Raw genomic sequence first — 72,089 nt, 5'->3', positions numbered from 1 at the left:
AGAGATTTGTGGTTGTAAGCTTGTAATTCTTTTTAAGGGAAAAGAAAAAGAGTGGAGAAAGGAAGTACTTCTTCTTCAAGTGTGTTTGGATATAAAGAGAAAGGAAAGATGCAATGTATTTTACACTTTTATCCTTTTAAATTACAACTTAATAAGGATATAAATGTCGTTTTACAAAAATAGTCAAGAACTTTTAAGGGTATAAGTAGGAGAGAAAAAAAAAAAAGATTCCACAAAAACCTTTTTCCTCCCATTCTTCATTTTTCATGTTTTCCTTTCTAACCATACAAAGGAAAGTCATTCTTTTCTTTTCCTTCATCTTCCATCGAACCAAACAAAGCCGAACCAAACAAAGCCACAAAGAATAAAATGGGACATGAGTTTGAAGTTGAACTTGGAAGGTCTCAAAATTCAATAAAAAGGCAATAGACATGACATGTCTACTGACCAACTTTGCATTGGTAAAATGACTATTTTGGGAAAATTCATTTATTCATACACAGAATGCAAGCCTTGCATTTAGTGTGCGTTTGGATACCACTTATTTTGCTGAAAATTGAAAACTGAAAACTAAAAATAATAAAAAAATAATCTCTACAACACTGGTCACTCTTTTTAACACTGTAGATTTGCCTACTTGCACTGTTCATGTCCCATGAATAGTGCAAGAGGCGCCGGTCAAGGAGAAAAAAAAAAAAAAAAAACATGAGGACCAAAATGCTATCCAAACGGGGCTTTATTCAAACTAGTGGTGAAGTTTCATTGCAAGAATCAAAAAGTGACACACACACACACACACACACACACACACACATATATATCATTTCTTTTCTTCTTCTTCTTCTTCTTTTTTATTTTATTTTTTTTTATGCTGAATATGTACTTTATTGCTCAAAAAACACAACTCGAAATAGGGGAGAAACAAACAGGTCGAGCCTAGACCCATTTCTAACAAAGGCCTGAGATACATGAAAAGGCATATTGAAGATGGGAACCAGCCCAAACCAATTTACAAGAGCTGCCCATTGTGTTCATTTCTGTACATTGCTAATCATTTCTATCCATTATTGTTGAGCAACTTTTTCAATTTTAATATATTTTAGTTAAATTTGAACATTTTTTTGAATTTTAGGATGGCCAACAGGGGAGGAGCTAGTGTCCCTTTGAGGAGAAACAAAAAGGGCAATCGTTCCACTCCGAGAATCAACTATTATTATACTAACTGCAAGAAAACTATCAAGGCAAGTGGCCTCACAGACTTCAATGCACACTTTGGATCTTGCAAGTTACTGGTATGAATCAGAAAATTAAGAGTTTAGCTTTGGCAAAAGAGATTAAAAGTTAATTGCTAGAAAAAAAAAGAAAAAAAAAATCAAGTCCAAAGCAATTGACTTTTAATCTCTTTTTTGCTAGATCTAGATCTTGTGGTCTAGGCCTACACCCATACACCTAGGTCTATATAAAAGGGTTTGGATCGTTTCCTTTATGCATGTGTGTGCTTGCTTGCTTCTATGCTTTATATCCATGTTTACCTATCTAGATCTAGGCTTTGCCATGATTTGTGCCCTTCATGGGTTTGTGCTTATCGGTCTTTGGGGCCACTTGCTCGTAGGTTGCATCCATCCCTCTTGTGGCTTGTTTGGATGTAACCACTTGTGAAACACGTCTTTGTGATGTTGGTGTGCTTGATTCTTTGTTCTTACTACACTGCACCAATAGACACTCAAATGGCTGATAGAGGTACGCTTTTGTCAATGGCTGATGAAGGTATGCTTTTCCTTTGGTGCTGTTATTTCAGTTTTAATTTACATAGGATCATACGCTGCCTTTGTAGCTTTCGTATTGCACTGGATACTCAAATGCCTTCATTTTAATTTTATACCACACATTTCTCTCTTCTTAATGTCTTTTAGCATACCCACCATTTTAGTATTAAAAACAGAAGAAAAAAAAATTAAAGATTAATAGTAACAACTAACCAAATAAGGCACTGGAGAGAGATATAGAAACACAAAAATGTTGTGGACTATTAAATGAAACGCACTATTTCACTATTATCAAAAAAAAAAAAAAAAAAAAAAAAAGGTTGACAAAGAATTTATAAGAGAGAGAGAAAGGAGTTTGAGGGGCCATCACCTCTTTCATATTGGCTTCCCACCACCATCAAGCCGCTGAAATCTCTATGGATAAATTTTTTTTTTTTCTATGGTTTTAAATAACTTATATGACACATGCATATGTACTTGCTCATGCCATATCTTAATGTTGCACTATTGATGAGTGGAGGGCAGTGAAAGAGTTGGGCATACTTTCATTTTATGGTATGCAATCTGTGAATACAATACATATTAGTTGATTTTCATGGTCTTGTAATTCTTTTGCATTTATTTTGGTTTCATGATTTTTTTTTTTTTTTTTTTTTTTTTTTTAAATTAAGCTTACCTTGAGAAGGCTACAAATGTGTAGTGAAACTACTAAACTAATTTTAAATATCTCAAAACGTATATATTTTGTTACTCAAATTTAGATTATTTACAAAATTATCCGTACATCACACGGGAAACTTACTAGTATATTATAAAAGTTGGATCCTCAAACTGGAGGATGTATGTAATGATGACATGTGTTCCTTTCTCAAAGCAAACAATAATGACACGTCATTTCTTCTATTTTTTTTTTTTAAATTAACTTGGTAATGACTTTTAAGACACTTTATTTTAGATTTATTTCGGTCATTTATTTTTCACATTTGTTGTGGTCATTTATGTCAATTTTCTTTTTTGTAATTTTGTATCTTTCTATTTCTTTATCCTTTTCATTGTCTTCATTACTTTTCCTAATTCCATTAATTCCTCAAAAAAAAAAAAAAAAGTTGTCATATTTTTTCCCCTTCCAATAAATCTAAAGATCTATTCTCTCTCACCCTCTTTATTCTTTATTATAATTTTTTTTTCGAGATAAAAGATAGATTCATTCATTTTCATATTATCCTAATAATGACTTTATTTTTTTTACTACCCTAATAATGATCAATACATTAGAGGAGGTGGGTTACGTAGCATTGATGGAATGAACCACAGGTGGGTAATATGTTAAAAATGAAACCATAGGTAGGCAAGTTGAATTTTGGGCAAACCACAGGTAGGTAAGTTGTAATTTCCCATTGTTTAGATTTTATTTTTACATTTTTACTTATGTAGCATTGTAATGTGTTTAGGCTTTTTTTTTTTTTTCATATTATACACTAATTTAGATTTTTAGTTTTCCATATGATGCATATACTTGGTAAGGCTTTGTAGTATTTTCATTTTTTTGGCTGCTTTTAGTTCAATTAAAATTTGGAGGTTAAATTGTGATATTATTGCATTACTATGGCATTATTTTTTTTCTTTTGTTATATCATGAAATTCTAGCAGTTTTTATAGCTAATTGATATATAAAACATAAATCATACAAGAAAGACACCTAGGATAGAAACCAACTAGTTCGTAAGTGACAAAGTGAATTGTGATCTAGTGACATATCTTGGTTGTATGAATTAGAGGAATTTGTTCCCCAATGTATTTAGTTTGAATTTAGTTTTAGTAGAAAACTTCATAGATTAACTATAACTAACAATAATAGTATTCATGAAATCAGTGGGTCATAAATAATTTCTTAAAAAAATTATCAAAATGCACCATGCATCTCGCAGAATATCTGCTAGTATATTCTTAAAGTGAGATTTCTTGTTTGGATAAAAATGTGTTTTGTAATGACTTTGTACAAATTATTAGACTTTACAAAAAATTCATCATCGAAAATAAAAATCCCTCCTGAATTTATGAAAATTTCCTTGAAATATGGACCAACAAAAGACTACATTTGATAAATAGTTACACCATTGTAATTTACAAACTTTGTAAAAATACTAAGCCAATGATCTCCCAACTTTTTTTCTTCTTTTTATCTACTTGGAAAAGTTGAACAACTTATCCAAAACTAAAAGATTTAAATGAAATTTACCTCAAACTTATCCATATCGAAAGAAAATTATTATTAGATTTGATTTGGTTGGGAACTCGGGATAGTGATAACAAATATCACCATCTTGTTCTTTTATTATTACTAGTGTTTAACCCGCGCGATGCGCGGGATCATTTAAAATCTCATAAGTAGAAGAAAATACAAGTAATTGCTTTACATATATATTATACATTGTTAAGACTCTTAGTCATTACAACTCTACTGTGTATAGAACAAAAACAATATTTAATTATTACAACAATTGAAGAAAAAGATTTCAAGAGATTGAAAAAAAATGGAAAAATAGCAAAAATGGTATCCAAATCTAATATTTAATGAGTAATGCAGCAAAACAGAAAAGAAAAGACAATGAGAGAAGAAAAATGAAATCTTAAGGAAAAATTCTTAAATGGAAAAAAATAATAATAATAATAAAGGAGAAATTGAAACTAATGTTTTTTGATTGAAATAAAAGAAGAACCCTAGAAAATTAAACTCAATAGTGGGAAAATGATCTGTGAACAGTTATAATGAATTCGGAACAGTAATTGAATAGAAAGAAAGCATGCTCACCTTTTTAATCGTTAGTTGTTACAGAGAAGTTTTCTGAATAGTTTGCTGTTGCAGTGAAGGAATGGCGGTTGAAATAATTGAGGGAAGGATTCTTTATTTGTGTTTGTGTATTTGTATTTGGCCGAATAAGTACACTGGTTGAAGATTTTATGTTGTCGCACCACTTGAATGAGTTATTCTTCTACTTTGGGCTTGATCAATTTATCTGAACGGGCCCAATTATAATTCTTATCTGAGGCTTATTTTACTTCAGCAAGAGTAAGTGTATCATGCAATCATTAACATTATTTTCCCATGAGTGAGACTGGGCTTGGGATTGGCTTTAATTGTATATGATTGTCCCACGTAACTTTATAGATCTCATGGTTATTAGATAAAATGGGTTGGGCTTTTATCTGATTTGGGAATATATAATGGCCTTATTGAATGTAATTTTTTGGATTTCAAATTACCGCATCAATGTCCATATAAGAGCTTATGGCTGCACCAGCACTTGGTCCAGAACCCGTTACAACATTTAGTACTCCATCAGGGATACCAGTCTTAGCCAAGAAAGGTAGTACTCTTATTATTTTTAATGAGAAGAAAATTGTTATTATTTGTTAAGAAAGAAAATAAAAGACTACCGTAGTCTCATTGATTTTAGGCGCGTTTTAAACATTTTGATAATCTATTATTTATTTCAAAAGCTTATAAATAAATATAAATAGGGCTATAAATAAATAAAATATACCTAATTATATTAATTTATTAATTATCATATCTCACTGTGTTGTATCCTAATTTTTCAAGAATTGTTTTGTTACACTGTCTTTTCTGTGTTCATATTCTTTAGAACCATGAAAAGTGATTAATTTATAGGAGCATATACCAGGTTTGAAAGATGAGCATAATAGAGAGCCGAGAGTGGTGTTTGCTTAGCGGGCTTGACGACCATGGTGCAGCCAGCGGCTAAGGCTGGGCTAACCTTCGTTAAGAACACACAGGTTGGGAAATTAAACAATCAAATGTTTGATACCCCTGTGCAGCTTCAGTTTTGTGGTCATGCCACATTGGCTGCTGCACATACAATCTTTGAAAGTATTTTATAGTATGAAACTTAAAGAAAAAGAGGTGTGCTCCAACCAAACATGATCTACTAAATGAATTAGAAACAATTTTTGACAATTTAATAGTAATTACATTTATTGTTTTAGAAATGAAAATTCACCTACCAGCAACCATAAAGTTACAACAACAAAAATAGATTACACTTTCAGATTTAAAAGTTTTACAATTTTAATCGCTCTTCAAAAACAGTAGATCAGGTAGGATGAAAAACAGTTTGAATTAATGATAATGCTTTCTTTTTTTTAGCGCTCCGTCTCCCCTTCAATAGTAAGCAGTAAGTCATTGGTTCATTTTCACTAATAAGTAAAATGGGCTGAAACTCCTGTTTTTGCTAGGATGGCAGCAAGTACAGACTGGCAGTTAATGAGTCCCCTATTAAAAAAAATGAAGCTTAAGATCAATGGGATGCCAAAAAAAAAAAAAAAAAAAGAAGAAGGAAAGTGTAATAAGCAGGAAATCAAATGGTATCAAATTATTTTGCCCAATCAATCCAAAGAAATATAAAAAGCAATATAAATTCTGTTAAGTTGAAACAGTAATATAGTAATTGATAAGAAGTAAATTACAGTCCAAACTCTAGCCATGGCAACAACTGCAATTGAGCTTGCACTTGCAAATCTTTTATATTGTTTCCATTGGAAACTACCCTATGGGATGAAATTGGAAGATATCAACATGGAAGAGGTAGTTGGTCCTGGCATTGCTACTAATAAAAAAACAGTTCTTAACCTTGTGCCAATTAAAGTGTTTTAATGTATATTTGGAATATTAGTATATGTCAGCCACCCTTCCTTCCCTTACCTTTCCTCTTCTCTCATCCGTTTCTCCCCATTCCAAACATAAAAAAAGGCATATACCATACTTATCTGATTATAAGGGTCAGTGACAATCTGATTATATGAGCCTAAAAATATACATGGATATTTTTCTATGAATACTTGCTTTTGTGTAATATGTATGGTGGTAAGCATTTTGAAATAAATGGTGGCTAATTTGCATGTATGACTTCGTTTGTGGGGTTATTAATTGATCAATTATTCTTCTCATACATGGCAGGAATTGAACTCTAATTGTGTTTGACTATACTACCATGCTAGTGTTACAAAGGCTTGACATAATTATTTCATTCAATCAATTGTTTTAGATAACTAAGCAGCGATAAGGAGAGTTTTTATTAGACAAACACTTTGGAATAAATGGTGGCTATTTAGAATGTATGTTTTTGTTTGGGGTTATCAGAGTCATCTCAATACAATTTGAGACTTAAGTTGAAAACTTTAAATAGACACTTTTATATGAACAGAATTAGTTGAAGGCCAGTTACCTGGAGTCTCTAACGTCAATATTGTGAAGTTCTTTATCCTCCCAACAGAAACCATAGAAGTTAAGTGCAATACATAGAAGAGAGATAAACCAACATGTTCTGCATGAAGTAAGAATAAATGAATTAGTTCATTTTCTTCTTTTACTCTAAGATTTTTTCATTATCAGTACTCTTCTTGTTACTACTAAATCTGAGATCTCTTATTAAATCTGAAATATTTAAGATAATCCTTTCAAGCATTGTATTACAGCAGAAATAAGTTTTTCTTGCAAAGGATACCTTTTTACATTTAGACTATGATGCTGAATGGGAAGTAATGGAAACAATTAAAAATACTTATGTGAAAGTAAATGTTAGGAATGTATAAGTTAATTAAACAAAATAGTTCTGTAAGTTGAAGATGCAGATATGAAATAAAAAAAATTAGATTTCTGTATCCATTTTTTTTAAAATATTATTTTTTGTTTAAAAAAAATTTAAAAACTTACGTATCAGTCATTCAAGATCATAGCAATATTGGTCAGCTCATGGTTGTTTGCTACGTTAACTGCATCTCACATTCACTGATATCCGCTTCAAAGTTTTGTACTTCGTTGCGATATGAATCTGTAATATTAGAACATTTTAAACATTAGTAAAGTTTATATATAACAGTGGAAAAAACCTACTGTTTACAATATAAGTGACAATCTAGTTTACATCATCAAAAACTTGAAATAATATTAATAAACAGTATGTGTTACAGAAAAAGAGGTGTGCTCCAACCAAACATGATCTACTAAATGAATTACAAACAATTTCTGTCAATTTAATAGTAACTACATTCATTGTTTTATAAATGAAAATTCACCTACCAGCAACCATAAAGTTACAACAACAAAAATACATTACACTTTCAGATTTCAAAGTCTTACAATCCAATCTAACCAACAACACAAATATACATCAGAATTGAATCTCACACCAAATCCACAAAACAAAATCAATTATAACCCAAACACCTTAGGTTTTACGAATTAAGTTTGTACCCATATAAAATTATATATATGGCAAGCCACAGTATCTGAAACTTAAATTAATATATCACATACATCAATCACAGCACACAGATTTATCGAACAATAGTTCTTAAACGAAATTATGCAGGAAAATTCCTGCAGAAATTTGAACAATCAAACTTCACAACAAAGCACCAAAAGGGGAAAAATGAACACAGAGAATTAATGCATATATTTCGTCTAATTTTCACAACAAAGCACTCAAAAAAGGTAGAATGAACAAACAGAAATAATGCGTACCTTTCGTCAGAATATCGCCAATCTCTAACTCTGTATCTCAAAACCTATGAGGCGTTTGATCGTATTTAGCTTTGACGGATGCCGATTGTGATGCTCTAAGTCCGGCAGGGTATGGCAGTGGCCGGCCGTACGAATATCCACTGGTTCGCAGAGTCTGAAGAGAAGATCGATAGGGTTTTAATCGCTAAACAGATCAACAATATTCCGTAAATTGACGGAAACAGGAGAAACTTATCCCGAAATCACAGAGAAGTTTCAAAACCGAATCAAAAGAACAAAAAATCATAGAGAGAAGGAGAGGGAGAGGGAGAGAGAGAAGAACGTACCTGGAAAACTCAAAAGGGGATAGCGATGATCAATCGAATCTCCACTGTGGCGCAAGTCTTTCTTCTTTTTTCTTTTCTCGTAGCGGAGTTTGATGTGAAAAGATCGCCTCTATCGTAGTATGGCTAGGGTTTTTTTTTAGAGAGAAAAATAGTTAAGAAGACTGATGTGCAGAGAGTAGGTTTTTCCCCTTTTTCCCTTCCTCTTTCTCTGTATCGCAATATTGGCAGGGTTTTTTTTTTTTTTTTTAAAGAAACAGAAAATGTTAAGTAATCTGAAGAGATAGGCAGATATTTTAAAATTTTTGCGTTTTTTTTTTTCTTTTAACAGGTTTTTTATTTATTTTTTATTAATATAAAAAAGTACAGCCAAACGGTGTTAATATTTTGAAACAATATAATGTATCGCTTTTTAAAGTTACACATGTCTGAATTTTAAGTAGGGACTTTTCCTATTTGTTATTACCTCCTTAATTCTAGGAACTCATTTTCTCTCAGCTTTTGCAATTATATATATATAGATTCTTATTATTATTATTAAAGAATCCGCCATCTTGTTCTTAACTAGGATAATTAGGGTTTTCTTCTCTCTTTTTCTTTTTTTCTAAAAAAAAAATGTTGATTCTTTTTCTTTTTTTCTAGAAAAAAAATGTTGATGTGATAAAAGTTGTGAAAGAAAAAATTCCAGTAAATGATATGGGGTTGTAATATAACACAGTAATTATCAGATCATTTTCTAAACTTTCTGTATGGATAAACTTCAAAAGTAAGTTTCATTTAAAGCTAATAGTTTTGAAGGTACTTCATTGAAATACATCAAAGTTGCTGGATTTTTTGATCCAAACGACAACCCCAGTAACTGGATTGTTTATCATAACGATAAAATTTCCCTTATTCAAGAAAAGCTTGATTCAATTCATCGAAGTTGCTTGGTGGAAAGTGATGAAGGGAAGCTTTTACCAATATTCGTGGTTGAGGAGGGTGACACTAAGAAACCAATTCATGTTTTTGAACTACCTAAGTTACAAGTAAATAAAGACATGATGAAACCTCGCAAGATTGTCTGGTGTATTGTGAGAAGTTTGGGAAATAGAATCCTATATATCAGTCTTGGAGGGTCTTTCTTAGAACCTCTTGTGCCAAGAGGATTGGGAAACAAGATTTAATTGCCAATTTTCAAAGGCAAGAAAAACGTTTTATACTCTCTCAATACTAGCAAGTATCATTTCATATTCGATGATTATTCTACCAACATTCATAGCGTACAAGAACCGATAAATTGTTGTTGGATTCAAAGCAAGCCAAAATTGACTTTAAAAAAAGACTTTGAATGGTGATTAAAAGAATTCCTCTCTCTCTCTCTCTATTTATAATTGATTATAGAAAATTAATAGACTGAAATGTACTATTGTTGCTTTACTTTTTTTCTTTCACTATTGTTTTAACCTAAGTTCTTTTAGTTACCAAAAATGATATCTCTTATTTGGAGTTTTGGAAAAAATCTATATAGTAGTTATTGTTAGTGTGTTGACTTTTGATTTTATCAATATATTTTTAAATTGATATTTCTTAAATTGATATTTCTTGTCTAGATAAAAATGTGTTTTGTAGTGACTTTGTATAGATTATTAGACTTTATAGAAAATTCATCACTTAATATTATTTTTATAAAAAAAAATTAAATAAAAAAATTCATCATCAAAAACCGATTGATGTCTTAGTATAATGATAAAAGGTTATTATCAAGAGCGAACGACACGAGTTGAAATCTCTCAACAAATAATAATAATAATAATAATCAATTTCATTTGAACATTATTAGGGGAAAATAAAAAATAAGAAGCAAAAAGAGCATTTTATATTTACATATCTAAGTGGGATTATACTGCATTGAAGACTTGCCTATATACGTGATTATATTTTCCCACATTCCATTTCAATATACCACAAGTATCTAGTTCGTAATTCCACTCTTTATATACATTAAAAAATATATATTTACTTTTTTAATTTTTTGGGAAGCGAGGGGTATATTCGTAAAGTCTCCCATAACCCTAGCTTTTATTTTTTTTATTTTTTATTTTTTATTTTATACAAGATAGAATTCTACTCTAGCCTAATCTAAGTGTATATGTGTGTGAAGCTCCCTCTTGGAAACTTGAACCTCGGCCCTTGCCCCCCACACTCCACAAGCACTTATACTTGTGGAGTGACCATCGCACTAAGGGAGTGCAGTGGTATAACCCTAGCTTTTATTAATCCTCAATGTTCATTTATCATTCTATGCGTTCATCTTTCACCGCCGACTTTTACACCCCGATTTCTGCCGACTTCTACGCCCCGATTTCTACGCCTACTGTGAGAGGTACTATTACAACATTCTTCTTCTATTTTAATTTTGAAAAAATAAAATCATCTATTTTGACAATTTTGTGATAGTTTAAGAAAATTACATGATATGGATTGTTAATTATCTAGTTTTTCCTTTTGATTTGATGATTTTGTGATTAATTTAATGATTTTATGATTGTTTCAATTGTTTGGTTAGATGAAATGTTGTTAGCTCTGTGCAGACCGGGCAATGAAGTGTAAATTAAAGTATATTTTCTGAATATGGGCTTCTTGGTCACATCTCCATTTTTTTAAGTAAAAACAATACAATCATAAACGTGTCATAAGCGGAAAGAGTCTAAAATGGATCTTCAAAATTGTGAAAGCTTGTTTGCTACTTTTTCCTTAAGAGAGTACTTTAGATTTCGAAAATGGTCATTGTTGTCACGAAGCAACAACTATTTTTGGAGAGATACTTGGAACATTCAATGTGCCTCTATGTATAACATTCTCCGAATTATTAAAACAATTATGCTAGCTAAGATAGAACGCTTGGTGTTGGTTTGCAGAACTTAAATGCTTGTATTTATGAATTAGGTTTTGATGCTCCTACAGTGTAGGTTTTAGTTTTGTGTGAGGTGATATAATTGAGTTGAAAAAATTCCATTGAGGAATTTTGGGGAATGGGATCCCCACAGTCAACCTACCCTATTGCCATACCTAATTATATTGCTTTATCATATCCCCCATGCTCGCTAGAAATGAACATATAGTAATGACTTGTGGAGTGACCATCGCAGCAAGAGAGTGCAGTGGTATAATCCTAGCTTTTATTAGTCCTCACTGTTCATTTATCTTTCTATACGTTCATCTTTCACCGCCGACTTTTACGCCCCGATGTCTGCCAACTTCTACACCCTGATTTCTATGCCTACTGTGAGAGGTACTATTACAACATTCTTCTTCTATTTTAATTTTGAAAACAGAAAATCATCTATTTTGACAATTTTGTGATAGTTTAAGATAATTACATGATATGGATTGTTAATTATCTAGTTTTTCCTTTTGATTTGATGATTTTGTGATTAATTTAATGATTTTATGATTGTTTCATTTGTTTGGTTAGATGAAATGTTGTTAGCTCTGTGTAGATCGGGCAATGAAGTGTAAATTAGAGTATATTTTCTGAATATGAGCTTCTTGGTCACATCTCCATTTTTTTAAGTAAAAGCAATACAACAATAAACGTTTCATAAGCGGAAAGAGTCTAAAATGGATCTTCAAAATTGTGAAAGCTTGTTTGCTACTTTTTCCTTAAGAGAGTCCTTTAGATTTCGAAAATGGTCATCGTTGTCACGAAGCAACAACTATTTTTGGAGAGATACTTGGAACATTCAATGTGCCTCTATGTATAACATTCTGTGAATTATTAAAACAATTATGCTAGCTAAGATAGAACGCTTGGTGTTGGTTTGCAGAACTTAAATGCTTGTATTTATGAATTAGGTTTTGATGCTCCTACAGTGTAGGTTTTAGTTTTGTCTGAGGTGATATAATTGGGTTGAAAAAATTCCATTGATGAATTTTGGGGAATGGGATCCCCACAGTCAACCTACCCTATTGCCATACCTAATTATATTGCCTTATCATGTCCCCCATGCGTGCTAGAAATCAACATATAGTAATGACTTGTGGAGTGACCATCACACCAAGAGAGTGCAGTGGTATAATCCTAGCTTTTATTAATCCTCAATGTTCATTTATCTTTCTATGCGTTCATCTTTCACCTCCGACTTTTACGCCCCGATTTCTGCCGACTTCTACGCCCCGATTTCTATGCCTACTGTGAGAGGTACTATTACAACATTCTTCATCTATTTTAATTTTGAAAAAAGAAAATCATCTATTTTGACAATTTTGTGATAGTTTAAGATAATTACAAGATATGGATTGTTAATTATCTAGTTTTTCCTTTTGATTTGATGATTTTGTGATCAATTTAATGATTTTATGTTTGTTTCATTTGTATGGTTAGATGAAATGTTGTTAGCTCTGTGTAGATCGGGCAATGAAGTGTAAATTAGAGTATATTTTCTAAATATGAGCTTCTTGGTCACATCTCCATTTTTTTAAGTAAAAGCAATACAACAATAAACGTGTCATAAGCGGAAAGAGTCTAAAATGGATCTTCAAAATTGTGAAAGGTTGTTTGCTACTTTTTCCTTAAGAGAGTCCTTTAGATTTCGAAAATGGTCATCGTTGTCACGAAGCAACAACTATTATTGGAGAGATACTTGGAACATTCAATGTGCCCCTATGTATAACATTCTGTGAATTATTAAAACAATTATGCGAGCTAAGATAGAACGATTGGTGTTGCTTTGCAGAACTTAAATAATTGTATTTATGAATTAGGTTTTGATGCTCCTACAGTGTAGGTTTTAGTTTTGTGTGAGGTGATATAATTGGGTTGAAAAAATTCCATTGAGGAATTTTGGGGAATGGGATCCCCACAGTCAACCTACCCTATTGCCATACCTAATTATATTGCTTTATCATATCCCCCATGCTTGCTAGAAATGAACATATAGTAATGACTTGTGGAGTGACCATCGCACCAAGAGAGTGCAGTGGTATACTCCTAGCTTTTATTAGTCCTCACTATTCATTTCTCTTTCTATGCGTTCATCTTTCACCGCCGACTTTTACGCCCCGATGTCTGCCGACTTCTACACCCTGATTTCTATGCCTACTGTGAGAGGTACAATTACAACATTCTTCATCTATTTTAATTTTGAAAAAAGAAAATCATCTATTTTGACAATTTTGCGATAGTTTAAGATAATTACATGATATGGATTGTTAATTATCTAGTTTTTCCTTTTGATTTGATGATTTTGTGATTAATTTAATGATTTTATGATTGTTTCATTTGTTTGGTTAGATGAAATGTTGTTAGCTCTGTGTAGATCGGGCAATGAAGTGTAAATTAGAGTATATTTTCTGAATATGAGCTTCTTGGTCACATCTCCATTTTTTTAAGTAAAAGCAATACAACAATAAGCGTGTCATAAGCGGAAAGTGTCTAAAATGGATCTTCAAAATTGTGAAAGCTTGTTTACTACTTTTTCCTTAACAGAGTCCTTTAGATTTCGAAAATGGTCATTGTTGTCACGAAGTAACAACTATTTTTGGAGAGATACTTGGAACATTCAATGTGCCTCTATGTATAACATTCTGTGAATTATTAAAACAATTATGCTAGCTAAGATAGAACGCTTGGTGTTGGTTTGCAGAACTTAAATGCTTGTATTATTAATTAGGTTTTGACGGTCCTACAGTGTAGGTTTTAGTTTTGTGTGAGGTGATATAACTGAATTGAAAAAATTCCATTGAGGAATTTTGGGGAATGGGATCCCCACTGTCAACCTACCCTATTGCCATACCTAATTATATTGCTTTATCATATCCCCCATGCTTGCTAGAAATCAACATATAGTAATGACTTGTGGAGTGACCATCGCACCAAGAGAGTGCAGTGGTATAATCCTAGCTTTTATTAATCCTCAATGTTCATTTATCTTTCTATGCGTTCATCTTTCACCGCTGACTTTTACACCCCGATTTCTGCCGACTTCTACGCCCCGATTTCTACGCCTACTTTGAGAGGTACTATTACAACATTCTTCTTCTATTTTAATTTTGAAAAAAGAAAATCATCTATTTTGACAATTTTGTGATAGTTTAAGATAATTACATGATTTGGATTGTTAATTATCTAGTTTTTCCTTTTGATTTGATGATTTTGTGATTAATTTAATGATTTTATGATTGTTTCATTTGTTTGGTTAGATGAAATGTTGTTAGCTCTGAGCAGATCGGGCAATGAAGTGTAAATTAGAGTCTATTTTCTGAATATGAGCTTCTTGGTCACATCTCCATTTTTTTAAGTAAAAGCAATACAACAATAAGCGTGTCATAAGCGGAAAGTGTCTAAAATGGATCTTCAAAATTGTGAAAGCTTGTTTACTACTTTTTCCTTAACAGAGTCCTTTAGATTTCGAAAATGGTCATTGTTGTCACGAAGCAACAACTATTTTTGGAGAGATACTTGGAACATTCAATGTGCCTCTATGTATAACATTCTGTGAATTATTAAAACAATTATGCTAGCTAAGATAGAACGCTTGGTGTTGGTTTGCAGAACTTAAATGCTTGTATTTATGAATTAGGTTTTGATGCTCCTACAGTGTTGGTTTTAGTTTTGTGTGAAGTGATATAATTGGGTTGAAAAAATTCCATTGATGAATTTTGGGGAATGAGATCCCCACAGTCAACCTACCCTATTGCCATACCTAATTATATTGCCTTATCATGTCCCCCATGCGTGCTAGAAATCAACATATAGTAATGACTTGTGGAGTGACCATCGCACCAAGAGAGTGCAGTGGTATAATTCTAGCTTTTATTCATCCTCAATGTTCATTTATCTTTCTATGCATTCATCTTTCACCGCCGACTTTTACGCCCCGATTTCTGCCGACTTCTACGCCCCGATTTCTATGCCTACTGTGAGAGGTACTATTACAACATTCTTCATCTATTTTAATTTTGAAAAAGAAAATCATCTATTTTGAGAATTTTGTGATAGTTTAAGATAATTACATGATATGGATTGTTAATTATCTAGTTTTTCCTTTTGATTTGATGATTTTGTGATTAATTTAATGATTTTATGATTGTTTCATTTGTTTGGTTAGATGAAATGTTGTTAGCTCTGTGTAGATCGGGCAATGAAGTGTAAATTAGAGTATATTTTCTGAATATGAGCTTCTTGGTCACATCTCCATTTTTTTAAGTAAAAGCAATACAACAATAAACGTTTCATAAGCGGAAATAGTCTAAAATGGATCTTCAAAATTGTGAAAGCTTGTTTGCTACTTTTTCCTTAAGAGAGTCCTTTAGATTTCGAAAATGGTCATCGTTGTCACGAAGCAACAACTATTTTTGGAGAGATACTTGGAACATTCAATGTGCCTCTATGTATAACATTCTGTGAATTATTAAAACAATTATGCTAGCTAAGATAGAACGCTTGGTGTTGGTTTGCAGAACTTAAATGCTTGTATTTATGAATTAGGTTTTGATGCTCCTACAGTGTAGGTTTTAGTTTTGTCTGAGGTGATATAATTGGGTTGAAAAAATTCCATTGATGAATTTTGGGGAATGGGATCCCCACAGTCAACCTACCCTATTGTCATACCTAATTATATTGCCTTATCATGTCCCCCATGCGTGCTAGAAATAAACATATAGTAATGACTTGTGGAGTGACCATCGCACCAAGAGAGTGCAGTGGTATAATCCTAGCTTTTATTAATCCTCAATGCTCATTTATCTTTCTATGCGTTCATCTTTCACCTCCGACTTTTACGCCCCGATTTCTGCCGACTTCTACGCCCCGATTTCTATGCCTACTGTGAGAGGTACTATTACAACATTCTTCATCTATTTTAATTTTGAAAAAAGAAAATCATCTATTTTGACAATTTTGTGATAGTTTAAGATAATTACAAGATATGGATTGTTAATTATCTAGTTTTTCCTTTTGATTTGATGATTTTGTGATCAATTTAATGATTTTATGTTTGTTTCATTTGTATGGTTAGATGAAATGTTGTTAGCTCTGTGTAGATCGGGCAATGAAGTGTAAATTAGAGTATATTTTCTAAATATGAGCTTCTTGGTCACATCTCCATTTTTTTAAGTAAAAGCAATACAACAATAAACGTGTCATAAGCGGAAAGAGTCTAAAATGGATCTTCAAAATTGTGAAAGCTTGTTTACTACTTTTTCCTTAACAGAGTCCTTTAGATTTCGAAAATGGTCATTGTTGTCACGAAGCAACAACTATTTTTGGAGAGATACTTGGAACATTCAATGTGCCTCTATGTATAACATTCTGTGAATTATTAAAACAATTATGCTAGCTAAGATAGAACGCTTGGTGTTGGTTTGCAGAACTTAAATGCTTGTATTATTAATTAGGTTTTGACGGTCCTACAGTGTAGGTTTTTGTTTTGTGTGAGGTGATATAACTGAGTTGAAAAAATTCCATTGAGGAATTTTGGGGAATGGGATCCCCACAGTCAACCTACCCTATTGCCATACCTAATTATATTGCTTTATCATATCCCCCATGCTTGCTAGAAATCAACATATAGTAATGACTTGTGGAGTGACCATCGCACCAAGAGAGTGCAGTGGTATAATCCTAGCTTTTATTAATCCTCAATGTTCATTTATCTTTCTATGCGTTCATCTTTCACCGCTGACTTTTACACCCCGATTTCTGCCGACTTCTACGCCCCGATTTCTACGCCTACTGTGAGAGGTACAATTATAACATTCTTCATCTATTTTAATTTTGAAAAAAGAAAATCATCTATTTTGACAATTTTGTGATAGTTTAAGATAGTTACATGATATGGATTGTTAATTATCTAGTTTTTCCTTTTGATTTGATGATTTTGTGATTAATTTAATGATTTTATGATTGTTTCATTTGTTTGGTTAGATGAAATGTTGTTAGCTCTGTGTAGATCGGGCAATGAAGTGTAAATTGGAGTATATTTTCTGAATATGAGCTTCTTGTTCACATCTCCATTTTTTTAAGTAAAAGCAATACAACAATAAACGTGTCATAAGCGGAAAGAGTCTAAAATGGATCTTCAAAATTGTGAAAGCTTGTTTGCTACTTTTTCCTTAAGAGAGTCCTTTAGATTTCGAAAATTGTCATCGTTGTCACGAAGCAACAACTATTATTGGAGAGATACTTGGAACATTCAATGTGCCCCTATGTATAACATTCTGTGAATTATTAAAACAATTATGCGAGCTAAGATAGAACGATTGGTGTTGCTTTACAGAACTTAAATGCTTGTATTTATGAATTAGGTTTTGATGCTCCTACAGTGTAGGTTTTAGTTTTGTGTGAGGTGATATAATTGGGTTGAAAAAATTCCATTGAGGAATTTTGGGGAATGGGATCCCCACAGTCAACCTACCCTATTGCCATACCTAATTATATTGCTTTATCATATCCCCCATGCTCGCTAGAAATGAACATATAGTAATGACTTGTGGAGTGACCATCGCACCAAGAGAGTGCAGTGGTATAATCCTAGCTTTTATTAGTCCTCACTATTCATTTATCTTTCTATGCGTTCATCTTTCACCGCCGACTTTTACGCCCCGATGTCTGCCGACTTCTACACCCTGATTTCTACGCCTACTGTGAGAGGTACAATTATAACATTCTTCATCTATTTTAATTTTGAAAAAAGAAAATCATCTATTTTGACAATTTTGTGATAGTTTAAGATAGTTACATGATATGGATTGTTAATTATCTAGTTTTTCCTTTTGATTTGATGATTTTGTGATTAATTTAATGATTTTATGATTGTTTCATTTGTTTGGTTAGATGAAATGTTGTTAGCTCTGTGTAGATCGGGCAATGAAGTGTAAATTGGAGTATATTTTCTGAATATGAGCTTCTTGGTCACATCTCCATTTTTTTAAGTAAAAGCAATACAACAATAAGCGTGTCATAAGCGGAAAGTGTCTAAAATGGATCTTCAAAATTGTGAAAGCTTGTTTACTACTTTTTCCTTAACAGAGTCCTTTAGATTTCGAAAATGGTCATTGTTGTCACGAAGCAACAACTATTTTTGGAGAGATACTTGGAACATTCAATGTGCCTCTATGTATAACATTCTGTGAATTATTAAAACAATTATGCTAGCTAAGATAGAACGCTTGGTGTTGGTTTGCAGAACTTAAATGCTTGTATTATTAATTAGGTTTTGACGGTCCTACAGTGTAGGTTTTTGTTTTGTGTGAGGTGATATAACTGAGTTGAAAAAATTCCATTGAGGAATTTTGGGGAATGGGATCCCCACAGTCAACCTACCCTATTGCCATACCTAATTATATTGCTTTATCATATCCCCCATGCTTGCTAGAAATCAACATATAGTAATGACTTGTGGAGTGACCATCGCACCAAGAGAGTGCAGTGGTATAATCCTAGCTTTTATTAATCCTCAATGTTCATTTATCTTTCTATGCGTTCATCTTTCACCGCTGACTTTTACACCCCGATTTCTGCCGACTTCTACGCCCCGATTTCTACGCCTACTGTGAGAGGTACTATTACAACATTCTTCTTCTATTTTAATTTTGAAAAAAGAAAATCATCTATTTTGACAATTTTGTGATAGTTAAAGATAATTACATGATTTGGATTGTTAATTGTCTAGTTTTTCCTTTTGATTTGATGATTTTGTGATTAATTTAATGATTTTATGATTGTTTCATTTGTTTGGTTAGGTGAAATGTTGTTAGCTCTGAGCAGATCGGGCAATGAAGTGTAAATTAGAGTATATTTTCTGAATATGAGCTTCTTGGTCACATCTCCATTTTTTTAAGTAAAAGCAGTACAACAATAAGCGTGTCATAAGCGGAAAGTGTCTAAAATGGATCTTCAAAATTGTGAAAGCTTGTTTACTACTTTTTCCTTAACAGAGTCCTTTAGATTTCGAAAATGGTCATTGTTGTCACGAAGCAACAACTATTTTTGGAGAGATACTTGGAACATTCAATGTGCCTCTATGTATAACATTCTGTGAATTATTAAAACAATTATGCTAGCTAAGATAGAACGCTTGGTGTTGGTTTGCAGAACTTAAATGCTTGTATTTATGAATTAGGTTTTGGTGCTCCTACAGTGTTGGTTTTAGTTTTGTGTGAGGTGATATAATTGGGTTGAAAAAATTCCATTGATGAATTTTAGGGAATGGGATCCCCACAGTCAACCTACCCTATTGCCATACCTAATTATATTGCCTTATCATGTCTCCCATGCGTGCTAGAAATCAACATATAGTAATGACTTGTGGAGTGACCATCGCACCAAGAGAGTGCAGTGGTATAATCCTAGCTTTTATTAATCCTCAATGTTCATTTATCTTTCTATGCGTTCATCTTTCACCGCCGACTTTTACGCCCCGATTTCTGCCGACTTCTACGCCCCGATTTCTATGCCTACTGTGAGAGGTACTATTACAACATTCTTCATCTATTTTAATTTTGAAAAAAGAAAATCATCTATTTTGAGAATTTTGTGATAGTTTAAGATAATTACATGATATGGATTGTTAATTATCTAATTTTTCCTTTTGATTTGATGATTTTGTGATTAATTTAATGATTTTATGATTGTTTCGTTTGTTTGGTTAGGTGAAATGTTGTTAGCTCTGTGTAGATCGGGTAATGAAGTGTAAATTAGAGTATATTTTCTGAATATGAGCTTCTTGGTCACATCTCCATTTTTTTAAGTAAAAGCAATACAACAGTAAACGTGTCATAAGCGGAAAGAGTCTAAAATGGATCTTCAAAATTGTGAAAGGTTGTTTGGTACTTTTTCCGTAAGAGAGTCCTTTAGATTTCGAAAATGGTCATTGTTGTCACGAAGCAACAACTATTTTTGGAGAGATACTTGGAACATTCAATGTGCCTCTATGAATAACATTCTGTGAATTATTCAAACAATTATGCTAGCTAAGATAGAACGCTTGGTGTTGGTTTGCAGAACTTAAATGCTTGTATTTATGAATTAGGTTTTGATGCTCCTACAGTGTAGGTTTTAGTTTTGTGTGAGGTGATATAATTGGGTTGAAAAAATTCCGTTGAGGAATTTTGGGGAATGGGATCCCCACAGTCAACCCACCCTATTGTCATACCTAATTATATTGCTTTATCATATCCCCCATGCTTGCTAGAAATGAACATATAGTAATGACTTGTGGAGTGACCATCGCACCAAGAGAGTGCAGTGGTATAATCCTAGCTTTTATTAGTCCTCACTGTTCATTTATCTTTGTATGCGTTCATCTTTCACCGCCGACTTTTACGCCCCGATGTCTGTCGACTTCTACACCCTGATTTCTACGCCTACTGTGAGTGGTACTATTGCAACATTCTTCTTCTATTTTAATTTTGAAAAAAGAAAATCATCTATTTTGACAATTTTGAGATAGTTTAAGATAATTACATGATATGGATTGTTAATTATCTTGTTTTTCCTTTTGATTTGATAATTTTGTGATTAATTTAATGATTTAATGATTGTTTCATTTGTTTGGTTAGATGAAATGTTGTTAGCTCTGTGTAGATCGGGCAATGAAGTGTAAATTAGAGTATATTTTCTGAATATGAGCTTCTTGGTCACATCTCCATTTTTTTAAGTAAAAGCAATACAACAATAAACGTTTCATACGCGGAAAGAGTCTAAAATGGATCTTCAAAATTGTGAAAGCTTGTTTGCTACTTTTTCCTTAAGAGAGTCCTTTAGATTTCGAAAATGGTCATCGTTGTCACGAAGCAACAACTATTTTTGGAGAGATACTTGGAACATTCAATGTTCCTCTTTGTATAACATTCTGTGAATTATTAAAACAATTATGCTAGCTAAGATAGAATGCTTGGTGTTGGTTTGCAGAACTTAAATGCTTGTATTTATGAATTAGGTTTTGATGCTCCTACAGTGTAGGTTTTAGTTTTGTGTGAGGTGATATAATTGGGTTGAAAAAATTCCATTGAGGAATTTTGGGGAATGGGATCCCCACAGTCAACCTACCCTATTGTCATACCTAATTATATTGCTTTATCATATCTCCCATGCTCGCTAGAAATGAACATATAGTAATGACTTGTGGAGTGACCATCGCACCAAGAGAGTGCAGTGGTATAATCCTAGCTTTTATTAGTCCTCACTATTCATTTATCTTTCTATGCGTTCATCTTTCACCGCCGACTTTTACGCCCCGATGTCTACCGACTTCTACACCCTAATTTCTACGCCTACTGTGAGAGGTACAATTACAACATTCTTCATCTATTATAATTTTGAAAAAAGAAAATCATCTATTTTGACAATTTTGCGATAGTTTAAGATAATTACATGATATGGATTGTTAATTATCTAGTTTTTCCTTTTGAGTTGATGATTTTGTGATTAATTTAATGATTTTATGATTGTTTCATTTGTTTGGTTAGATGAAATGTTGTTAGCTCTATGTAGATCGGGCAATGATGTGTAAATTAGAGTATATTTTCTGAATATGAGTTTCTTGGTCACATCTCCATTTTTTTAAGTAAAAGCAATACAACAATAAACGTGTCATAAGCGGAAAGAGTCTAAAATGGATCTTCAAAATTGTGAAAGCTTGTTTGCTACTTTTTCCTTAAGTGAGTCCTTTAGCTTTCGAAAATGGTCATCGTTGTAACGACGCAACAACTATTTTTGGAGAGATACTTGGAACATTCAATGTGCCTCTATGTATAACATTCTCTGAATTATTAAAACAATTATGCTAGCTAAGATAGAACGCTTGGTGTTGGTTTGCAGAACTTAAATGCTTGTATTATTAATTAGGTTTTGACGGTCCTACAGTGTAGGTTTTAGTTTTGTGTGAGGTGATATAATTGAGTTGAAAAAATTCCATTGATGAATTTTGGGGAATGGGATCCCCACAGTCAACCTACCCTATTGTCATACCTAATTATATTGCTTTATCATATCCCCCATGCTTGCTAGAAATCAACATATAGTAATGACTTGTGGAGTGACCATCGCACCAAGAGAGTGCAATGGTATAATCCTAGCTTTTATTAATTCTCAATGTTCATTTATCTTTCTATGCGTTCATCTTTCACCGCTGACTTTTACACCCCGATTTCTGCCGACTTCTACGCCCCGATTTCTACGCCTACTGTGAGAGGTACTATTACAACATTCTTCTTCTATTTTAATTTTGAAAAAAGAAAATCATCTATTTTGACAATTTTGTGATAGTTTAAGATAATTACATGATTTGGATTGTTAATTATCTAGTTTTTCCTTTTGATTTGATGATTTTGTGATTAATTTAATGATTTTATGATTGTTTCATTTGTTTGGTTAGGTGAAATGTTGTTAGCTCTGAGCAGATCGGGCAATGAAGTGTAAATTAGAGTATATTTTCTAAATATGAGCTTCTTGGTCACATCTCTGTTTTTTTAAGTAAAAGGAATACAACAATAAACGTGTCATAAGCGGAAAGAGTCTAAAATGGATCTTCAAAATTGTGAAAGCTTGTTTACTACTTTTTCCTTAAGAGAGTCCTTTAGATTTCGAAAATGGTCATCGTTGTCACGAAGCAACAACTATTTTTGGAGAGATGCTTGGAACATTCAATGTGCCTCTATGTATAACATTCTCTGAATTATTAAAACAATTATGCTAGCTAATATAGAACGCTTGTGGTTGGTTTGCAGAACTTAAATGCTTGTATTTACGAATTAGGTTTTGATGCTCCTACAGTGTAGGTTTTAGTTTTGTGTGAGGTGATATAATTGGGTTGAAAAAATTCCATTGATGAATTTTAGGGAATGGGATCCCCACAGTCAACCTACCCTATTGCCATACCTAATTATATTGCCTTATCATATCGCCCATGCTTCCTTGAAATGAACATATAGTAATGACTTGTGAAGTGACCATCGCACCAAGAGAGTGAAGTGGTATAATCCTAGCTTTTATTAATCCTCACTGTTCATTTATCTTTCCATGCGTTCATCTTTCACCGCCGTCTTTTACGCCCCGATTTCTGCCGACTTCTACACCCCGATTTCTACGCCTACTTTGAGAGGTACTATTACAACATTCTTCTTCTATTTTAATTTTGAAAAAAGAAAATCATCTATTTTGAAAATTTTGTGATAGTTTAAGATAATTACATGATATGGATTGTTAATTATCTAGTTTTTCCTTTTGATTTGATGATTTTGGGATCAATTTAATGATTTTATGTTTGTTTCATTTGTTTGGTTAGATGAAATGTTGTTAGCTCTGTGTAGATCTGGCAATGAAGTGTAAATTAGAGTATATTTTCTGAATATGAGCTTCTTGGTCACATCTCCATTTTTTTAAGTAAAAACAATATAACAATAAACGTGTCATAAGCGGAAAGAGTCTAAAATGGATCTTCGAAATTGTGAAAGCTTGTTTGCTACTTTTTCCTTAAGAGAGTCCTTTAGATTTCGAAAATGGTCATCGTTGTCACGAAGCAACAACTATTTTTGGAGAGATACTTGGAACATTCAATGTTCCTCTTTGTATAACATTCTGTGAATTATTAAAACAATTATGCTAGCTAAGATAGAACGCTTGGTGTTGGTTTGTAGCACTTAAATGCTTGTATTTATGAATTAGGTTTTAATGCTCCTACAGTGTAGGTTTTAGTTTTGCGTGAGGTGATATAATTGGTTTGAAAAAATTCCATTGATGAATTTTGGGGAATGGGATCCCCACAGTCAACGTACCCTATTGCCATACCTAATTATATTGCCTTATCATATCGCCCATGCTTGCTAGAAATCAACATATGGTAATGACTTGTGGAGTGACCATCGGACCAAGAGAGTGAAGTGGTATAATCCTAGCTTTTATTAATCCTCACTGTTCATTTATCTTTCCATGCGTTCATCTTTCACCGCCGTCTTTTACGCCCCGATTACTGCCGACTTCTACGCCCCGATTTCTACGCCTACTGTGAGAGGTACTATTACAACATTCTTCTTCTATTTTAATTTTGAAAAAAGAAAATCATCTATTTTGACAATTTTGTGATAGTTTAAGATAATTACATGATATGGATTGTTAATTATCTAGTTTTTCCTTTTGATTTGATGATTTTGTGATTAATTTAATGATTTTATGATTGTTTCAATTGTTTAGTTAGATGAAATGTTGTTAGCTCTGTGTAGATCGGGCAATGAAGTGTAAATTAAAGTATATTTTCTAAATATGAGCTTCTTGGTCACATCTCCATTTTTTTAAGTAAAAGCAATACAACAATAAACGTGTCATAAGCGGAAAGAGTGTAAAATGGATCTTCAAAATTGTGAAAGCTTGTTTGCTACTTTTTCCTTAAGAGAGTCCTTTAGATTTCGAAAACGGTCATTGTTGTCACGAAGCAACAACTATTTTTGGAGAGATACTTGGAACATTCAATGTGCCTCTATTAATAACATTCAGTGAATTATTCAAACAATTATGTTAGCTAAGATAGAACGCTTGGTGTTGGTTTGCAGAACTTAAATGCTTGTATTTTTGAATTTGGTTTTGATGCTCCTACAGTGTAGGTTTTAGTTTTGTGTGAGGTGATATAATTGGGTTGAAAAAATTCCATTGAGGAATTTTGGGGAATGGGATCCCCACAGTCAACCTATCCTATTGCCATACCTAATTATATTGCTTTATCGTATCCCCCATGCTTGCTAGAAATAAACATATAGAATGACTTGTGGAGTGACCATCGCACCAAGAGAGTGCTGTGGTATAATGGTAGCTTTTATTAATCCTCACTGTTCATTTATCTTTCTATGCGTTCATCTTTCACCACAGACTTTTACGCCCCGATGTCTGCCGACTTCTACACCCTGATTTCTATGCCTACTGTGAGAGGTACTATTACAACATTCTTCTTCTACTTTTATTTCGAAAAAAGAAAATCATCTATTTTGACAATTTTGTGATAGTTTAAGATAATTACATGATATGGATTGTTAATTATCTAGTTTTTCCTTTTGATTTGATGATTTTGTGATTAATTTAATGATTTTATGATTGTTTCATTTGTTTGGTTAGATGAAATGTTGTTAGCTCTGTGTAGATCGGGCAATGAAGTGTAAATTAGAGTATATATTCTGAATATGAGCTTCTTGGTCACATCTCCATTTTTTTAAGTAAAAGCAATACAACAATAAACGTGTCATAAGCGGAAAGAGTCTAAAATGGATCTTCAAAATTGTGAAAGCTTGTTTGCTACTTTTTCCGTAAGAGAGTCCTTTAGATTTCGAAAATGGTCATTGTTGTCACGAAGCAACAACTATTTTTGGAGAGATACTTGGAACATTCAATGTGCCTCTTTTAATAAAATTCTGTGAATTATTCAAACAATTATGCTAGCTAAGATAGAACGCTTGGTGTTGGTTTGCAGAACTTAAATGCTTGTATTTATGAATTAGGTTTTGATGCTCCTACAGTGTAGGTTTTAGTTTTTTGTGAGGTGATATAATTGGGTTGAAAAAATTCCATTGAGGAATTTTGGGGAATGGGATCCCCACAGTCAACCTACCCTATTGCCATACCTAATTATATTGCTTTATCATATCCCCCGTGCTTGCTCGAAATCAACATATAGTAATGACTTGTGGAGTGACCATCGCACCAAGAGAGTGCAGTGGTATAATCCTATCTTTTATTAATCCTCACTGTTCATTTATCTTTCTATGCGTTCATCTTTCACCGCCGACTTTTACTTCCCGATGTCTGCCGACTTCTACACCCTGATTTCTACGCCTACTGTGAGAGGTACTATTACAACATTCTTCTTCTATTTTAATTTTGAAAAAGAAAATCATCTATTTTGACAATTTTGTGATAGTTTAAGATAAGTACATGATATGGATTGTTAATTATCTAGTTTTTCCTTTTGATTTGATGATTTTGTGATTAATTTAATGATTTTATGATTGTTTCGTTTGTTTGGTTAGGTGAAATGTTGTTAGCTCTGTGTAGATCGGGTAATGAAGTGTAAATTAGAGTATATTTTCTGATTATGAGCTTCTTGGTCACATCTCCATTTTTTTAAGTAAAAGCAATACAACAGTAAACGTGTCATAAGCGGAAAGAGTCTAAAATGGATCTTCAAAATTGTGAAAGGTTGTTTGCTACTTTTTCCGTAAGAGAGTCCTTTAGATTTCGAAAATGGTCATTGTTGTCACGAAGCAACAACTATTTTTGGAGAGATACTTGGAACATTCAATGTGCCTCTATGAATAACATTCTGTGAATTATTCAAACAATTATGCTAGCTAAGATAGAACGCTTGGTGTTGGTTTGCCGAACTTAAATGCTTGTATTTATGAATTAAGTTTTGATGCTCCTACAGTGTAGGTTTTAGTTTTGTGTGAGGTGATATAATTGGGTTGAAAAAATTCCGTTGAGTAATTTTGGGGAATGGGATCCCCACAGTCAACCCACCCTATTGTCATACCTAATTATATTGCTTTATCATATCCCCCATGCTTGCTAGAAATGAACATATAGTAATGACTTGTGGAGTGACCATCGCACCAAGAGAGTGCAGTGGTATAATCCTAGCTTTTGTTAGTCCTCACTGTTCATTTATCTTTCTATGCGTTCATCTTTCACCGCCGACTTTTACGCCCCGATGTCTGTCGACTTCTACACCCTGATTTCTACGCCTACTGTGAGAGGTACTATTGCAACATTCTTCTTCTATTTTAATTTTGAAAAAAGAAAATCATCTATTTTGACAATTTTGTGATAGTTTAAGATAATTACATGATATGGATTGTTAATTATCTTGTTTTTCCTTTTGATTTGATGATTTTGTGATTAATTTAATGATTTAATGATTGTTTCATTTGTTTGGTTAGATGAAATGTTGTTAGCTCTGTGTAGATCGGGCAATGAAGTGTAAATTAGAGTATATTTTCTGAATATGAGCTTCTTGGTCACATCTCCATTTTTTTAAGTAAAAGCAATACAACAATAAACGTGTCATAAGCGGAAAGAGTCTAGAATGGATCTTCAAAATTGTGAAAGCTTGTTTGCTACTTTTTCCTTAGGAGAGTCCTTTAGATTTCGAAAATGGTCATTGTCGAATGACTGTATCATAAATTAAATAATTAAAGACACTGTGCTGATTTGATTGATGAACTGCCTACTAGATTTATTTTTATTTTTATTTTTTCATTCATGATCTCTCCATCTTTTTCTTCAGCTCTTCTCTTATACTCTTATCCCATAGCAATAGACCTCTCTCATTTGACCTCCATTGCGTTGGGAGAATAGAGAGCTTCCTCTGAGCTACCTACATACTATTCGATTCCTGAACCAATCAAAAATGATAACTCCCAAAAAAAAAGGCTATAAAAAAAAGAGAAAGTAGTAGAGAGAGGACTACTACTTTTAATCTATCAATAATAGTTGGCCATCTAAAATTTATTGTTAAATTTATGTAATATTGTGCACTTAACATTTTATATTTTATTTTATATTTTGACAATTATGAAAATATTGTGACAACAACAAAATGTTACAACATTTTAAATTTTTTACAACACATTTATTTAATCCAATCTCATATTTTATTATTTTATTTTGAACTCTAACAAATTGAAACCTCGATAATTATGAAATATATTGAGAATTTGTTGATGTAAGTGAATATAAATATTTTTTTTTAAAAAAAACCTCAAAAAAGAAAAAATACAAAACGGTGAGTTTTGCCTCACAAATTGACCAAACTAATAGAAATATGATTTATTTTCGCAACTCAACTGTTAAATTTGAATTTCTCTAAAAAAAAAAAAAACTTTTAAATTTGAATTGTGAAATATAATTTATTTTAACAACTCTACTGTTGAATTTAATTGGTGCAATAGAGGAGTGTGATGACTGATGATCACATTAACCCCTGAAAGGCAAAATTTGTGAAAAAATTGGATTGATAACTGCTTCTTCATTGAAACCTTTGGACTAATCAGTGAAGACACACACACGCACTCAAAGAGAAGACAAAAATTGCATTACTGGGTTCGAGCTTCTTCTTTTGATTTCGGTGGCACTCCTCCCTAACCTCGCAGGCACTCACACAAATTCTCTCTCTCTCTCTCTCTGTTTTTGACTTCTTTGGGATATTCTCAATGGTCACATTGCAGTCAACATCGGCAAATCGAAGGTGCTCGTGTTTGGTGGACTTGTTGACAAGAAGTTTCTCAGCGATATCGTGGTCTTCGATGTTGGTACTATTTTTTCTTTTCTTTTCTTTTTCTAATCTTGGCTTTGTTCTTAATCTCTGTTTTCCTTATCATTCTTTCAAATTCTTTGGATTTAGCTTTCTGGGTATTTCTAATATTACGAGAAGGAAGGAAACCCAAAAATATCTAAGGGAAAGTTGCTATCACCGCATTAAATGCATTGCAGCTACTTTTCTGGCCGCATTTATGTGGAGAAGACCCCTGAACAGTACTGTCTTGGCTATCACAACTCACAGAAAGCCAAAGAGGGTGTCTGATGGGACAGACACTCAAGTAAGAGCTCAAATGATCAATAAGTGTAGAATCAAGATGGTCTAAAGGGAGCTATATAATATGAGAGACCCTCCATGAGATGAGGATCGGAAATTCATCAGAGAGTACTGTAGCAATCAAAGTTATACATGTAACCAGTTTAATTGATTTATATTGAGATAGACCTCCTCAGACAATGAATTCATTCAACTCTATGTTCTTTGTTCTTGCTTGACCATCTTCTAAAGCCATCCTAACTATTGTCAAATTTATTAGGGCCTAGTTCTTCGGCCCACTCTCTACAAATTTATTGTATTGGGCTCACTAGGCCAAGATCCCATATATCTTGGGCTTGGGCTACAAAACGTGTCCCTACACTACTCTTTATATACATTAAAAAAATATAGATTTACTTTTTACAAGGAGTTTGATGGAAGTAACTCATTTCTGTTTTACAATTTTGGCAAAATCAAAAAATAAATAAATGGCCAACCAATAAGGTAATTATGGCTAAACTGTAAAAGAATTTTTTTTTTTGAGAAACGTAAAAGAATATTTAGATTGAGCTATACTTTCACTGAGTTGTTTAATATTGATTAAAATTTTCAATTAAAAAAAATTGGAAGAAAATATTTATTTAATTATATAATAAAGTTTAGTATGAAAAACTATTGATTTTGAATTTAATGTTGTTATTATAATTTTTATTGGTAATTAAGTTTAGGAAATGGTTTCATTATTAACTTGCTTCAAACTCTTTTCCCATCATGGTTGGAAGGTATAAACTGTAAAGTTTTGTTCTTCTTTTTAAGACTAGACTAGAGGTTCTGTCAAGTGGTATATTGTATGACATTTTTTTCATTTAGGTTTCCCCCTTGTCTAAATTTCGTATTTATGTTACACTATTAAGTAATAGCAAATGCATTTATTTCAATGTATTTATAAAATTCAAAGAATTTGAATACATTTATAACTTTACATGCTTTGGATAGATACAGATGGATTTAAGAATTCATGAAAAATGTAGGAATGAAGAAAATTTTTCAATTTTCTTCATAAGAATGACTTCAATACAAAATTGCAAGAGTCGGATTCAATAAATTGGATAATATGATTATTTGTCTCAACATTTGTCCAATAGAAATCATCATTTCTTTTAGACTTAAAAATTAAACTTCCATAATTTTTCTCACAATATCTTCATTTTCTTTCTAACAGGTATGTTAATTTTCAAAATATTATGTTTGTCTTAAATATTTGGGGGAAATTATAACTTACCTACTTGTGGTTTGCCCGAAATTCAACTCGTCTATCTATGATTTCATTTTTGACACTTAACCCACCTATGGTTCATTCCGTCTATGCTCCATAACCCACCTTCCCCACATGTCGTTAGTCTAACACATTTTATCCCAAAATCAAAACACAAAATAGATCAAACACTCCTTTCCCCAAAACACAGTCTCACACTTGCTCACCCACTCAAAACCAATATGGAAAAAAGTAGACTTAGTTTTCAGTTTTCAGAGAGTAGTCTCAGTTTTCACATAGCTTCTGATTCCTGTGACATAAAAGTTGAACAAAGGAGAAAAACTATCCATAGCTTTATTGGAAAGTTGACACTTGGAGGGAACTACCAACTAGCACTAAGTATCCCTTCCACTTCTAAAAAATTACAAACAAGTATACTAAAGATTAAGCCTTGAATAATATCTATAGTATATACTATATCAAGATCATATATGATATGGGCTGATTGAACCCATTCCTTTGTCATGTTCAAGTTTATAAGCAAACCCAGAATTCCAAGAATTGAAGAAAAGAAAAACCCAAAAATTCAAATGCCCAGATTTAACAATGTCTTTATCTAATTTCCAAAAACTATTAGAACCCTAGGTTAACAGATTAGTACCCGGAATGAATTCAAGCAAGAAATGATGAGAGGGTCTCCTTCTTCGTCCGTCTAAGATCAAGCGTGAGATAAAGTTTTAGGAAAATGAGTGTTTGATCTGTTTTGTGTTCTGATTTTGGGATAAAATGTGTTAGACTAACGACATTTGAGGAGGTGGGTTACAGAGCATTGATGGAATGAACCACATGTAGGTAATGTGTCAAAAATGAAACCACAGGTAGGCAAGTTGAATTTTGGGCAAACCACATGTGAGTAAGTTGTAATTTCCCCTTATTAAGATTTAATTTTTACGTTTTTACTTATGTAGCATTGTAATGTGTTTAGGCTTATTTTTTTCATATTATGCGCTAATTTTCCAGATTTTTTTTGAGAATAAACGATAGACTGATTTTCTAGATTTTGAATTACATATTTAGAGAATTTTTAAGGAGTAGATTTTCCATCTTTTTCTTCAGCTCTTCCCTCATTCTTTTATCCCATAGCAATAGACCTCTCTCATTTGACCTCCATTGCACAAATCTAGGAAAAGTTGGGAGAATAGAGAGCTTCCTCTAAGCTACCCACATACCATCCGATCCTTGAATCAATCAAAGATGATATATCAAACCCCCCAAAAAAAAAAGGCTATAAAAAAAAGAGAAAGTAGTAGAGAGAGGACTACTACTTTTAATCTATCAATCATAGTTGGCCATCTAAAATTTATTGTGAAATTTATGTGAAAATATTGTACACTTAACATTTTTTTATTTTATTTTATATCTTGACAATTATGAAAATATTGTGATAATAACAAAATGTTACAACATTTTAAATTTTTTACAACACATTTATTTAATCCAATCTCATATTTTATTATTTTATTTTGAACTCTAACAAATTGAAACCTCGATAATTATGAAATATATTGAGAATTTGTTGATGTAAGTGAATATAAATATTTAAAAAAAAAAAACCTCAAAACAAAATACAAAACGGTGAGTTTTGCCTCACTAATGGACCAAAGTAATAGAAATATGATTTTTATTTTCGCAACTCAACTGTTAAATTTGAATTGTGAAGTATAATTTATTTAAACAACTCTACTGTTGAATTTAATTGGTGCCATAGAGGAGTGTGATGATCACATTAACCCCTGAAAGACAAAATTTGTGAAAAAATTGGATTGATAACTGCTTCTTCATTGAAACCTAAGTATTGGGTATGTTGCGGATTACCCTCTGAAACTAAGGCTTCAAGCCCTTGAGTTTGTTAACCTCTCGGCTCTCACCAAGGGATCCTCCCACACCATCAGTCTGTGATGTTTTTCTTAGTTCAATTACAACTTTATGTGTAGTAATGTGACCTTAGATTGACTGTCTTTCTCACAAGTTACTATAAGAAGTTAGCATCACTTTACTTTTTAATTCTTTCTATACTGTTTAGTCCTCTTTCAATATCATCTCATAGAAATATTGATCATCTCAGACGACCATGGATTCATTTCTCTTATTTTCTCACATGTAAAGGACTATAATGTATGAGCGAATACTTTTTCCGTCTAACATCCCTAGCTTATTCCCCACAGTGCAATACAAACATGGCATCAGGTATGTATCCAGCGTGGGCTGTCAACCCATCCAAAGAAATCATAACATAAATATGTAAATTAAAAAAATAGGCATATACCTAAATTAAACTAGTAATTATAATTCAAAATCAAGGTTTCACAATAATATAGTAGTCTTACGATAGGATGAGAGTCTTGAAAGTAGGTAGGTAGATAGAAAAGTGCAAATTTTTCATTTTTCAATTCTTTAGTTTTTTATTTTTATTTTTAAAATTTTAAGTTATCATATTATAACTCATAAAATAATAATAAAAAGTCAATAAAGTAGACATATAGGTATAATTTTATAAATTTCACAAACCCAAGCTATCAAGTTTGATTGGGTCTTATGTAGAAAGGGTCCATTGAAACTCTCATATTGGCCTAGGTGTCAAGTTACTGGGATCCCGATTTGACCAATGAGCTAGGTTATTCCGAGCTTAATAATTATGATTGGTATTACTTTTTATTTTTTGCTTTTTCATTTTCTGATCTTGGCTTTGTTCCTAATATCTGCTTTCTTATCATTCTATCAAATTCTCTTGATTTAGCTCTCTAGGTATTTCCAATATTATTGTTTTGTTTATTATATATCATAGAGGTGATCTTGGGTAATTTTTTAGAAGATAAAAAAAAAACAAAAAAATTACTACGACAAAAAGGAAGCCAAACTCAAAAACAAAACCACACAGAAAATAATACAATGATTAAAAAAAAAAAAAACCTCAACTTTGAATCTAATTTTCCAGATTTTTTTTTTTTTTGAAAATAAACGATAGACTGATTTTCTGGATTTTGAATTACATATTTAAAGAACTTTTGAAGATTTGTTTTCAATTCTTAAATAAAAATTTTGAGCAATAGTATCATAAATTAAATAATGTAAGAAACTGTGCTGATTTGATTGAGACACTACCTATCAGATTTATTTTTATTTTTTTCATTCATGATCTCTCCTTCTTTTTCTTCAGCTCTTCTCTCACACTCTTATCCCATAGCAACAGACCTCTCTCATGTGACCTCCATTGCACAAATCTAGGAAAAGTTGGGAGAATAGAGAGCTTCCTCTAAGCTAACCACATACCATCCGATCCCTGAATCAATAAAAAATGATATCTAAAATTTATTGGGAAATTTATATAAAAATATTGTGCACTTAAAATTTTTTATTTTATTTTATATCTTAACAATTATAAAAATACTGCAACAACAACAACAAAATGATATGACATTTTAAATTTTTTACAACACATTTATTTAGTTTAATCTCATATTTTATTATTTTATTTTATATGGTAAAAAATTGAAGCCTCATTAATTATAAAAATATATTGAGAATTTGTTGATGTAAGTGAATATAAATATTTTTTTTTAAAAAAAACCTCAAAGCAAAATACAAAACGGTGAGAGTGCGATGATCACATTAACCCCTGAAAGACAAAATTTGTGAAAAAATTGGATTGATAACTGCTTCTTCATTCTTTGGACCAATCAGCGAAGACACACAAAAAGCCATCGAAACACACACTCAGAGAGAGAAGACAAAAAATGCATTACTGGGTTCGAGCTTCTTCTGCTTATTTCGGTGGCACTCCTCCCCAACCTCGCAGGCACTCACACAAACTCTCTCTCTGTTTTTGACTTTTTTGGGATATTCTCAGTGGTCACACCGCAGTCAACATCGGCAAATCGAAGGTGCTTGTGTTCGGTGGACTTGTTGACAAGAAGTTTCTCAGCGATGTCGTGGTCTACGATGTTGGTACTATTTTTGTTGTTGTTTCCCACTTTTATTATAGAGCTAGTGTGGCAAACTTGTCATGTTAGTAATGGAAAGCCTATATGAGTAATAAATTAATAATAGATTCGTTGAAGACTTGTTATGATAGGTTTGTACTTTAGCTTTTCCTAAAATATGCTTCTACATGTTAAAAAAAAATTGTAACTTTTGATTGGAGGGGCTGGGGACTATGCCACATGAAGCAGAGGGACTAGTTTGAGTTTCTTGTTTACTCTCTTCTTGGAGCCAAAATTTACATGTAAAAAAATGGAGGGCCCAAAAGTCATGACATTTTTAATCTCTTAGATGATAGCATTATAACTAGAGAGATTTTGGAAACTTTTGGGTTGGGGGGGGGGGGGGGGGGGGTGTTGTCAAATCACTGGTCTACTGAATCCTTTCGTGTGAAGGATGCCTCCACCTGTTGGTTATCAGATGTGTATGTCTTGGACACAAGTAACCTCTTTTCTATGTCTTTTAAGATTTATTTTATGTTCTCTTCCTGAAAAATTTAAGGAGAGAATGTTTTATAATGGTGGAAACTAAAATTAGATTGCATGTGATTTGCTTTGTGAAACAGTATCACTAGAATGGATGGAGCTGTCGGTATCTGGATCATTACCACTACCTAGATGTGGCCACACGGCTACTATGGTGGAGAAAAGGTTGCTTGTCTATGGTGGCAGAGGTGAAGTAGCATTCTGTCTGCTCACATGGGGATTAGGTTTTATAATTGCTTAGAAACAATGTTTGGTGATGAGTCATTATTGAATTTAAAATTTTCATCTTGATTAAAATTTTGTATTCTCTTTGTTTCTTGCTTCTTTCTTTACCTATATATATATATATATAAAATTGTATTCAAAAGTTGAGAGATGTACATTTGATACCATTGTTATCAACTTTGTCATTTCAGATACTTCTCATATCTCTGTTACTAAAGGCATCTATGCTGTTAATTATTATAAAGAATGTTTAAATTAATTACATTTCAATTTTTTGGGTGCTGCTGTCAGAACTATGCTTATACTTATTTACTTGCTTGTGTTCTTTTAAGATGTTTGTAACTGTCACGGCTGCTTTTTCTTGACTTAAATAGGAGGTGGTGGGCCAATTCTGGGTGATTTATGGGGCTTGAAGGGTCTTATTGAAGAAGTTTAATAGTTACTTTTGTTTTCTTCTTATTTTTTTTTCCTTCCCTTTTTATTCTAATCCTCTTTAGTAATCCAAGCGCATTCTAAAATTTTCATCAAATAAATTGATTTGAGTGCTGTTGTGGCATATATCATATAGCTTTTCTTTGCATTGTGCTTGGCAAATCTCTTTTTCTTGATTTCATTATTTCATTTGGGTTACATATTTCTTTGTTCTTAAAAAATTATTCCACAAGTTCCAAATCGAGTGTATATCAACATTATATTCTTACTTTCTTAGTTCCTTTACAAAACATGTGGAAGATCACCTAAAGGTGATGAGTAACAAGTGTTAATAGGATGGTTGGTTATCAGTTGAATCTCAGGTTGTAAGGTATCTGATATTTTCTCTCAATTTTTACCCATTTTTTCACAAGCCAAATAGATTAAGGAAAATGGGTGGAGGGTAAGTTAAGAAGAGAGGGAGAAATTGGGTAAGAATTGAGAACAAATTGGTAGAGCATAAAAAAGGGTGGAGGGTAAGCTCCTGGGTTCAATATCCCACTTGTTGTGTGCGAAAACTTACCAATAAAAAAAGGGGAGAGTAGAGGAAGACCGTCTACATGTTTGTCACTACAGAGAGAGAGAGAGAGAGAGAGAGAGAAAGAGATTGGGATCATCAATCTTAAATATATAAATTTTTGGGGGTCCTTAGGTTTTCAATTACCTCACAATTGGTCTAGGTCAGGCGGCATTGGTCATGCAGCTCGTGCTTGGGTGGGCTTGACTAGCCCTAATGTGAGTTTCAGACAGACAAAGTGGATATAGACATGCATTAATTTTGGGCTTCTTGATTGTATTGCTCTTCTGGGGCACCCTGGCCCCTATGGTATTATTGTTCCCGGGAGAGAATTAGTTATGGTTCCAAATTGAAGACTTAACCTGGGCCCTGTGGGTCTCTTTCATGAATTTTTATTCACCCAAGCAACAATATGTTAATATAGTGACTGTATTTGGGGAGTGTGCATGTGTGTTTTAGAGAAAGAGACAGAGGAGACACTAACATACATTAATTTAGTGCTGCTTGACTTTTTTTCCCAGACTTTTTTTTGGTAGAAGGGGGGGTGGTTTGAATGTGATTCCAGATTCTCAATCCTTGGTTTTTGATTTTCAGATAACAAACTTTGGTTTCAGCCAAAGTGCACTGGAAGTGGGTCTGAGGACCAGGTAGGTCCAAGCCCACGGGCATTTTACATTGCTGTTGCAATTGATTGTCACATGTTCGTCTTTGGTGGGCGTTATGGTAGCAAAAGGTCTGTGCACATGCTCTACTTTATGTTTGCTGTCCATGGGTTTTGTGCTTTGTAGCTCTAAATTCAGTCTTGTTATTAATGCTGAGGATGGATTTTCAGGTTGGGTGACTTTTGGGTTCTACAGGTAAGAATCTTATATAGCAGATTCAGGAAAGCATAGTAATGATGGATGTGTCACAAAATTCATATACTAGTGCTTGTTTTACGACTTATGGGGATTTATGGAAGTTATGTTTATTCCAGATATATGGCAGTGGTCTGAGCTCACCAGTTTTGGTGACTTACCTTCGCCACGAGATTTTGCTGCAGCTTCAGCCATTGGGAACCGGAAAATTGTTATGTGAGTGTCAATATTTATCTTTGCAGCATAATTTGTCAAATAACTGGTGTAGATCTTAGGTATTTGACTTAATCAAAAAACAAAAAAGCAGAATGATTTTCTTCACGACTTTATATAAAGCAAGATGTGATTGAGTGCAGGTATGGTGGCTGGGATGGTAAAAGGTGGTTATCAGATGTGTATGTCTTGGACGCAAGTAACCTCTTTTCTATGTCTTTTCAGATATACTTTATGTTCTCTTCCTGAAAAATTAAAGGAGAGAATGTTTTATAATGGTGGAAACTAAAATTAGATTGTATGTGATTTGCTCTGTGAAACAGTGTCACTAGAATGTATGGAGCTGTCGGTATCTGGATCATTACCATCACCTAGATGTGGCCACAAGGCTACTATGGTGGAGAAAAGGTTGCTTGACTATGGTGGCAGAGGTGAAGTAGCATTCTGTTTGCTCACATAGGGATTTGGTTTCATAATTGCTTAGAAACAATGTTTGGTGATGAGTCATTATTGAATTTAAAATTTTCATCTTGATTAAAATTTTGCATTCAAAAGTTGCCATTTTTTGTTAGGGTGCAGAGAGATGTACGTTTGATATCATTGTTATCAACTTTGTCATTTCAGATACTTCTCATATCTCTGTTTCTAAAGGCATCTATGCCGTGAATTATTATAAAGAATGTTTAAATTAATTACATTTCAATTTTTTGGGTGCTGCTGTCAGAACTATACTTACACTTATTTACTTGCTTGTGTTCTTTTAAGATGTTTGTAACTGACACGGCTGCTTTTTCTTGACTTAAATAGTAGGTGGTGGGCCAATTCTGGGTGATTTATGGGGCTTGAAGGGTCTTATTGAAGAAGTTTAATAGTTACTTTTGTTTTCTTCTTATTTTTTTTCCTTCCCTTTTTTTTCTAATCCTCTTTAGTAATCCAAGCGTATTCTAAAATTTTCATCAAATAAATTGATGTGAGTGGTGTTGTGGCATATGTTGGGTCCGTTTGAATACAACTTATTTTTGCTGAAACTGAAAACTAAAAACTGAAAACACTGTAGCAAAATAATTTTTAAATGTATGAATAGTAACGTGAGACCCATTTTTAATATTTTTTAACTTGTGAACAGTGCGTGAATAGTGCTCTGGTCCCCTAAAGCAGAAACGCGTGCAGCAGGGAAAAAAAAAAAAAGGTAAAACTCAAAACGCCAAACATGCATTTCATCTGGATCCAAACACTCACATCATATAGCTTTTCTTTGCATTGTGCTTGGCAAATCTCTTTTTCTTGATTTCATTATTTCATTTGGGTTACATATTTCTTTGTTCTTAAAAAATTATTCCACAAGTTCCAAATCGAGTGTATATCAACATTATATTCTTACTTTCTTAGTTCCTTTACAAAACATGTGGAAGATCACCTATCTTGAAAAGATACTGTGACTAAGGTACCAATCCATTATTGTGAATAGAATGATTGCAATGAATTGCAGTTATAATTACATAATGATATGGCAGATTATGAATTCCTAAAAGTAATGTCATACACAGTTCTGGTGTTAGACTCTTCCATTCACGTAGTAGATATAGATCCCAATCTATGTGATGGATTTTACCTGCCAATGCTACATGGAACATGATAGCGCTGATGAGTGATATATATACACAAGAAATCCAATGTGGGGCTCTAATTTGGAAATATGCTCGAAGTTACAGAGGGATTTTCTTTGGGGTGGTTTGGCGGATGAGCATAAACTTCATTTGGTAGGGTGGGTTAAGGTGTGTTATCCTTTTGTTGATGGTGGGTTGGGGATTAGGAAAATTACTACCTTTAATAAAGCTCTTTTGGGTAAGTGGTTGTAGCGTTATGGGGTTGAGGAGACAAGATTATGGAGGCGTGTGATCGCATTGAAATTTGGGGAGGAATTTGGGGGGGGGGGGGTCTTCAAGGTTACATAGGGGTTCACATGGGTGTGGTGACGTAGGACAAGGGGAAACAAGGTTTAATAGGGCTTTAGGAATGAAACAAAGGTGAAAATCCAGATCTGGATTGCTGTGAACAGGGCTGTGAATAGTAACCGTGAAGTAAATAAAAGATAAACACACAAACTGTACATGCTTATAGCTCTAAAATCTGAAAATATTATTAATCTCTACCTTAATAGAAAACACCACAACTCTTTAAATAGAAGACTAAACCTAATCCTAGTAGAACTAGGTTTTCTTAAAAACCTAATAAAACTTGGACTTGGACTCTTTGGGCTTTAATACCAAACCCAAATTAAATAACTAAACTTAAATAAAACCCAATGGACTAATAACACAGCCCATTCCAGAAAACATAAAATTTCTAAAATACCCCTAACACTTAAAACTAATTAAAAGTCTTAGGATGCCTTTTATATGTTTTCAACGATTGCTGCCATGGTCCTGCATCATGTGGTTTATGGCATGGCATTCGGAAAGGTTGGGAGAGTTTTAGCAAGTTCCTTTCCTTTGAGATTGGTTTGGGGAGTAGAATCCGGTTCTGGCATAATCATTGGTGTGGAGATCAATCATTGAAAGGAACTTTCCCGGAGCTATTTGAACTTGCTGCTTATAGGGAGGCATCTGTGGGAGATATGGTGGTGAGTCACACTTTGGAGGAAGGATGAAATTGGAATATACGGTTCCAATGTGGTTTTAATGAATGGGAGATGGAGTTGGTGGGGGCCTTTACTCGTACATCGGAGTCGCTAAGTCCTCCTATTGAGGGTGGAGATAAGATGAGGTTGTGTTTGGGGTCGAAGGGGAATTTTGATATAAAATCCTTTTATGGTGCATTGAGGGCATCAAGCTCTATTACTTTTCCTTGGAAGAGTATTTGGGGTGTGAAGGCTCCATGTCGTGTGTCGTTTTTTGTTTGGACAACTGCATGGGGGGAGGGTTCTCACAACGGACTATTTGAGGAAAAGGGGCTGCACTATTATGGATTGGTGTTGTCTATGTAAATGTAATTGGGAGAGTGTAGATCATTTGCTTCTACATTGTGGTGAGGTATTTCGGTTATGGAGCTTTGCCCTTAGATCTTTTAGTTTTTCTTGGGTTCTACCTAAAAGAGTTATTGACTTGCTGGTCGGTTGAAGGAATTGGTTGGGAAAGCATTCTTCAAATGTTTGGAATTTGGCACCACATTGTGTGATGTGGATTATTTGGAGGGAGAGAAATAATTGCATATTTGAAGATTCGGTGCTTTTTGGGGATAAGCTCTTAGAGTTGTTTGCGAGCACTTTGTTTGATTGGTCTTGTGCGTGGGGTTTTACTTCTTCGAAATCCATTCCGCTGTTTTCAGATTCACTTTTTCCTTGTGCAAAAGTTGTTTTGTTTTCCTTTGTTGCTTGTACATATTTCCTTCATTTACTTCATCTCTTTGATGGAGTAGCTTCTTTTAATACAAATTTTTCATACCTGTAAAAAAAAAAAAAAAAAAAAAAAAAGTATGTTTAAAGCAGTGGTTGGATCTCAGTGTACAAAGCCATCTGCCAAAACATGCGTAAAATGAATGAATCTCTTCTATAGATTAATGGATGTATCATGTAAATTTTTTTATGATAAATACTATTCAGAAACTATTCTCTGAATTTTATTTGTGGAGAAGTCCTTGATTATTTGACCATGAGGTGTATTTCTGTCTTCTAATAAGTATTTAAGAAATCCTTGCCTGCGTATACTTTTTTTGAAGTGATATTTCTCAATCAGTTTTTGAGTGTCAGAGAATAATTAAAATAGTTCTATTAGAAGTTCTTTTGTAAACTAAGTTGAATTTATGTCATTTCTTTGTTGTGGGAGGAAGAAAATGAAACACCTGGATAGACCCAGTTGAAGCTTCCAGGTCAAGCTCCTTCTTCTCGCTATGGTCATACTGTGACCTCTGGAGGGCACTATGTAACAACCTTCAGCATCCTTTATATTCTCATGGGACTGGTGGTTGGTTGAGTCGTTATGACATTTATTACAATGACTGCATTGTTTTAGATTGGGGTGAGTGCTTAACAACTTTGCTGGTTGGATTCCTAGCAGATATGTGTTGGATGTGTCATCATGATGTTAATGAACGTTCTATATTGTTCATGCTATAGATATTCTGACTATTACCTGTATAAAGTTGTTTGTTCTATTTTTAAAACAGTTTTCTTCGAAGTGTGACATTTACATGTGAAATTACATTTTACCTTTTAAATTCAAAAATAAAAAATAGTGGTGTGAGAGAGGTTATTTTCTACTTCTTGTCTCCACGGCCATGCATCTCACAAGATACCTAGTGGGCGCTGTTCAAACATGTTGTAGCCAAAAATGGTTTTGATTATCTGACAATAATGCATGCATTGTTTGGTTTCATGGAAAAGCCCCAATGTTGTAACATAGATTTCTCATAACTTGTTTTAGAAATAAGCAACACACAACGTGTAATTTACAGACTTCTTTGATGAAGAAACATGGTGTATGACTATTTTTTATGGTCCTTTTGTTACCAGCGGAACTGAAAAGTGGATACAATGATAGATAGTATCGGATATATGATATGCTTGCAACTTTCACATGATGATTTTTACCTCTTCTTTTTTTAATTATTTTTTTATATATAAAGAAATTATAATAATATCAATAAAAACAACACATGTAAAACCAATTTCAGCATTTCATCTGTGAAATTTTGCTAGCAGGGGTGAAACAAGCTATAGAAATTACTGTTTCATATATAGTTTATTGAAAAATTTGTCTTTCTTTTTGGCAAATAAGTGTCTGCACAATGGAAGCGCTTACTGACTGGCAACGAGCCCCCTGCTGCTCCGGCATACCACTCTATGACATCTATTGGTTCACGTCATCTATTAATTGGTGGGATTGATGGCAAATCAACCTTTGATAATCTGTGGTGGTTGGTCCCAGAAGGTACTGGTTTGCTTTGAAATACTTAATAAATATTGAGTCATTTAGTTGTTGTTTGATAAATGATACCTTTTTACTTTTCAGATTTTCACTTGGATAATTTCTAAACATCCAAATCGTTAATTTGATTCTTGTATGACAAAATCTTCCTGATGATACATCAGTTTGTCTCAAACATATCTTTTGTTTGGAGCATTTACAGAATGTTGTATGCAATATCATTTCCTCTATAGATTTCTATCATAATGATTAGCTAGAGGGGATTTTGTTGAATTACCAAAAATATGTTATGCAAGTGATTGATTTTTATGAATCTTGATTATGTCTAGTTATTTATTTTTATGTAACACTACTGTTAGCATGCATGATGCATTGGCATGTTGGGTGAGTTGGTACTTCCCTAAGCCATAAGGCTTGGGGGGGTTTTGAGGACCCGGGTTCAAGTGCTCCTGGGGTGGGGAGGGGATGGGGCTATTTAATTAAGTAAATATTTCTAACCAATCTGCTTAACTAAGAATCATATGCAAACTAAAGAAAATATTTCTATAATATAATTAAAATCAAATATAAAAAAATGGTTTTAAGTTACTTGTCAAACTGTAACTTTTTGATAATTTATTTTTAATCAAAGTAGTTTTTTTTCTTTGCTTCTTTATTTAAAAAAAAAATTGATAATAGAGTTTCACTTAAAGCAAAATATGTTAATAATTTTAATATACATATAATGAGTCACATAATGCAAGCATGACGTGTACAATCCAAATTTTATTATTAAAACAAAAAATTAAAGCAGATTATTAAAATAATATAAATTTTGAAACTTACATTAGATTTCTAAAAACAATTGGTAGTTGAATATTATTTTAGTATTTTTTAATTTTTTTGAAACTTTGGCAATAGGCCAAGAGCTTTGCAGCTCAACTGACACCTTCTGGTATTTCCAACGGAAACATCCAGGATTAAAGCACCCCTCCCCCCCTTCCCACATTCATCAACTATTGAATTATTAAAAATAAAAGATAAACTTTGGCAAAAAAATGAAGGAAAAAGAGAGTTATTGTGAATTTTTGGCACTAATAACTATCGACCAATTATTATGCAATTTTACTATTTTCATGTAGTCTACTAGAGGTCTTATAGTTTCACATGAAATGAGGTTTTGTGTTAAGGTATGTATTAGTCACAACTTATACAAATAGCTGTTACTTTTAGTTAATAGAGACAAATTGAGAGGTGTGAATTGTAACAATTTAAAAAAAGTTAAATGTTTTTATTTTTATTTTTATTTTTTTTATAATAAATTTAGGGACTAATTTTTAATCACCAAAAACTATAGGGAAATCTTGTAATTTATTCAAGTCTTTAATAAAGGGTAACCACTTGGCGCAAGGAGATTGTAGTTACTTGCTGCATAGAGAAGATGGACACTTGCCTAACCAGGGCTTGGAGGACCCAACTTTTATTATACAACATATGATAATAGAATTGAAGTTAGGTTTTTCAGTTATGTCAAGCACTGTAATCTTCTTCCTACTCTGTAAGGAATTGCATAATGTTGTATGATTTTACAATATCACACTTTATGATGGGGTTAGGTGCATATTTCCATGGTAACAATTTAACTAGAAGAATTTTTGTCAATGATCTCTACCTCAAATGGCACCCCCTTCTATAAGAATGGTGTGGAGGGCAAGGTTTGTGTTTTCATGTAACACTATTAAATTGAAATTGGGTTTTCAATTAATGATGACTAGGCCCCAAGTCAAACAGATTTTGATTATATTTAAGCCAATGGATCAACTTCTACTTCTGCAGATTCTATGTGGAATAAATTTTTGTCAACTCTGCTTGTTTTGTAGAGGACCCTATTGCAAAGCGGTTCACTGCATCTTCACCCAAAGATATTCCTGAAAATAAGGATGTTACAATAGCAAATAATAATGTCCAATCTGCACTCGAGCTATAACTGCTGTTGCTTTTAATGACACCTAGCAATTTCTATTGAGCTTGTTGACCAAGGAGCTCAAGTAGATTGAATCTTTTTGCCAATTTCATATTGAACTTTTAAACTATGAATTTGCAATAAATGGTAACAAAAAAAAATCGTTTAAGTTGTTGAATTTCAATTTTATGGTAACAAAAAAAAAAAAAAAAAAAAAAAGTATTTGCAACGAAGTAGAGGTATGCATCAGATGCCAATGTCTGTAGTGACCTGTTCCATAACTTATTCAGACGAGAGCACATATAAGGAAATTGGCCTTTTGATAAATGTATTGTTTTGAGAACTCTTGGTCTGGTGCATCTTATGTCATTGATGCATTCTGGTAGCATGGTTCTGGTCATACACAAAGTTTATAAATTTATGGAATTTCTGCATCAACCAAAGTCCAAATGGTAGTTGAAATTTAAATCATGGTATTATTAAAAGTTTAAGCTTTTGTATGGACATTCTTGAAAGTTTTAATATAAATTCCTGTTATGTAAACAAATTTTGAACCAAAATTGAGCTTATACTCATCCTTTTAAGTACAATTTTCCCTTTACATAAACAACGTTTAATCTTTTGGTTCAAAATCGAGCTTGAACCAAAATCAATTTTGTACTCATCCTTTTAAGTTCAATATTCCTTTGATTGTGTTATGATTATTTTTACAGCCCACCCTGTACCTAGTTAAATTTAAAATTTTACTCATGCGAATGATCTTTCCATATGTTGGACAGGGAAGCCAAAGGGAACAATCTGCTGTCTCAGAGTTACGAAGAAGATAAGAAATTTCAGTTTCACTCTTTAGTCCTGGGTTTCCAATTGTAGATGATTTGAAAGATAAAGAATTCCTTGAACTAGCATCAAGTTTGTCTGGAGAAAGAGCGTCTAGTAATTTGCAGGTTTAACAAATTGAATGAAATTTGGTTTACTTTGTTATTCATCTTTTAGCTTTTTTTAACTGTTTTTTTTTTTTTTTGGTGGTAAAACGGCAATTGAAGCACTTCGTGATCACTAGAGGAAGGATATTCCAAGGTCTATACCACTTAAGGAGCTTGGGCCCTTGCTTCGTACTACCAACGTTTGATAGCCAGTCATCAATTGTAAGAAAAAAGTTTTGCGCCATCACTTGTTTATGTTCACTTAAATCATAACAGCTGACATCTCTCAGTGCTCTAGATTATCTTCTAGCTATGCATGTGATAACTTGAAATAGAGTGTTTGTGAGCGCGTGTGCGCGCGCCGCGGGGGGGGGGGGGGGGGGGGGGGGGGTTGGGGGTGTGGGTAATAAATAATAATTTGAGGATAAATATGAGCAAGACTTTTCTCATCCCCTCCTTGAGTGAGGGAAAGTGTCAATTTCACAAAAAAATTAAGATCTAAAATTATGTCATACCCATATTTCTGAAGCAGCCTACTGATATGAACAGGCTAGAATGTGGGGCTGGAATGTGTTCAATGGTGGTGGAGGCGCAAATTTCCCATCATCTTCTATTAGAAATAGAAGCTTATTTTTTACAAAATCACTGCCTCACCACAAAATTGTTACAAAGCCCACTACCACAAACAAATCTTACACACACTCACTGACTTAGACACATATACACACATTCATATACATGGAGCATGCATAACATTTATATGAACTGTACATCCAAAGCCATTTCAAAATCAACCCCAAAATCTCTTTTTCCAAACCCTAAAACACCTAGTACTCCCGTTTACAAACCTAAATCAAAATCACTAAATCCCTAAAGCCAATAGAAAACCCAATCCCTAAATTAACCAATCACAAAACCAAAGACAAAAGGAGATTGTGGCCATAAATGACCGGAGGAAATAAAGAAGAGTATAAGAAAGATAGAGAGGAGAAGGCAGCAATTAGTGGTTGTGGTGGCATCGTTGAGCTCAGCTACCATCTGTGGTGGTGTGGGCTTCATGGAGCTATGGCTAAGCTTGAGAGAGAGATAACCATCGTAGTGGTAGTTCGTGGCGACTATGGCCTACTGGAAATAATCATGATATTTTGAGGGATTTGATCTGAGTTTAGGGTTAAGGAGGGGATGAGAAAAGTTGAGATGAGAGGAGAGAGGGATGAGAGAGATGAGAGGCTTAAATTACTAATGGGGCTTAAATGGTGTTTTGGACCAAGTTGGGTTTAGTGATGAAGTTGGTTAGTTTTGAAATGTTTTGGACCTTCTTGGCATTAGCTCAAACCTCAAGATAAGTTAGTGAAATTTATCCAAAAGTTTATCTTAGTGGTTCAGTACTTCTTATGTAAACAGATATTGTCTCTCTTTTTTCTTTTTTTTTCTTTTTTTTTTTAATGAATGTGAACAGATGTTGACTTGAAACTTTGTTTCCTTTTTATAAATATGTTTTGCTTGTAATGATTAGGCTACATTGGACAAGAAGAGCTTCATATAATACCATAAATTCAAATCGTTTTTACATAGATATAACTCTGTAACATAAATTCAAATTGCACAGGCCAGACCTTAATATACATGATTGTCGTGAGGAGAAGTTATTCAACATTTTCCCTTCTATTGTGAACCACTAAAACTTGGGCGTTGTCTTTTTTTTTTTTTTTTTCCTCTCTCTCTCTCTCTAAAACCTGGATATGTTTATTGTTTATATATTGAAATTTAGCTAAAAATCTTGTAATTTAACTAATACATTTTGGCGTTTTCAATAGAGATGCTTATTGTTCAAGTCCCCCCTCCCTTTTTAATTATTGAATTATAAAAAATAAAAAATAAATAAAATTAAGAAATTTTGGTTAGGTCCCCTCTCCCCTCCAAATAAAATCAACTTCTCTATAAGGAATCACGATATTGCGGGAGGAGGGGGTACCTAAATAGGTGATATAGATATGTGATTAAAAGTGTCTTCATGAGCAATGGTATGATAAAGCCTTAGTTAAATTACTAATTAAGCTTTTGGAATATGGTAAATTTAATAATTTAATCAATATTTCTAACACTCTTACTTACGTGTGGGACGAAACTACCTTTGAATAGGTGAGGACTAACACGTGGGAATTTAAATGAGAGGTAGAGTGGAGGAGATAGAGATCATGATAATTTAAATGAGTCGTAGAGTAGAGGAAACAGAGATCGAACTCAAGATCTCATACTCGGATACCATATTAAATTACCAATTATCCCAAAACTTTTGGGATATTGTAAATTTAATTACTTAACCAATAATTCTAACAACCTTCAAGCTTGAGTTGAGGGCTCTCAAAGATGGGTACTACTTGCCTAGAAATTGAACTTGACTCTCTGACCGCTATTGATATTATTCAAGCAAGCAAGATCATTAGTACTTTTTTGAGACTTATTATAGATGAGTGTATGTGTCTAATAGGAATGTGAATAAAGCAGGCTTAATCATTTCTATAGAGAGGCTAATGGATGCATGGATGTCCTTTCTAATGTTGTGTGTACAAGTGTTAGTAAAATTTCACATTAAATAATGATGAGGGGAATGAGTGGATAATAATAATATAACATAGCTAAGCTCATTCATATTAGGCTTTGGCCTTTTAGGTTAAAGTGTATCTCAATATTTTATATTAACTATTTAAAGAGTCTTCCTAAGGTATTTATCTTATATTGCACACACAAGGCTAATGTTGTGTATTTTGAAAAACAAGTATATAAAATAGAAAAAAAAAAAATTATGCTAAAATATACATGAATTTTTTTGTCAAAAAAAAAAAAAAAAAAAAAACCAAAATTTTATGCTAAAATGTTCATGAATTTTTGGTCCACAACAACGGGCACAAGCAAATCAAAGCCCAAATGGGCCTTTAGGTATCTCAATAAGAATGGTCTTGTTGCCCACTTGGGAGATCACAAGCCTAGAGTGTCCAAGACGTTGAAAAACCCCTATTTAATGTGACAGGCTGCGACATAGAGGGTAACATAGCTGTTTAATAATTTAATTGTCATATGGTCATATGATATTGAAAATTTTCATTATTGTGTTTAAAAAACAAAAATAAAGCCAATCAACTAAACAAGATAGATTTAACATTAACAAGACTTAACTACCTAAACCTTCCGTCCAAATTTGTGTTCTTGTTTTGATTTGTTTCTGATGTTATTGTGTGGATGGTAAATTGCTTTTTAATTGATTGTAATGTGATATGAGGTTTTTTTATTTTTTATTTTTTTATAATTTAATTGCCAGAGGTTATTAACACATAAACTAGCACATCATTTTGTTAAAAACTTGTAATAGAAGGAGATGGTATCCCTGGTAGTAGTCTTTGAAAACACTAATTCATTCTTATGATCCAATATGAACAATGACAGTCAGGAGTCCATCAGGAAAGGTAGATCAAATATGTCATTGTTCCAAAATTATTGCTAACAATGTTAATAACTATTCATGCATAACAAAAATTCATATATTACAACTCACAATTAAAACTATTAACCACAACAAAACATGTAAACTTTAGGTTCAACATATGGCCTTTCAACAGGTCCAAAAGACTAAATCATTACCCAATATTGTGTTAAATCACGGCTTACAGTAGAACAAGGTAAAGACTTTGAAATACATAGATTTTCCAAGTCAAACACGTAAAGAAGTCTTTGGTAGTTCATCGTAAAGTAGATTGAGTTTGTTTTAATTCCCAACTCTGTTGCCAAAGAATACATGCAACCAGTGTTATTATGCTGGCATAAGAAAATAGTTCGATCTCCTATACTTTTCACTTTAACCCACCTCTTCTCTTCAAAATCCATTCGGAAGACAAAGAATCCATAGACCTCTTCCATGCGAAATCCAAAAAACATCATGTGAACTAGAAAGAGTTCACCACAAGATTCAACGATAAAAGCATCAAATTTTGGAAGGTCCAATGGTGATGGCCAAGGAAGTTCCTCCATTATAATTCGTGTAAACTGGACTGTTCGACCCACAAATTCAGCTGTATACAGAGTATATTCTAATGTCAAACAATAGATTGTTTTTCCAACCATTGCAAAGTTCCATAGTTGAACATCTTCAGCAAATATACCAACTTGTTCGTTAAATACAAGGTCACCCTTCTGGCAAACCAAAAGAGAGCTTTCCAATCTATTGAAGAACAAGATATGACATTCAGGATCACTTGGAGACGATGATAGAATGCAGCCTTTGTAAGCAATGGATTCCAATCGTGGGAGCGGAGCCTTTTCTAAAGAGATGGGATTCCAAAGATAGCAATCCATTGAATCACGATCAACCAAAACCAACCATCCATGAGAACAAGCGTATATTAGTTTGTTGCACATCTCAGGAATATTTTTTGTCTGATAATGATTTTTTGATACGTCAAAGAAAGTTTGCCTTTGTCCTTGCTTACCATCAAGGATTACAAGCCAAGGATACAATCGAGAGGCAGTGAAAGGATAGGAATGCGTATTTTGTTTCTCTACTTTTGCTACTTCCATTTTGTTTGCGCTGTCACCAATTAAAATCACAATTAGTATATGTAATAAAAAATAAAATAAACCACATTAATTTAGTTCATGGGATACAAAATATAAACCAACTAAGCTACTACGGTCTACAAAGCACAACACTAAAGTTTGGTGTCTCGTAGTTTCTAATAATTTATTTGTTAAATGTGAGACAAATAGATAAAATTTAAAATGAGACAAAAAAAAAAAAAAAAAACAAAATAACTAGGACTTTGGCCACCAATGTCGATCAAACCCAAAAATCAGAAGAGTAAGGATCCCAAATAGTTGCAAATATGAAAAAGGAATATGTTAAAGTTAAAGGAGAAAAAGATATTGTAAAGAGTGGAAGCAATAAAAAGAGAAATAACACAAAAAATACGTAAGGCCCAATAACCTTGGACGGTGTAAAACCCTGGACGGTTTAAAACCCTAAATGGTTATATTGTTTATATAATGAAGTACATAAAGCACGTAAAAACGTAACCGTATTTAAATGGAACAAAGGTTTATCAAAACACCGATTATGGAGGCAGAAAGTATTGGAAAGTAAGATTTGTTCTTGCAAGAACACAAAATCAGTGCACTAGTTATCAATCTAAGGCATGATTAGAATCAGATATCATAAATCAAATTCAATATATATATATATTTTGGAACCAATATAAGCAAAAAGAGATGATAAGTGTTAAAGAACATAAATTCATGAGAGTTCAAAGCAAATACAAAAATAGATCAAAACCTGGATCCGAGGGAAGTCCTTGAATGAGGAAGAGCAAACTCAGGCAGATGCACTACTACTTGAGAGACAGAATATTTGATTGGCGTTTGCCTTTTGAGGGTTTTCTCTTATTTGGTGGTGGAATAGTTTTAAATTGAAGAAACTTTGTATATATAATAAACTTTGTATTCCTAGTCCAAGTGCAATTCGTATTACTATTATTCAAAGGAAAGCCACCGCCTGTTCTAAGTGCATTAGGAGTCTGAACAGAGAACTAATAAGTTTAAGTGCATTACTAGGAATCTTATTATTATTCCTTGTCCTTGTAGGACAAGGAAAGCCACCACCTGAATAGAACTAAGTTCCAAGTGCATTAAGAGTCTAAATAAATACTTATAAAAGCCGAATAGTGCATTAGAAGTCTTAGGTTGACGACAGAAACAATTCCTTTAATAAGGAAAAGCAATCGATTTTTGGTGGTGACGATGATTCTGAGCCAAGAAGCTTGAAAGCAATAAAGGTATCATTGACTTTACTTTTTTTTTTTTTTTTTTTTTTTTTCTTTTAACGAAATCAAGGTATCATGTACAACTTTTACTATCCAGTTTCTATTGAAATTTCAATTCGCAATATTGAAGTAAAGCTTTTGTATTTTGAGAATTCTAATTGATGTACCTCACTCTAGGGCCACACTTTTAATAGGACTTGTTTTTAAATTTGCCTTTGCCTTTTTTTTTTTTTTTTTTTTTTTTTTGTCAAAATATTTTGTGTTCAAATTATTTTTATTTGAGAAACTCTTTACTTTGTGATGGTATATGAATTCGTTTTGTATAATTGTACTTTCAATTGAGAAACCTTTACAAGGGTGATATTGTTTCTCTTTCCAATATATAGCCTTTACGTAAAGAAGGAAGAAATCGGCGGGAGTGGAACTACACATGGCCAAACAAATTGTTAGAAATTCTACCGAAGATCAAGAAAATCAAGAAAATAAAAAGGCATTACATAGATCCTGGTCTCATCTTCCACCTGAGCTTCTATGTTTAGTTTCCTCATATCTTTTAGCTGGGGACTTTACAACCTTTCGTGTTATATGCAAATCATGGCGATCAAGCACTTCTCTTCCTCGACCAGCGGTCTCAACCTTAACTGATTCTCCATGGTCTCTATCTCCATGTTTAATGTCCGTTGGCTTGCATAAATGCACATTCTTTCACCCTGCATACCAAAAGCATGATGCATGTGAGATCGACATTCCAGAATTATTGGATGCACGTATTCGCTTCTCAAAGTATGGTTGGTTGCTCTTGACTGGATATGGTGATGACAATTTTAGTGTCTTTTTCTTCAATCCTTTCACAAAGGAAAAAGTAGAACTCCCTAAATGCACAAATAGAGAATCATTCGTTACCATGAGTTTTTCTTCTCCGCCTACTTCTTCTGACTGTTTTGTTATTGGAATTTGTGGGTGGGATGATTTTGGGTTCATTAAACGTGGAGAAAAACGTTGGACTTCCCATACAATTATTAAAAGGCCAGAATTTACGCCATCAACATAACATATTGCAATCCAATCTTACACAAAGGATTGTGCTATTGTTTGGGTGAGAATGGAGGATTAGGAGTATTTGATCCAAACGACAACCCAAGTAATTGGATTATTTATCATAATGATAAAATTCCCCTTATTCAAGAAAAGCTTGATTCAGTTCATCGAAGTTACTTGGTGGAAAGTGATGAAGGGAAGCTTTTAGCAATATTCATGGTTGAGGAGGGTGACACTAAGACACCAATTCATGTTTTTGAACTACCTAAGTTACAAGTAAATAAAACCATGATGAAACCTTGCAAGATTGTCTGTCGTATTGTGAGAAGTTTGGGAAATAGAATCCTATATATTAGTCTTGGAGGGTCTTTCTTAGAACCTGTTGTGCCAAGAGGATTGGGTAACTAGATTTACTTGCCAATTTTCAAAGACAAGAAAAACATTTTCTACTCTCTCAGTACTGGCAAGTATCATTTCATATTCGATGATTATTCTACCAAGAATATTCATAGATTACAAGAACCGATGAATTGTTGTTGGATTCAGGGCAGGCCAAAACTGACTTTAAACAAAAACTTTGAATGGTGATTAAGAAAATTCCTCTCTCTCTCGCTAGAGATTTATAATTGATTATAGAGAATTAATAGACTGAGATGTACTAGTACCTACAAGAAAAAAGGTCTATTATAATGGAAAAAATCGTTGCAATAACTACAAAGTGGTTGCAATAAGGTATTATTGCAACAACGAAAAAGTTGTTGCAGGCCGTTGTAATAAACTCCGAGGCAATAGGTTTATACAACAAAAAAATCTCGATGCAATAAATCTTAAATATTGCAACAAACAAGTTGATGCAATAACTTCTTTATTACAACAAATAACTTTGTGGCAATAGCTTATTGCTTCAAAGGTTTTGTGAAAAATGTCATAACTTATTACAACAAACAACCTTGTTGCAATAGGTTGATTTTTTTTTTTTTTAAATAATTTGTCTATTACCCTATCTTGCAATATAGGCATTATAATATAGTATAAAACATTATATTTAAGAACTAAAATTTAAAGATACAAATTAAATAAATGCAAAAGTCAAAGTACTCCATCAAATTGATATGTCCAAGAACACAAATATACACATAACTCGTTTAGTTAATTACGATCAAACACATAGTTTCAAAAGTAAATATACACAAATATATACGCAACATGTAAGAAAAGTTCCCTTCAAAAAGTGATATACATGCATGCTTCACAACCACTTCATTGGCCTCCACCCTATACAATTGAAAAAAAAAAAAAAATGTATAAATTGAGGACCAGATTTATAACACTATTCCTGGTAATTTCTAAGCATAGAAATTATTACAAAAATTCCATTTAAAACCATGACATGAGCTCCAGAAAATACCTAAAGATACCAACAATGAGACAAATGTAAACACAAGAGTGATCATATACAACAACAACAACAACAAGCCTTTAATCCAATTTGAACAAGTAAAACAATTCAGTCCTTCCAACTTGAATATATTAATCCCACATGCTTGCACAGAAAAAAGTTGCCAAATAGTCAGATAATCAATTCAGCAAAACAGTATTTTTAACTCAATCAAAACATTCAAACCTGAACAGATTGATCCCACATGCTTGCACAAAAATAAGTTGCCAAAAAGTTAGACAATCAACTCACCAAAACAGAATTTTTACTCAATCAAAAGAAACTATATGAAACTACATAACCATATATATATATATATATATATATTGTCAACAACCACCATCAACAAAATGACCTACTTCCACAACCCACCACCAACAAAACAACCCACCAAAAATTTATATAAGATAGGTGTACCTGAGATTGGTTAGCTAGTATTGCCAGAAATTCCTCACGCATAGTCTGTCGGAGTCTTTGATAATGGCTTTGGTGCTTCTCTTGTTTCCCTTGTGTTATCAAATGCTTCTTTATTCCTACGCCATTTATGATTAGCTTCTAAAAATCTGCGATGACCCATATAACAATGCTTTTGTCCATGCTTAAGTCTTAATGACACCGTATCCTTATGACAACATGGACATGCTAGCCCTCCTTTGGTGCTCCATCTAGACATTACTGCATATGCAGGGAAGTCATTGATTGTCCATAAAATTGCTGCATGCAAACGAAAATTCTGCTCCAATGAGACATCATATGTCTCGACACCATTTTCCCACAATTGATTTAATTCATCAATTAATGGTTGTAGATAAATGTCAATGTTATTTCCAGGTGATGTAGGACCAGGTATAATCATGGACATTATCCAAAAAGGCTGCTTCAAGCACATCCATGGTGGTAAGTTATATGGAATTAACATAACAGGCCATGTACTATGGCTTGAACTCATAACCCCATAGGGGTTGAACCCATCACTTGCAAGGCCAAGTCGAACATTACGAGAGTCTAATGCGAACCAAGAGTGAACCTCATCTAGTTGTTTCCATGCGATGGAGTCAGCTGGATGCCTTAACACACCGTCATCTACTCTACCCTCTTTATGCCATCTCATTTCAGAAGCTATATTTTTTGTCAAAAACAATCTTTGTAGCCTAGGGGTCAATGGAAAATAACGTAGAATCTTTTGAGGAACCTTTTTGTGGTTCTTTTTCTTCCCAATGATATTACCATTACTCTCATTCGATTTCCATCTAGACTTCTTGCATCTTGGACATTTTTCCAAATCAGCATACTCATTTCGATACAACACACAGTCATCAATGCAAGCGTCAATCTTTTCATAGTCAAGTCCTAAATCCCAAATCCTTTTTTTTTGCATTGTAAAATGACTCAGGAACCAAATTGCCATCAGGATATGAAAACCTTAAAAATTCAAGTAATCCCTCAACTAATTTGTTACTCCACCCATATAGACACTTCATTTGAAACAACCTCATAACAAATGATAACTTTGTTAAATTTTTACAACCAGGGTACAACTTTTGTCCCACATCCTGTAACAATAGTAAGAATTTCTTAGCATTATCATTTGGTTCCTCACTATCCCGCATATGCAAATCATCATCTCCACCAATTGTAGTACTAGCCAAGTTCTCAGCTCTCATCATATTATTGATCATCTCATATGCCCTAGCATCATCACTTCTTTCCTGATTGCTTTCATTATCTATGCCCCCACTATTTTCATTAGATGGTTCATCATACCACTCTTCACCGTGATGGATCCATATCTTGTAGTTTTGATCCATTCCAAATTTACACAAATCCAGTGCTACCTCATTACGTGTCTTAGGAACCACATTAACACATTTACGACATGGACATCGAATTGTATTTGCCTCTGCTACTTCGGCAAAAGCCATATCTAGAAATGCTTTCATACCATTTTGCCATTCTTGTGACCCCCTATCTTTAATAAACATCCAAGCCTTATCTATTGACATCTTCACTGTAAATAAACACAAAACACATAAATTCTAGACTTTAGGTTCCTAAATTGTCTAGTACTTGGATAATTATAAAATGAATTATATGGTTCTATTTTGTTTCACATCAAACAAAAAAAATCACAATTTTTAGCTGCTAAGATGGAAGCCACATACAACAAAAAATGGCATGTTCAAGTTAGAAAAGGGAAGGGAAAGAAGGGGATGGTTAATTAAATACAACCAAAAGGGCAAAATCAAATTCAACTATACCATTTGAACATAAGAATCCCCATCTAATCTGTTTCTTTAGTCATTTTCCACATGCATGAACCAAAAAATATGTTAATTAAGCTCATAAGCAAACAGAATATACATTTTCAAATTCCTCCATGCTGGGTAGTAAGCATGCGACAAAGTTTAACTTAACACACATATATATACACTGATATATCTTCTTTTAAGTAAAAGCTATATCTGTTTGACAAAAAGCAGGTCAAATGAGAGTGTGACAATCACTTTCACTTTCTCTCTGTACCTCTGAACTATCTCTGAGCACCTCAATACAATGCCCATTGGATTATGGTTTGAAAAAAATGGTTATCTTCACAAGGTATCAATAGAGCGGCGGTGTTATTTGTGGACTAGTCTAGAAGCATGGAGCCAAGGGCCCCCTGGCCGCAATGCCCTTTTTTTCTTCTCAATTGTAACATTTGTTTTATTTTATTTTAATTTTATAATTATTTTATATCTTTTTTTACTTACATTTTGTTAGCATTAAATAAATACTAGTTTTATTTTTAATAGTATATCAAGTCTAATACTAGCAATAAACTAAAGTGAACTAGTGCAATTCTCCACCATATACGACACTTTCAATAAATTAAACAAAAAGAAAGAATATATATATAGAAAATAGAACAACCAAAAAGGCAAAAACATCAACATCCAAGAGTCTAGCATTCAAGAAAAAACTAACCTTGATCGTGTTAGTCCACTTGCTTAACTACTTGCTTTTGAGGACAAGCTTCTATCTTCCCTTGCCTACCTTGTTCTGATCTGGTGAGGATGCAAAAGCCTTGGAATTATTAATATATAAAATGCTAGGATGCCATTAAAGTAAACAAAAAAAGCAGTGACCATTGATATCCTGATTGACTGCCTAAGGACCATGTACATTACACTAACAAGATTTGGTCTAATATAGCTCAGCATGCATCAGTGGGAAACATAAATTTTAAAGGGGTTCATCAGCCAGAAACAGCTCACCTTTCTTTGTTCCTGATGAAGTGATAGCCTACAATAATAAATTCCATGAAACATTAGAAACATGATAACTTCATAATATTGAAGCCAGAATGCTCAAACTAATAGGACATGCAAATATCATGATAACCCAGATTAAGAGGACCATTCCCGCAATAATACATTATCATTTGATTTGGTGGAATGTTGGAAGGAGAGGTTTGCTACACCTCTTAACAGTGATATTTGGTATGCAATACCAATGTGCATTATGTGGACTATTTGGAGAGGGTAAAACCGATCTTAGGAAAATTCTTTTACGGTCCTTTTTTAAATGGATGTCTGATTTAACAGACCTTTCTAGCTCTAAATTGTGACAAGTTTATTGGTTGTTGCACTTTTTCTTGACATTGATGCCATTTAAGTTAACATCTTGCGAACTAGTTAGTGATTTTCTTTTTCAATAAAGTTTATTAATTTATCAAATGCCCCAAAAATCATCTTAAATATATGTGAGTAAAGGCAAAGAAAATCGTACAGCTACATGCTTAAAAACCCACTTAAATGTTTTCAAAAAAAAAAAAAAAACCCACTTAAACAACCAAAATTCAAATTTAAAATAAAAACAAAGTTCACTAACCCCCTATAGTGCACTTGGATTCAACAAAACAACTACATAACTCCAAAAACATGAAGAGAAAAAAAAAATCATTTCTCACTCACTAACACATTATAAAGCATAGGTCTTTGGACTGAGCACTCTACTAATCCATACATTCATCAATAAAATCTTCGAAGACTGGATTCTAAAGCAACAAAACATATATCTCTACAAGTATATTAATTTGAATATAACCTATCCAGGGGCGGCCCAACATAATTTGGGGCCTAAGGCAAAAAATTTATACGAGGCCTTTAATATGTAAATATTAATTAAACAAAATTATTTAATATTAATCAAATTAAGGTTAATTTGATACATTAAATACATAAATAATACCAATTAGACTAATGTTAATTTCATATAGAGAATTGAATATCATAGTTGAATTATAAATATTAATAAAAAGAAATAAAAATATATTATGATTGAAAAAGATACTTTATTTTGGATATAAGACAATGCATAGTTAAATAAAGTTGTAATCTAATTTTTAATTTTATATTTTGATTTTAAGAGAGAGAGATATAGATATTATTTGGTTTATGGTTTTGTAGGATATTAATTTACAAAAATCAAAGTCTCAAACTCTTAGGGGAGATTAATCTATAATTGATGATTTAACACATTTGCAACATCTTTTTGAAATATTTTAGGGTTTCAGTTAAGTTAAGGTTCTATTGATCTCGTACTTTGAGAGTCTTAATAGAAATGAAAAAGAAAAATGCGCTAATTAAAAGCACTATAAAATGTTCAAAATATAATGTGATATTGTCTCTCATTGATAAACTTCATCAATTTAACTAATAAATGTTTATATCACGTTTTTTGTTATTAATAACATGGCAATTTGTAAGCCAATAGTAAAATTTGTATATCACTAATAAAAAAAATGTACAACATTTAGAAAATATATATGATTGTATAAAAATTTGGGCCTTTAACTATGAAAAGTGGGGCCTTTTTATTCTAAGGAAAATTTTTTTTTTTGGTGGGGCCTTAGGCCTAGGCCTTGAGCCGGCCCTGAACCTATCAATACACATAAACCACACACAATTACAGCCCCAATTATATAGTTAAAAAAATAAATAAATAAAGTTCACTATATCCCTACAATGCAGTTTGATTCTACAGTACAACTATATAACTCCAAAAACATGAACAATATCTTTTCCCACTCACTAACAGTGTAAAGAATAGATCTTTGCACAGAGCATTCTATAAATTCAAACTACACATATAATTTGAATTTAAAAAAAAAAAAATCACAAGTTTAACCTTACATTCACCAATAAACCTTCAAAAATTAGATTCCAATATAACAACACCTATATTCTTGTATCAGGCTACTTGATTCTACTTCACTGCTCAAAATCCAAAGTAAAATTTCTTCTTTTTTTTTTTTCCTAAGTCTTCTCTAGAAACAAATTAATAAAAATTAAATTTAAAGAGAAGCAAAAGATTATACCTGCAAATCAAAGAAATTTCTCAAGCCAACCGGAATGAGAGATTGAAATTCCTCAAAGAAAACCCAGTAAAAGAGATTGAACTCCTTTGCTGCTCCTCAAATCACAATCTTCAATAATCTCTCATCTTTGCCTCCAAATCTCACTTTTTTTTTTCTTTTTTTTGCCTCTCTCAAAAAATTTTTTTTTTTTTTTTGGGACAGTTTCTGGTTGTTTGCGTGAGAGAAACCAAATTCAAGCCAGTAGAGATAAACTTCAAAATTGAGATACGGTATCATGGATGGAGACAAACACGGAACTGAGAGGATATGGGGAAAACGGAATAGATGAGAAAAAACTGGGAAAATAATTCACCTTTCCCGCTCCCCTATTTTTTCTCTCAAATAAAACTTTCCCGCTACCCAATATCTTGTCCCGCGAAATAATGCAACAATATCCGGCTCAACACTATTGCACTGCCTTGTTTTACTCTCTAACTACTAATTAAAGGCTTGCTTTACTATTACTCACTTGTGCTTTGTGTAAAAAAATTCTTAAATATTATGGGAACCTTTTTTGTATATAACCCATTTTTTAATTGGCACAAACCAATATCCGCCCACTCCACTTGTATTTTTTTTCCTTTTAAATTCACAAATGGTTGAATGGGCATAAAAAAGAAAATATTGGATTGTCAATTATGCTTAGAATTTAATATTTTTTATTTGCATTATGGAAGTTATGACATAAGAAATGTATTTGAAAGATAATTCTTTATATTTATTTGGATTATTTTAGGTAATTTTGCAATTTTTACTAATTTAATATATTTATTTATCACATCAACAAGTGTGAAATGTTTTGTCAAATTTTGTGTCTACCCTAATCACCAAAAAAAATGGTTTTTATATCCAGCGCATAGGATTCACAATGGGCTACAAAACGGACCAAAAATTTATTTATCTTTTAAATAATTATTATATTAATTATAACGTTGTCACAGATCGACCTCAGTTGAACCTTGGTTCGACCTTAAAAACTTTGAACCTTTCTCTTTTCAAGTTGTTTGAACGATCCGGGTCTAAAAATCATACTTACCACATCAACAAGTGTGAAATGTTTTGTCAAATTTTGTGTCTACCCTAATCACCAAAAAAACGGTTTGTATATCCTACACATAGGATTCAAAATGAGAGCTACAGCTTGGGCCGATAGGTCCCAAGCCTTCGCTCCATGGACTAAGCCTAAAAATATTTGCCATTAAAAACCATGCAACATCATTTCAAGTCGGGTTGTCATCCGGATCAAACACAACTAAACTTCACATAGCCTAACAGTTTATGTAATATTTAATTTTTTTTTTAACGTCATATTTAGAGAGTGAGAGATAGAGAGAAATATGATAAGATAGTGTTTAATTGATGGGGTGTGGCCATGAGTCGTCAAACATGAGTTTCGGCCATTGGATTAGACCATGAGATAGAGAAAGTTCACATCATCGATTTTCGGACATGGGTTTATGGGGAAGAATGATTTTCGACATGGATTTATAGGGAATATAGGTTTTTGGCTTGGGTCTATGGGGAAAATGGGCTTTTGGCCATGGGTTTTAGGGAAGAAGAACATGAAAAAAGTATGGAGATTTTGGGTGTGGCATGTTGTGGGTCTTTGGAGATTTCGGGGTATGGCTTGCTAGACTTTGAAATTTGATGATTTTGCTTGTGTTTGAGAAAATATGGGCTTTGGGATTTAATATTTTATATTTAAGCTAAATTTGTTGGGTTTTTTGTGTTTGTTTTCGAAGAAAATTTATAGGTTTATGGGTTCATTAGAGATTGGTTTGTTTATTGGGTTTATGGGTTTGAAAGGGTGTCCACGGGTCAGTCTGGGTCTGGTTTGTGCCCAACCCGTGACCAACCTAACAGAATCGAGTGAAGGAAGTTCAAACCTGTTGCCAACCGGAGAGGGAGTCAGATTAGAGCGGTCGGATTTGTGCCAGAAAGTGGTCAGTTCGGTACAAACCGTCCACGGTGGAAAAATCCAGCCAAAATAGTTTATTTTAGACAAAATTTTGCGAAATCTGATGGAGATCTCACCAGATCTAGTGAGATCTCGCTAAATCCGATGAGATTTCCACTAAATCTAGTTAAGATCTCACTAGATTCAGTGAGATATCCCTGAATCTGGCATAAATCTCATCGGATCTAAAGTACTTTGACCAAAAACTTGCCAAAAAAAGCTTGAATTGCCGGATTTTGGTAAGGTTCCAATCAGGTTGGTTAAGGCGAGTTTTAGAGGAGAAAACCCGTCAACCAAGTTGATTTATTGGATCTATAACCTGCCATCGATCGTTGGAGCCGATTTTTGGGATCTATAACCCACCGCCGACCGTCAGAGCTCTCGGGTCAGTTGGACGTGTCTTGATTTGGGGAAGAACATGTTCTTGTGTTCTTCCCAAAAAAAAAAAAAAAAAAAAAAAAAAAAAAAAAAAAAAAAAAAAAAAAAGGAAAGCAACAAAAAAATATTTTATTATTTAATTTAATTAGATTGAAGGTTTGCTACGTAGACAATTTCCATTATTGAGATGATAGTGGTGACCAAAATGGTAATGATTTTTGATTTTGAGGAACCAACATAGGCGCTCCAAAAAAGTAGAGACCAAAATGAAAATTGGCTCAAAATATAGGGATCAAAAGTATATTTTTGCTTTAAATATATAAAAACCCTCAATTTCAGCTTTTGCCTTAAACCCCTAAATGCATCAAGCCATTCTTGACCTCTATTACAACAACTTCATTTGATGTGAAACAAGGTTTTACCTATTACAACAATATTTTGATGTGAAATAAGTGGTTACTTATTGCAACAACATTATTTTGATGTGAAATAAGGTTTAACTATTACAACAACACATTTAGATGTGACAAGGTAATTCTTGCAACAATCTTAAATTGATGTAATACATTTAAGTTACTATTACAACAAAAAGTATATTTTTCATCTATTACAACAATATATTTTGATGTGAAATAAGTGGTTACTTATTGCATCAATATATTTCAAAATAAAATAAGGTTTAGTTATTACAACAACACATTTAGATGTAACACGGTAATTTTTGCAACAATCTTAATTGATGTAATAAATTTAAGTTACTATTACAACAAAAAAACAACTCACAGATGCAATAGTATTTATATTACTCTAATTATTTTTGTTGTTGTAATATTACTCACAGCTGCTTCTCTTTTTTACTTTCTTGTTGCTTTAACCCAAGGTCTTTTAGTTACCGAAATGATTTCTCTTATTTGGAGTTCTGGACAAAATCTAAAGTGGTTACTGTTAAGGTGTTGACTTTTGATTTTATCAATATATTCTTAAAGTGATATTTCTTGCCGGGATAAAAATGTGTTTTGCATTGACTGTGTACAGATTATTAGACTTTACAGAAAATTCATCACCCAAAAAAAAAAAAAAAAAACTCTTGAATTTATGAAAATTTTCTTTAAATGTGGACCAACAAATGACAACATTTGATCATTAGTTATGCCATTTGAAATTTACAAACTTTGTAAAATACTGAGCCAATGATCTCCCAACATTTTTTTCCTTCTTTTTATGTACTTTGAAAAGTTGAACAACTTATCCAAAACGATAAGATTTAAATAAAATTTACCTCAAACTTATCCAAATTAAAAGAAAAATATTATTAGATTTGATTTGGTTGGGATAGTGATAACAAATATCACCATCTTGTTCTTAACTAGGATAATTAGGTGAAAGAATACTATTTTTCTTTTTCTTTTCTTTTTTCTAGAAAAAATGTTGATGTGAAAGAAAAAAATTCCCGTAATTGATATGAGTTTGTAATATAACACAGTAATTATCAAACCATTTTCTAAAATTTTTGTATGGATAAATTTCAAGTAAGCTTCATTTAAAGCTAATAGTTTTGAATATGCTTCATTAAATCACATAATTTTAATTAGTTTCATTTAAAATTTATAGTTTTAGATAAATTTCTTTTACATTTGCTAGTGTTATTTGTTCAGGAAAAGTGATGGAATGTTTAAATCATTGCCTTTTGAAAACTTTTATTAACTAAAATTTCCAGCATTGCCAGCTCATTGCACTATTTAAACAGAATTTAGCAAAACCATAGACATTGTCCATGCATTGCACGGACAACTTACTAGTCATCAATATATATATATAAAAGCAGAAACCTTATGCGGGAGAACATAAAGTCCTTCGATGTGGCGTTCTAATATTGCATTAAGTCTCTTTAGCCTTTTCTCATTAACTTTTTTTACTGTTTTCCAAAATATCACGTTAACTTATTTTTATTGTTATCTCATTAATCACTCATTAATTGCCTGAATTTATACCACACATTTTCTTCTTCTTTTTTTCATGTCTTTTAGCATACCCACCATTTTAATATTAAAAACAAAAGAAGAAAAATAATAATTGAGAACTAATAATAATAATTAACTAGATAAGGTCTTGAGGAGAGATAGAGAGATACGAAAATATTGTGAAGAATATTTGAAGACAAATAGTGATAATTAACCAAATAAAGACCTAAGGAGAGATAGAGAGACACGAAAATGTTGTGGAATGTTAAATAAAATGCATTGTTTCACTATTATCAAAATAAAATACTTGAGATTGACAAAACATTTGTAAGAGAGAGAGAGAGAGAGAGAGAGGTGAATTTGAGGGATTGCAACCTCCGTCATATTGGTCTCCCACCACCATTAAACCACTGAAACCCCTACGAATAAATTTTTTTCACGATATTTTTAAATCATCTATAAGACTCATGCATATACACTTTCCCACACCATGTCTTAATATTATACTATCAATAAGTGGAAGGAGGTGAGAAAGTTAGGCATACTTTCAAATCTATGAACATAACACGGATTAGTTGATTTTAATTTCATAGTCCTGTTACTCTTTTGCATTTATGTTTGGTTTCATTATTATTATTATTTTTTTAAATCTTCCCTTGAGAATGCTACAAATATGCAGTGAAACTACTAAACTAATTTTTAATATCTCAAAATGTATACGTTCTTTACTCTTGTTTAGTTTACTTTTTCATTGTAATATATGTACAACATTTTCTAAAACCATCTTACATAAAATATCACAAAATTATTTATATATCACATGAGCAACTTACTAGTCAATATATATAAGTAAAGACCTCATGCGAGAGTACATGAGGTCCTGCCAAATGGCGCTCTAATTTTGCATCTAGCATTTTTTTTTTTTTTTTTTACTTCTTTTCATTAATTATTTTTTATTGTTACCCAAAAGTTTACATTAACTTATACTTTACTGTTATCTCATTAATCTCCCATTGATTGTCTCAGCTTATACCATACATTTCTCTCTTCTTTGTGTCTTTTAACATACCCACCACCATTTTAGTATTAAAAACATAAGGAAAAAAATTAAAGACTAATAATAATAACTAACTAGATAAGGCACCAGAGAGAGATATAAAAATACAAAAATGTTGTGGACTATTAAATGAAACGCACTATTTCACTATTACCAAAATAAAAGACCTGAGCTTGACAAAGAATTTGTAAGAGAGAGAGAGAGAGAGAGAGAGAGAGAGAGAGAGAGGAAATTGAAGAGCGATCACCTCTTTCATATTGGCCTCCCACCACCATCAAGCCACTAAAATTTCTATGGGTAAATTTTTTTTTCCATGGTTTTAAATAATTTATTTGACACATGCATATGTACTTGCTCACACCTTATCTTAATGTTGCACTATCAATGAGTTGAGGCAGTGAGAGAGTTGGGCATACTTTCATTTCATGGTATGCAATCTGTAAACACAATACAAATTAGTTGATTTTCATGATCCTATAACTCTTTTGCATTTATTTTGGTTTCATGATTTTTTATTTTTATTTTTTTAAATCAAGCTTACCTTGAGAAGGCTACAAATGTGTAGTAAAATTACTAAACTAATTTTTAATATCTCAAAACGTATATATTTTGTTACTCAAATTTATATTATTTTTTCATTATAATATATATATATATATAACATTCTCCAAAACCGTCTTACATAAAATATTACAAAATTATCCATGCATCGCACGGGAGACTTACTAGTATATTATAAAAGTTGGATCCTCAAATTGGATAATGTATGCAACGATGACATGTGTTCCTTTCTCAAAGCATACAATAATGATGTCATTTCTTCTTTTTTTAAAAAAAAATTAACTTGGTAATGACTTTTAAGACACTTTATTTTAGATTTATTTTGGTCATTTATTTTTCACATTTGTTGTGGTCATTTATGTCAATTTTTTTTTTTTTGGGGTAATTTTGTATCTTTCTATTGCTTTATCCTTTTCAACGTCTCCATTCCTTTTCCTAATTCCGTTAATTCCTCAAAAAAAAAAAATTATCATATTTTTTTCCCCTTCCAATAAATCTAAAGATCTATTCTCTCTCACCTCTTTATTCTTTATTATAATTTTTTCCCCAAGATAAAAGATAGATTCATACATTTTCATAATATCCTAATAATGACTTTATTTTTTTACTATCCTAATAATGACCAATACATTAGATATTGAGCATATCTCTCATTCTCTCTCTCTCTCTCTCTCTTTTTTCTTTTTCTTTTTTAATACAAGATAGAAATTATACTCTATCTTAATTTAAATGTATATGTGATGAGTTCCAGTTAGCTCAACTGGTAAAGTTTTTTATAGTTGAATAAGAGATCAAGGGTTTAATCTTTGCCTACACTAAAAATTGATTGATGTCTTGATCTAATGATAAAGAGCTATCATTAGGAGCGGACGCCATAAGTTGAAACTCTCTAAAAAAAGTGTATATGTGTGTAAAACTCCCTCGTAAAGACTTAAACATCGGCTCATGCCCCCCACACCCCACAAGCACTTATACTTGTGAAATAACTATCGTGCCAAAAATGCGTGGTGGTTCTCTCTCCTTCTTAATTAGCATATAAGTTGACAATTGTCCCCCTCCCCCTATTTTGATGTCAAACTACACATAATTTTCTTATGTACTACATAATTTTTAAAAAACTTTTTTGAGGGAAGTTTTTTAAACTTTTTAATTGTTACATTTATGGGTTCATCCCAACCTTTCATAAGTTGACATGATTGTTGCCAAAATGTATGAAACTCTTACTCTTCTATGACTATTCCCCTTCCTCAACAAAACTTGTAAAATCGTGTGTGTGTGTATATATATCTCAAATTTGCATTATCTCAATGACTCTTAGGAATTGCAATGGGGTAATTAGCTTTACCACCGATTTTTACATTTTTTTTTTTATTCTCCACCATCAATGATTTTTCTCTTTAATTCTTGATTTCTCTCTAACATTATTCTTCAATATATTTTTATGTTCTTAGATCAAATATTTCTTCAATGATCATATTTTCAACTCACATATTTCTTGGACAAAATGGGCTTTTGCCCTTTTTCAGGAAAATTAATTAGCCTTTTGCCCTTCTTCCCAAACTAATTAGAGAAATGCTCTTCTTTTGAAACTCGACTTTCTCAAAATCGAGTTAAAAAAAAAAAAAAAAAAAAAAAAACTGAAGCTCTATAGTGACGTTTTATAACTTGATATCCATGAATATCAACTCGATTTCATGGATATCAAATTACAAAACGCCACTATAGGTCCTTAAAAACGTCACTATAGGTCCTTGAAAACGTCACTATAGGACTTAACTCGATTTTGAAAAAGTCGAGTTTCAAAAGATGAGCATTTCCCTAATTAGTTTGGGAAGAAGGGCAAAAGGTTAATTAATTTGCCCGAAAAGGGCAAAAGCCTATTTTGTCCCATATTTCTGAATTTCTACGTATTTAGAATTTTAGGTTGAACTGTTATTTTGTGGCCAAAGGAAGATTATTTTTCTATTAACTTCAAAATGGTTGTTACTATTTTGAGGTTAGCTCACATATTTCTTCAATGTATATTCATGTTCTCAACTCACATGTTTCTTTCTATGTATTTATAATTTCAGGTTGAACGATTATTTTGTGGCCAGGGGTTATTTCTTTCTAGGTTGGTCTGTATCACTTTTTGTGTGACATTTATCTTTCTTTTTTTCTTTTCTTTTTTTTGGTATGCTTTTCTTACAGGATTTGCCAAGGTTCCTATGATGATGCATTGATTTAATCTTAAGATGACTGGGATGAGAAGCATGGTTTAGAAAATGATTACTCTAAATTACCATTAAAAAACCATGTTGCTTATTGTTTCCATGACTTTTGCTGTTAAAGCTGTGTAAATTACCTCTACTTAATATGCAAATAAGACACATGCAAACACACATTGTCATTGATTTTTTTTTTTTGGTAATTATTTTCATGTAGAGTTTTTTATTTTGTGCATGTGTTATGTATATTTATTTTCTACATTAACCTAATACTTTCGTCTATTAATTTGAAAAGTAAATTTATGAACTATATAGTTTGTAGAACTAGTGTTGCACAAATCTATTTTGTTGGGACAAAAATTGATGCAAAAGTTGAAAGGGAGAGAAGACACACATTCATGTGTTGTAGTTCTTAATGATTTTTATCTTTCTCTTCAGTCTTCATGCACGATAACTTAATTAGTCAATTTTTGTGGATTCTAGTTATCTCATTTGGTAAAGTCACTAATTGTTAAATGATAAAATGATATTATCAAGAGTGAATGGCGCCATAAGTTGAAATCTCTTAACAAATAATAATAGTAATAATAATCAATTTCATTCGAACATTATTTGGGGAAAATAAAAAATAAGAAGCAAAAAGAGCATTTTATATTTACGTATCTAATAAGTGGGATTTATTCGTTGTCTAATTTCTAAATGCATCTAAAGGACTCATCACTTAAGCATACTTATACTGCATTGAAGACTTGCCTATACGTGATTATATTTTCCCACATTCCATTTCAATATACAACAAGTATCTTGTTCGTAATTCTACTCTTTATATACATTAGAAAATATAGATATACTTTTTACAAGGAGTTTGATGGAAGTAACTCATTTCTATTTTATAATTTTTGCAAAATCAAAAATAAATAAATAAATGGCCAACCAATGACGTGATTATGGCTAAACTGTAAAAGTTTTTTTTTTTTTTTTTTTTTTTTTTTTGAGAGACGTAAAAGAATATTTAGATTGAGCTATACTTTCACTGTGTTGTTTAATATTGATTAAAATTTTCAATTAAAGAAATTGGAAGAAAATATTTATTTAATTATATACTGAAGTTCAGTATGAAAAATTATTGATTTTGAATTTAATGTTGTTATTATAATTTTTATTGGTAATTAAGTTTAGGAAATGGTTTTATTATTAGCCTGCTTCAAACTCTTTTCCCATCATGGGAAGGTATAAACTGTAAAGTTTTGTTCTTCTTTTTAAGACCAAATTAGAGGTTCTGCCAAGTGATATATTGTATGACATTCTTTTCATTTAGATTTTCCCCTCGTCTAAATTTCGTATTTATGTCGCACTATTAAGTAATAGCAGATGCATTTATTTTAATGTATTTATAAAATTCAAAAAATTTGAATACATTTATAACTTTACATGCTTTGAATAGATACGGATAGATCTAAAAATTCATGAGAAATGAGGAAAATTTTTCAATTTTCTGCATAAAACTAACTTCAATACAAAATTATAAGAGTCGGATTCAACGAATTGGGTAATATAATTATTTGTCTCAACATTTGTCCAATAGAAATCATCATTTCGTTTAGACTTAAAAAATTAAACTTCCATAATTTTTCTCACAATATCTTCATTTTCTTTCTAAGAGGTATGTTAATTTTCAAAATATTATATTTGTCTTAAATATTTTGGGAAAATTATAGCTTACCTACTTGTGATTTGCCCGAAATTCAACTTGCCTATCTGTGGTTTCATTTTTGACACTTAACCTACCTATGATTCATTCCATTAATACTCCATAACCCACCTCCCCCACATGTCGACACATTTTATCCCAAAATCAAAACACAAAACAGATCAAATACTCCTTTCCCCAAAACACAGTCTCACACTTGCTCAGCCACTCAAAAACCAATATGGAAAAAAGTAGACTTAGTTTTCAGTTTTCACACAGTAGTCTCAGTTTTCACATAGCTTCTGATTCCTGTGACATAAAAGTTGAACAAAGGAGAAAAAAATATCCATAGCTTTATTGGAAAGTTGACACTTGGAGGGAACTATCAACTAGCACTAAGTATCCCTTCCACTTCTAAAAATTTACAAACAAGTATACTAAAGATTAAGCATTGAATAATATCTATGGTATATACTATATCAAGATCATATATGATACGGGCTGATTGAACCCATTCCTCTATCCTGTTCAAGTTTATAGGCAAACCCAGAATTCCAAGAATTGAAGAAAAGAAAAACCCAAAAATTCAAATGCCCAAATTTAACAATGTCTTTATCTAATTTCCAAAAACTATTAGAACCCTAGGTTAACAGATTAGCACCCAAAATGAATTCCAGCAAGAAATGATGAGAGGATCTCCTTCTTCGTCGGTCTAAGATCAAGCGTCAGATAATGTTTTAGGGAAAGGAGTGTTTGATCTGTTTTGTGTTTTGATCTTGGGATAAAATGTGTTAGACTAACAGTATTTGTGGAGATGGGTTACGGAGCATTGATGGAATGAACCACTAGTGGGTAATGTCAAAAATGAAACCACAGGTAGGTAAGTTGTAATTTCCCCTTGTTTAGATTTTATTTTTACATTTTTACTTATATAGCATTGTAATGTATTTAGGCTTATTTTTTTCATATTATGCACTAATTTAGATTTTTATTTTTCCATATGATGCATATACTTGGTAAGGATTTGTAGTATTTTTGATTTTTTGGCTGCTTTTAGTTCAATTAAAAATTGGAGGTTAAATTGTGATATTATTGCATTAATATGACATTATTTTTTCTTTTGTTATATCATGAAATTCTAGCAACTTTTATAGCTAATTGATATATAAAACATAAATCATACAAGAAAGACACCTAGGATAGAAACCAACAAGTTCGTGAGTGACAATGTGAACTGTGATCTAGTGAATTAGAGGAATTTGTTCCCCAATATATTTAGTTTGAATTTAGTTTTAGTAGAAAACTTCATAGATTAACTGTGACTAACAATAATGGTATTCATGAAATCAATGGGTCATAAATAATTTCTTTAAATAAATATCAAAATGCACCACGCATCTCGCAGAATATCAGTTAATATATTCTTAAAGTGAGATTTCTTGTCTGAATAAAAATGTGTTTTGTAATGACTTAGTACAAACTATTAGACTTTACAAAAAAATTCACCATTAAAAAAAATAAAAAATGAATCCCCCCTGAATTTATGAAAATTTCCTTGAAATATGGACCAACAAATGGCAACATTTGATAATTAGTTATACCATTGTAATTTACAAACTTCGTAAAAATACTAATCCAATGATCTCCCAACTTTTTTTTCTTCTTTTTATCTACTTGGCTACTTGGAGAAGTTGAACAACTTATCCAAAACTAAAAGATTTAAATGAAATTTACCTCAAACTTATCCATATCGAAAGAAAATTATTATTAGATTTGACTTAGTTGGGAACTTGGGATAGTGATAACAAATATCACCATCTTGTTCATTTTTATTATTATTCTTATTAAGAATCCTCCATCTTCTTCTTAACTAGGATAATTAGGGTTTTCTTCTCTCTTTTCTTTTTTTCTAAGAAAAAAATGTTGATTCTTTTTCTTTTTTTCCAGAAAAAAATGTTGATGTGATAAAAGTTGTGAAAGGAAAAATTCCAATAAATGATATGAGGTTGTAATATAACACAGTAATTATCAAATCATTTTCTAAACTTTCTATATGGATAAACTTCAAGTAAGTTTCATTTAAAGCTAATAGTTTTGAAGATACTTCATTGAAATACATCGAAGTTGCTGGATTGATTGATCCAAACAACAACCCCAGTAACTGGATTGTTTATCATAATGATAAATTTTCCCTTATTCAAGAAAAGCTTGATTCAATTCATCGAAGTTGCTTGCTGGAAAGTGATGAAGGGAAGCTTTTAGCAATATTCGTGGCCGAGGAGGGTGACACTAAGAAACCAATTAATGTTTTTGAACTACCTAAGTTACAAGTAAATAAAGACATGATGAAATCTCACAAGATTGTCTGGCGTATTGTGAGAAGTTAGGGGAATAGAATCCTATATATCAGTCTTGGAGGGTCTTTCTTAGAACCTCTTGTGCCAAGAGCATTGGGTAACAAGTAACAAGATTTACTTGGCAATTTTCAAAGGCAAGAAAAACGATTTCTACTCTCTCAGTACTAGCAAGTATCATTTCATATTCGATGATTATTCTACCAGCATTTATAGCGTACAAGAACCGATAAATTGTTGTTGGATTCAAAGCAAGCCAAAACTGACTTTAAAAAAAGACTTTGAATGGTGATTAAGAGAATTCCTCTCTCTTTCTAGAGATTTATAATTAATTATAGAGAATTAATAGACTAAGATGTCCTAGTGTTGCTTTTCTTTTTTCCTTCCCTGTTGTTTTAACCCAAGTTCTTTTAGTTACCGAAAATGATTCTCTTATTTGAAGTTTTGGATAAAATCTATAGTGGTTATTCTTAGTGTATTGACTTCTGATTTTATCAATATATTCTTAAAGTGATATTTCTTGTCTGGATAAAAGCGTGTTTTGTAGTGACTTTGTACAGATTATTAGACTTTATCATCACTGAAAAAAAAATGATATATACTACTCTTTTTCTTTAGAACCTGTTGTGCCAAGAGGATTGGGTGACAAGATTTACTTGCCGATTATCCAAAATGATAAAAACATATTCTGCTCTTTCAATAATGCCAAGTATCATTCCTTATCTAATGATTATACTAGCAAGAACATTCATAATGTACAGGATTGTAGTGACTTTGTACAGATTATTAGAGTTAAAAAACTTTATCACCAAAAAAAAAAAAAAAAAAAAAAGATATATATACTACTCTCTTTTTCTTAGAACCTATTGTGCCAAGAGGATTGGGAGACAAGATTTACTTACCAATTATCCAAGATGATAAAAACATATTCTACTCTCTCAGCACTGCCAAGTATCATCCCTTATCTAATGATTATACTAGCAAGAACATTTATAATGTACAGGAACCAATTAATTGTTGTTGGATTCAAGGCATGCCAACACTGACTTTAAACAAAGACTTTGAATGGTGATTGAAAGAATTCCTCTCTCTCTCTCTCTCTCTCTAGAGATTTATAATTGATTATAGAAAATTAATAAACTGAGATGTACTAGTGTTGCTTTACTTTTTTCTTTCCCTATTGTTTTAACCCAAGTTCTTTTAGTTACCAAAAATGATT

The 72,089-nt window shown here is 32.4% G+C and overlaps 4 protein-coding genes and 1 long non-coding RNA gene across 7 annotated transcripts; 2 read left to right on the top strand and 3 right to left on the bottom strand.

The window, feature by feature from the left end:
• Window positions 1-5,692: 5,692 nt before the first annotated feature.
• On the bottom strand, window positions 5,693-8,878 carry LOC126722884 (uncharacterized). The gene is made up of 5 exons (XR_007654058.1): window positions 8,637-8,878; window positions 8,311-8,464; window positions 7,501-7,618; window positions 7,013-7,111; window positions 5,693-6,060 (listed from the first exon to the last, which is right to left on the bottom strand). It is a non-coding gene; the product is annotated as an uncharacterized LOC126722884 (long non-coding RNA).
• Window positions 8,879-34,858: 25,980 nt separating this feature from the next.
• Window positions 34,859-38,346, top strand: LOC126722881 (protein GLUTELIN PRECURSOR ACCUMULATION 3-like). Its single transcript, XM_050426023.1, has 7 exons — window positions 34,859-34,887; window positions 35,029-35,136; window positions 36,756-36,894; window positions 36,994-37,018; window positions 37,138-37,234; window positions 37,375-37,413; window positions 37,555-38,346. Exons 1-7 carry the CDS (start codon window positions 34,860-34,862, stop codon window positions 37,689-37,691), a joined length of 573 nt encoding a protein of 190 aa, XP_050281980.1. The 5' UTR covers window position 34,859; the 3' UTR covers window positions 37,692-38,346.
• A 10,302-nt stretch (window positions 38,347-48,648) lies between these two features.
• On the bottom strand, window positions 48,649-49,593 carry LOC126722127 (uncharacterized). The gene has a single exon (XM_050425282.1). The coding sequence runs from the start codon at window positions 49,591-49,593 to the stop codon at window positions 48,649-48,651; it is 945 nt and encodes a 314-aa protein (XP_050281239.1).
• Window positions 49,594-51,231: 1,638 nt separating this feature from the next.
• LOC126722880 (F-box protein At4g12382-like) lies at window positions 51,232-52,383 on the top strand. The gene has a single exon (XM_050426021.1). It carries the CDS (start codon window positions 51,262-51,264, stop codon window positions 51,880-51,882), a length of 621 nt encoding a protein of 206 aa, XP_050281978.1. The 5' UTR covers window positions 51,232-51,261; the 3' UTR covers window positions 51,883-52,383.
• A 563-nt stretch (window positions 52,384-52,946) lies between these two features.
• Window positions 52,947-59,147, bottom strand: LOC126722879 (uncharacterized). Of its 3 annotated transcripts, XM_050426019.1 has the most exons (5): window positions 58,667-59,147; window positions 56,562-56,589; window positions 56,272-56,351; window positions 53,725-55,315; window positions 52,947-53,144 (listed from the first exon to the last, which is right to left on the bottom strand). In XM_050426019.1, exon 4 carries the CDS (start codon window positions 54,713-54,715, stop codon window positions 53,759-53,761), a length of 957 nt encoding a protein of 318 aa, XP_050281976.1. In that variant the 5' UTR covers window positions 54,716-55,315; window positions 56,272-56,351; window positions 56,562-56,589; window positions 58,667-59,147; the 3' UTR covers window positions 52,947-53,144; window positions 53,725-53,758. The 3 variants fall into 3 exon arrangements, 2 of the variants coding, with proteins under 2 accessions (XP_050281976.1, XP_050281977.1); XR_007654057.1 differs by lacking the exon at window positions 53,725-55,315 and having other exon boundaries at window positions 58,667-59,140; XM_050426020.1 differs by lacking the exon at window positions 56,562-56,589.
• Between the last annotated feature and the right edge of the window lie 12,942 nt (window positions 59,148-72,089).

This window comes from Quercus robur, chromosome 4, assembly GCF_932294415.1.
Source record: "Quercus robur chromosome 4, dhQueRobu3.1, whole genome shotgun sequence".
Classification (NCBI taxonomy): domain Eukaryota; kingdom Viridiplantae; phylum Streptophyta; class Magnoliopsida; order Fagales; family Fagaceae; genus Quercus; species Quercus robur.
This window is presented reverse-complemented; position numbering and strand designations above follow the sequence as displayed.

Coding starts and splice junctions, on each gene's coding strand:
- LOC126722881 (XM_050426023.1), top strand. CDS start 34,860: ATGCCTCCACCTGTTGGTTATCAGATGT. Junction 37,019..37,137: donor GTGACTTTTGGGTTCTACAG/GTAAGAATCTTA, acceptor TGTTTATTCCAG/ATATATGGCAGTGGTCTGAG. Junction 37,414..37,554: donor AAAAGGTGGTTATCAGATGT/GTATGTCTTGGA, acceptor TCTGTGAAACAG/TGTCACTAGAATGTATGGAG.
- LOC126722880 (XM_050426021.1), top strand. CDS start 51,262: ATGGCCAAACAAATTGTTAGAAATTCTACCGAAGATCAAGAAAATCAA.
- LOC126722879 (XM_050426019.1), bottom strand. CDS start 54,715: ATGGCAATTTGGTTCCTGAGTCATTTTACAATGCAAAAAAAAAGGATT.
- LOC126722127 (XM_050425282.1), bottom strand. CDS start 49,593: ATGGAAGTAGCAAAAGTAGAGAAACAAAATACGCATTCCTATCCTTTC.